Source organism: Cannabis sativa, chromosome 5 (genome assembly GCF_029168945.1).
Source record: "Cannabis sativa cultivar Pink pepper isolate KNU-18-1 chromosome 5, ASM2916894v1, whole genome shotgun sequence".
Taxonomy (NCBI): domain Eukaryota; kingdom Viridiplantae; phylum Streptophyta; class Magnoliopsida; order Rosales; family Cannabaceae; genus Cannabis; species Cannabis sativa.
The window spans coordinates 68,209,030-68,266,078 of record NC_083605.1 but is presented as its reverse complement, the minus strand read 5'-3'; the positions used below and the strand labels follow the sequence as shown (position 1 = coordinate 68,266,078).

The following is a 57,049-nucleotide window of genomic DNA, read 5'->3' as shown; positions in this document are numbered from 1 at the left end:
AAGTGGATTACAAAGGATTGCGGCAATACTTTAGAGGGAGTCTAAACTTGTTTAAGTCAATTGTCTTTGTAATTTTGATACTTTATTAATTGATTTCATTCTCTGGGCGTGGCCCCGTGGACTAGGAGTGTTCGTGAGAACACTGATACCACGTATAAATCTCTTGTGTCAAGTTATTTATTTTTCTGCAAATATTTTATATTCTGCCTGTTCAGTTTTGCTGTAGCAGAATTACTTTCTGCTGCTGCAAACGCTTACAGTTTTTATATTTTCTTATATACAACTGACATTTGCAAAAACACGGTTTTTCAATATCCATTTAGTGTACCCTTCTGTAAATCCATCACATATCAAATGTTCATATGCAATTGATCGAGTGACAGGGTTAAGAAGGCCACACTTTACACAAGGACATACAATTTTTCCTTCATAGCTTCCATTTTTGAATGCGAAATCAAGAAATAAATTTAATCCTTCTTGATATGAATCACTCACTCTAGATTGCTTCATCCAACTCTTATCCATAATTTATCTTATGAATTTTCTTGTCAATACCTATCAAAATCCATAAAATTAATTTATTTAGAAAATATATATAAAACAAAATATATAGAGAAGAAGAAAGGTTGAATTAATAGCTAGTGATAATTTATTTTAAAAAATATATATCTTTACTTCGAAATCCATAGCAATAATAATTTTAAAGCTTGAATCAATAATACAATAATTTCAAACAAATAAAGAAAGTTGGATGGAATTTCACCCATTATTTTTAAAGACAAATAATAATAGTAATTAAAATCAAAAGTTAAAAATACTATTACTTCTACAAAATTTTGTTTTTCACTCACTCTTTAGATTAACAAAGCTGAATACTATTTAATGTGTTTCAATAGAGAGCACTAGATGAAAAAGTAGAGATGTAACAAAATTATATAGTGATTATGCATATATATAGTTTTCTATAAGTCCGAAAATATATTGATAATTTAAGTTTGATTTTTTTAGAAGTAAAATATCTTAAATTAAATATTATTATTTAATAAAAAAATAATATTTATATGTAGTTTATATTTACATGTGATTTAAAATTTAAAATATAACATAATTTAAAGAAAACATTTAATTATTAGGTTGAATTTATTTAAAATATATTAAAACTAGATAGTTACGTGTAAAAAAAAGGGCTAGATTCTTATACATATAATATATAATAGTTTTAGTATTTAAAAAAAAAATCTAAAGCGTTGATTAAGGAAAAAAATATTTTTCAAATTAAAAAAAAAGGAACAGAACGAAAAAGGGGGAAAGTAACCCGCCTAAATCATTTTCACCAAAGCTATTGAGAATTGAACAGTGAACCGTCTCTCCTCTCTCTCCTAAACTGGCTCCTCTCATTGTAAATGGTATTTTGAAATTTTGATTTTGGTTTTCTTTTTCATCATTTTTCTAAGATTTACATTTCAAAATCTAACAATTTGATTTGGTTTTTTTTGTTCAGCTTTTGAAGCTGAACACCAGTACCGGTAAATGCCTCTTACTCTCATGGTGCCTCTTTTTTGTGCATCCTCTTTCTTTCTGTGATTATTAATACCCACTGGAGAAGTAGAAGAGCTCGGCCATATATTTTAGTGTACAGTTATATATATAAATATATATATATTATATTAAGAACTGGATCTTTTAGTTATTATAAAATGAGAAATTTTTCTGCTCTTAATTTGTTTGTACTTTGATAATTTGCTGAACTATCTGAAAAGAGGCATAGTAGGACTGAGAATTCATGCCACATTCATTCTTGTATTCAAGCTATAATGAAGAATGGATTACTAATTCTTAATCAGGAGGAAAGAATCATAAACTATTGTTTTCTGATACCCTTTCAAGATACTGATCAGTAGTTAAAAAGTGGTTGGTGCAATACATTGTTTGCTTTGCATTCAAGACCAACTACTCTACTGAGGCTACAATTACAAAGAGAAAGTTAGTTTTGACTTGAGTTTTCAAGTCTTTCTTTGTAGGCTGATTGTCTATTTCTTTTATATTATTGAAACTTTTCCTTTAGTAAATATAAATATATATACATATATGTATGTGTATGTGTATCTATGCATCAGGTAGGAAAATAAGAAAGAGTGAAAAATAAAACATGTTAGGCCATTAAAATGAATTGAGAGGAACATTAATTATGTATGAATCCTTTCAATATTTATGTTTGGTGAATAAGTGTGAATAATATTGATCATAAGAATCTAAGAGCCTGTACAAAACCAGTTTCAACACTCATTACAATCATCTATTATAGTTTTTGACAAATATTTTTGAGTCATAGTTGGTCATTTTTACTAACTCCTTTGTATAAGAATTTTACAATGTAATTTTTTGTTTACTTATTGTTGTTTTCTTTTAACACTATTATTAATTGGTTGTAAGTTGTTGATATGTCTCATGTCATTTCGTGTGTGCTATATATTGTATATATAGTGGGAAATTTATGGTCAATTGATCTTACATTTCTTAGATGATGATGATGCTTAATTGGTTTGACTTCTCCTTGTTGTCACTTCTGTATTTTCATAGTCATTAGAATAAGCGAACAATTATATTTATAGAGCTTCTACCAATGATACATTATGAGTTTTCAAGTCTTTCTTTGTAGGTTGGTTGTGTTTTTTCATGTTATTGAAAATTTTCTTTTACTCAATTTTATATATATATATATATATGCATCAGATAAGAAAAACAGAAATAGAGAATGTTTTATAAATAGAACATGTTAGGCTATTTCAACTTTTCAAGGGTCAAAATAGATATTAATTATGTTTTAAGCAATTATGGTTTGACATCCTCTTTGTTATTACTTTTTCTTATAGTTTTACTCTGGCGTACTTTATTTTCTTTTTCATTTCAGTTGACATTGTAGTCCATAGAATTTCATTGTTGCTTTGAATAATTATGATAGATTTATAATTATTTTGTAGGTATGGATCAATATATGCGATATAGATTGGCTGAACATGATGAAGATTGTGTAGAATCATTTACAGATTTGTTGACAGTTAATAATGGTAAAAAGAATACTAGAGGTGCGACACAAATGCGTGATATTTGGGGTAATCGTGATGGTAAAAAAGTACAAATCACATGTAATGAATATGGGCAGCCACATGATAAAAACGCAAGCAGACTTACAAATTTTATTGGGACATTAGTACGAGATGGAAAAAATGCTCTAATTAACTATAAGAGTTGGCATAAGGTACCAGACAAATATAAAGATAGAATGTGGAAAATTATACAGGTAAAAATTATTATTTTACTTTTATTTAATATCGCATTTTAGATCATTAGCTGAAGTAATTTTGACATTCCTATTACTATTGTATGCTTTAAAACTTCTAGGAAAATTTTGATATTCCTCCTTTGGCAGAAAATTGGACTATGCGGTCTTGTGGTAAGGAACTTAAAAATTGGAAAGCTTTTCTGAAGAAAACTTATTATTCAGAAACTTTATCTTTTGAGGAGCAAAAAAGATATAAGGACAAAAGAGTATATGATGGGCAATGGGAGGAATTAATAAAATATTGGGCAACAGATGATGCAAAGGTACTTTTTATTTTCATATTTAATTGAGTATATTGTTTTGATCATATTTCATGAATTTAATATTTATTAAGTGTAATTTATATATTGTTTTAGAAAAGGAGTGCCACAAACAAGGCTAGTCGTAGTCAAAAGAAATACAATCATACAACTGGCACAAAAAGTTTTGCACAAATTAGAGATGCACAGGTAAACTACAAAATTATTTTAGAATGTAAATTGAACATTGCTTTGTAATTATCCGTATTTTGATTAATATTTAACTGCAACTAATATTTTTATTTGTAGAAAAAGAATGGTGGAAGTACACCGACACGTGCTGATATGTTTAAAATCTGTTATACAAAAAAAGATAAAAGTGTAACTGATACAACAAAAGAAGTAATGGTATGATTGAATAATTTTTAATTTATGCCTACCATTTTGTTTTATTATTTCTTAACTTATATTAATGATAGGTACAATTACAAGAGAAACAAGAGTTGAATGAGGATGTATCAAAGGAAAGGAGTATGAATGACACTTTCTCTGAGGTAATGGGTAAAGAAAAATACGGATCAGTCCGTATGTACGGTTTTGGTGTTTGCCCATCCGACGTATGGGAAAATAAATCCACTAAGAGAGGAAATCAAAGGAAGTATATACAGACTCTAGAAGCTGAATTAAAAGAATTAAGATCTCTAGTTCAAACCAACAAACATGACTACAATGCAAATGACACATCTATTATACCGGACATGGTTAGACCTTTAATCTCTCTATTTTTTTTTAAAAATTATCTATCTTTAGTTTTTATTATTCCTCAATATTTTTTAATATTTAGAACTGAATATATTTATGTACAGGCTCTTAACTACAATCGGGATGTCACTTCTTCACAACTCGTTAAGTTTTAATTTTTCAAATGATATAATAAAAAGAATTACTAACCAATGAAATATGTTATTGATATTTAATTACATATGTAGGCAAAAAAGTCGTGTACATCACATAACAAGGAATCTCAACGCCAATTGTGGTTTTCATCATCAGCATATGATACTCCAGTTATTGAGGTACATATTAATATAATTACAGAGTTTAGATATTATTTAAATATCAAAAAAAATTATTTATAAAAAATATATTTTGTTATGTCATGATTTATTGTGTAGGTTGGTGAAATGGTTAATCTTAAAAGCGTTGCTGCTGATCCTGAAACAATTGCTATTGGTCTAGTTGTTAGTAAAGATTCATCAAAAGAAGTTGGAGGTAAAGAGCTCGGAGATCATTATTCTGAAGTTGTTGTTCAAGTTTGTATCAAACCCGACGAAGAATTAATTAGACCATGTGGACAATACAAGACAATCAGTGAAGTTGTTGGAGCACCTATTGCATGGCCGACAACATTTTTGGTAACTTGAATACAATTTTAAAGTTATCATCTTTCATCAAATATCATTATATATGTATACGAACAATTGTTCATTTGTTATTTATTATGCTAAAATTTATGCAGGTTTCACGAAAATCAGATAAACAACTTCATGATTCAATGATGTGACTTTATTAACATAAAGAAAAGATTATGTTTATTGATTTTTTTTCATTAATGTTGTATAGATAGTTTGTATATAATTTTCATTATTATTGGTTATGTTTATTGTAAGAATATGAAATTATTAGGTATTATATTTTTATATTGTAAAAATATTTATGTAACAAACTTAAACTTATTTTAGTGCAAGAATGTTTATACAAAATTATTATAATTATTCTCTTTTCTTGTTTAGATTTTTTTTTTTTTTTTGTATATATATATTCCTCTTGTTGATTTACTTAACACAATTTTTTTTTTCTCTGCTGTTATGTTTGTCTTTTTTATATAATTGTTTTTGCTTGCTTTGATTTTACTTTAGGTTTTGTATATCAATCTTTGTTTTACTAAGTTTTGGGGAGTCTTTCATTATTAGACTTCTCCTTCCAATTAAAAAAAATCAACAAAATTTGATTAATGGTTCTATTAATCTATTTTTATATTTCTATTCAACACGAGTCACAATTGCTATATATAAAAAATATATATTTAATTAAATTAAATAAGCCATATAAATATATATAATAATTAAAAAATTATTAAATAATTGATTTTCATATAAAGAAAATTAAATTAAATTTATTTTTAATTAAAATTAAATAATAAATTATAGAAATAAATTTTAGTGGCCTTTTAGGAAAATGTCACTAGTATAAGTTTTGGCATTTTCAAAGTGTCACTAAATTATTTTTTTAAACATTAAACAAATATATAGTAAATATTATAGTGACATTTTAAATTGCCACAATTTATATTTAGGTGACATTTTAAGATGCCACTAAAAAATTAATTAGTGACACTTGTATTTTTAGTCACATTGGTATAGCTTACATTTTATATAAATGTCACTAAAATATAAAATGTCACTAAATATTAGTAATAGTGGCATTTTAAAATGTGACTAATTGGGGTTTTTGGTGTAGTGACTACTTTTTTATTTACATTTATGTAATTTTTATTATTTTAATAGTATATTTAACTATCACATTAAATTATAAAACATTTTTTTTAATTATCTTCCATATTAAAATAATAATAGAATTGATTAAAATAATAATAAAATTAATTATAAAGTTAATAAATATTATTTTTTTAATAAAATATCAAATTTTATATCAAAATTTGACAATTGTGCATTAAAATTAAAATTTGGTATAAATTTATCACAAAGTAGTAAATTTTTACAAGATGATCAATGATCATATATACTTAATACACTTAATAAGATGAAAGCAATCCTTCTCTAATAAGTGTGTTTTGTTAAATTGTTATAGCTTAAAATCTAAGTAATTCTTCAAAATTTTATATCTTCAATTATTTTCATATTATTGTATTGACAATGATATAAAAAAATTATTATAATTGTTAAAATTAAGTAATTCTTCAAAATTTTAATTAACACTACAAATAAATCAATATAATTTTAGTCGTTTTAATATTTTGAAGAGTTTATAAAATTATACTATTTAGTATTATATTTAACTTTTATTAATAATAGCTGCCGCCATGCGGTTTTTAGACTAGCCATTGGTGTGTAGTTGTGCTTGTGTCATACGACCGGCCGGTTTCGTATAGGTATCGCGTTAAAATATCCGATCTATATTTACGTCACTATATATTACATCACTATATACTTAATGCACTTAATAAAGTGAAGACAATTCTCCCATAATTTTGTTATGTTAAGTTAGACCCAATAAATTCCTATTATAGTATCATAGTTGTCCATTTTTGTAATGTTGGATGCCTTTATTTAATATCAAATTATTCACAGTTATTTGACATGATTCATACTTGTGTGAGGGGGCGTATTAAAATTTCACTAATAAGAGCATCTAAGTAGTGAAAAATTAAAATATAGTTCATTTAATAAATTATAGTGTGTCAAAAAGTGATATAAATTTGACATATAGCAAATTTTATGTCAAATTTAACAAAACATTTGCTATGATGTAAAATTTATACCATAATAAATACACTATTTTTTTCACTTACATTTATGTAATTTTGATTATTTTATTAGTATATTTAATTATCACATTAAATTATAAAATATTTATTGTGGTGTAAATTTTACATCATAAAAAATGTTGTATTAAATTTGGCACAAAATTTACTATGTGTCAAATTTACATTACTTTTTCGCACACTATTAAAGCACATTTTTCATTAAATGAGCTATATTTTAATTTTTCGGCACTTATCTATACTTTTATTAGAGATACTCTTATTCGTGAGATTTTAATACACCCCCTCACACAAGTGTGAATCATGTCAAATAACTGTGAATAATTTGATATTAAATAAAGGCATCCAACATTACAAAAATGGACAACTATGATACCATAACAGGAATTTATTGGGTCTAACTTAACATAACAAAATTATGGGAGAATTGTTCTCACTTTATTAAGTGCATTAAGTATATAGTGATGTAATATATAGTGACGTAAATATAAATTGGGTATTTTAACGCGATACCTATACGAAACCGGTCGGATGACACAAGCACAACTACACACCAATGGCTAGTCTAAAAAGCATGTGGCATGGCGGCGACTATTATTAATAAAAGTTAAATATAATACTAAATAATATAATTTTATAAACTATTAAAACGACTAAAATTATTTTAATTTATTTGTAGTGTTAATTAAAATTTTGAAGAATTACTTAGATTTTAACAATTATAATAATTTTTTATATCATTTGTCAATACAATAATATGAAAATAATTGAAGATATAAAATTTTGAAGAATTACTTAGATTTTAAGCTATAACAACTTAACAAAACACACTTATTAGAGAATGATTGCTTTCATCTTATTAAGTGTATTAAGTATATATGATCATTGATCATCTTGTAAAAATTTACTACTTTGTGATAAATTTATACCAAATTTTAATTTTAATGCACAATTGTCAAATTTTGATATAAAATTTAATATTTTATTCTTTCTTGGATTCTATCATTGAAACTATTAAAAATAATATTTAATAACTTTATAATTAATTTTATTATTATTTTAATATGGAAGATAATAAAAAAAATAAATGTTTTATAATTTAATATGATAGTTAAATATACTAATAAAATAATAAAAATTACATAAATGTAAATAAAAAGTAGTGTATTTATTGTGGTGTAAATTTTACATCATAATAAATGTTGAACTAAATTTAGACAAAATTTGCTATGTGTTAAATTTACATTATTTTTTGGCACACTATTAAAGCACATTTTTTTATTAAATGAGCTATATTTTAATTTTTCAACTCTTATTTATACTTTCATTGGAAATACTCTAATTAGTGAGATTTTAATACGCCTCCTCACACAAGTATGAATCATGTCAAATAATTGTGAATAATTTAATATTAAATAAAGGCATCCAACATTAAAAATGGACAACTATAATACTATAATAGGAAATGTATTGGGTCTAACTTAACATAACAAAATTATGGGAGGATTGTTCTCACTTTATTAAGTGCATTAAGTATATAGTGATGTAAATATAAATCGGGCATTTTAACGCGATACGAAATCGGTCGGATGACACAAGCACAATTACACACCAATGGCTAGTCTAAAAAGCATATTGCATGGCGGCGACTATTATTAATAAAACTTAAATATAATATTGTATAGTATAATTTTATAAACTATTAAAATTATTAAAATTATATTAATTTATTTGTAGTGTTAGTTAAAATTTTGAAGAATTACTTAGATTTTAATAATTATAATAACTTTTTATATCATTGTCAATACAATAATATGAAAATAATTGAAGATATAAAAAATACATATAGTTTAATAATTATATAAAAAAAAAAAAAAGATAAAGCGCAATTTAAGTTAAAATATGAAGGCTAGCTTATTTAAGAAAAATAAATTAGATTGAGTAAAGTACGACATAAATCTGAACCCGAACCTAATACAAAAATATCAATCTTGAACTTTAATGGGCATACACAACTCATATTTTGAAAAATATGATAAAAAATATGGATATTGGCAGCTAAACTACCTGAACTTTACGATTTGTAACACTTAACCACAAAAATCGAATTTTTGGCGGCTAAACTACCTAAACCTTGATTCCGTTTTGCTCTACACACCTCCGTCCAAAAATCACCGTTAAGTGTCACGGTGGACTGTCCACGTGTACACACTTGTACACGTGCAAATTTTTAGTGGTCCACGTAATATTAATTTTAAAAAATAATTATAAATATTTTAAAAAAAAATTTAAAAATCAAAAAAAAAATATGGGTTGAGCCCACCTAGCTAGCATAGCATGCAGACACGCATTTACATATTATTTGTGTGGTTTATCTCACCATCAACGCCTTGGAAAACGTAGGGGTATGTCTCTCTTTGTGCAGTGACAAAATATGTATGCCACAATGGTTATTGTTGTTAAAAATTAAAATTACCTATTTATTTGTGATTAAAGTTAAATTTAAATATTTATATTATAAATATTTATTATTTATTATTTATTTAATGATATTATTTTTATTTATGAGTTTTTATGGTATGTCATTTTTAATGAAAAATTAAAATTCTATTTTAAATGATTTATCTTTTGTACTCATCCCACCACTAGGGAAATATGCAAGGATAAGTGTGGGAACGGGATTAAAATACTAAACGGAAGTTGAGTTACGAAAGTAGTTTTTTTTCTCACCTATTAATTGCTATTACTTGCCCTATTTGACAAACCTATTGTGACATGTTTATCCTTGTCAAACCGTGGTAGAGAAACTAAACCCTAACTTTCCTCCGCTGACATCGAACAGAAAATGGAGCTATTTGTGTCCTTGGGTTGCTTACCAATTACCAAATCAGGGTGCCAACATTCAATCGGGGGCATACGTCGAAGAGCTAAAATCAAAATGGAGAATTTCAAGTTTTCGGGGCACATGAAATCACCACTGACATCGAACCTAGCTAAGCCAAAAATTTTAATGTACATGCATGCATTGTCGCATTGACAGTTGTTCCAGCTGACCTCACAAACCATATGCGTGTTGCTAGCCCGCTATGAGGTTGCACTTAAAATTTGGCTCATTTCTGAGATGGTACGAGTGCTATTAAGAAAAAAAAATATTTATATATATCTAATCAAAATTGAACAAATAATGGATCAGATACGACAACAATCGAACATGACCAAATTAGTTTGATATTGTTGTTTACTCATTACCTCATAAGTGAAACTGAAAAGGTGCTAATTATAGGATGCAACAGGAAGGAATCTGATCAGGACTAGATCAACAGAAGACTTTCTGACGCACATACATCACCTATGACCTACCCACAATAGTTATATGTTATCGATGTTGGCCACAATAGTAATTAATATCGTAAGACACGTAAATTTTGTGAATAAAATAAGATGTCGTTTGGTAACATTTTTGTTTTCTAATTTTTTAATCACAAAATGAAAGTAAATTTTTTATTTTTAAAAATTTTGCTTTTGACAAAAAAAATATGTTATGTAACCACTTTTGTTTTTTAATTAATGGATATTAGGCCAAGAAATCGCCACTAACATCGAACCTAAGCCAAAAATATTAATGTACATGCAGCATGCATTGACAGTTGTTCCACCTGACCTCACAAACCATATGCGTGTTACGAGGAGGCTATGAGGTTGCACTAACATTTGCCTCATTTCTGAGATGGTACGAGTGCTATTAAGAAAAAAAATATTTATATATATCTAATCAAAATTGGACAAATAATGGATCAGATACAACAACAATCGAACATGACCAAATTAGTTTGATATTGTTGTCCACTCATTACCTCATAAGTGAAACTGAAAAGGTGCTAATTATAGGATGCAACAGGAGGGAACCTGATCAGGACTAGATCAACACAAGACTTTCTGACGCACATACATCACCTATGACCTACCCACAATAGTTATATGTTATCGATGTTGGCCACAATAGTAACACTACTACAAAAACCCCCTTTAGAGGCGGTTTTTAAGTCCTTTTAGCGTCGGTTTTCGCAAAATTCGCTACCGACGCTGATCAGGGCGACGCTAAAGGGTTTATATGAACCGACGCCATAGGGGTACATATGGCGTCGATTTTTATAAAATAACCGACTCCATAGGGGTTTCCTAAAAAAAATTTCAGCTTTAATTAATATATTTTTTACATTTATTAAAAATCTAAATTTATTTTTGTATTATTAATTAAATTAAATTAAAGCATAAATAAAATTAAATTAAAAAGTTGAATAAATACAAATTTACATTACTCTAAGTGTTTGTATATTAGGTATTTTTTTTATTAATATTTTATATTTTATAATATGTGTTTGTATTCTAGTATTTAGTATTATTTTTATAATTTTTTAAGTTGTATTTTATATAATAATTAGTATATTGAATAATAAAATAATATGTAATATTTAAATTTTTATGTAATTTAATATTTTTATACATTTAAATTTTATAATATGGGTTTGTATTTTTCTAGTATACTATTATTATTTTTATAATTTTTTAAGTTATGTTTTGTATAATAATTAATTTATTGAATAATAAAATAATGTGTAATATTTTAATTTTTATGTAATTTAATATTTGTATACATTTAAATTTTATAATATGGGTTTGTATTTTTCTAGTATATTAGTATTATTTTATAATTTTTTAAGTTATGTTTTGTACAATAATTAGTTTATTGAATAATAAAATAATGTGTAATATTTTAATTTTATGTAATTTAATATTTTTATACATTTAAATTTTATAATATGGGTTTGTATTTTTCTAGTATATTAGTATTATTTTTATAATTTTTTAAGTTATGTTTTGTATAATAATTAGTATATTATCCCAATATTTTTGTATTTTTTTTAGCTTACTATATCTATCCTTAACACTCAACAATATCTATCCTATGTATTAATATTATTCGAAAACTACTCTAAGTATTTAAGGATTATCTAAATATATATAAAAAAAATATTCTTATAAAAGTAAGTTAAAGAAAACATACCTTATACCAAAAATTATGTACTTGACTTCCGATAAAGTCACTTCCGATAAAATCCTGACAACCAAGTTTAAGAGAAACTAAAATCAAATATTATCCTAAATCTACCAAAATTTCGGCAGCATAACGGCTATAATTGAACGTTTCCAAAAGATTTAAACCTATTAATAACATTTTCCTAACACCATTAATAAACAAAATTTGAGAACCTTTCAAATATGAACTTTGACATTGATAATCATGCTACTAACACGAACATGTTTTGAGTCAAATATAAAGACCTACTAAGTATAATAAATGCATAGACACATCAATTAGATTATACAAGACAAGTGCCTAAAGTAACAAACAAAGCAAATGTCACCTAATTTCACGAACATGTTTTGAGTCAAATATAAAGACCTACTAACACGAACATGTTTTGAGTCAAATATGAATGTGTTATGTCACCTAATTTCTTACAACTAGCGAGTAATAACCTAGTTATTTATGTTATGTACTTTTCCTTTGATATTTATGTTTTTTATAATAAAATTTAATCCAAATTCTACCGAAATTTTGGCAGCATAACGGCTGTAATTGGACGTTCCCAAGAATTTTAAAAGTGCCTAAAGTAACAAATATAACAATACAGAACAAAGAAACTAACATAAACAATACAAAATTTATCCACCCATCCGACCGCAGTACATGTATTCGCAGAACCTACTTCACTACGGATGAATATTTAAGATATTCAAACTCAACTAAGCATGCATTGATAATTAATTATACTAACAAAAGGTTAGCACATGGATATACCTATTGCAAATCCGATCAACACCGAAATATGTCGACCCTCAAATATTAGCACACAACCTATAACATAATGCAAATATACAACCAATTTAAAATTTTAATTATTAAATTACTTACTAGTTATTAAACAAAGTAGCAAGTTACTAGCTAGTTACTAATTTCCATAGTTAATTTTTTTAAAAATAACTTATAAATATATATACATATATAATCAATTATATATTCACACTACCATTATTTTAAAAACTTTATCTCTAAACTAATTAAATTCCTACTACTTCTCATTTTCATTCACAACAAATATATATACAATACAAATACACAAAATACACAAATAGTATATACACACAAGATATATATTAACACATATTCAATAATAAAACACAAAATATATACATATATATTATATATCAAGTTAATAAATATTTACCTTATAAACGCAATCCGGCGATAAAATGCTACAAAAATCCAACCACCTCTAGAACACACACAATATAATATTAATAAAATAAAAAAATTCTAAAAAAAATTTACAAAAATGAAATAATACCAATGTACATAAAGAAAATGAATAGAAAGCATATTTATATCTTAATGGACGTTGAGACTCAACGTTTTCTCCCCTAAAATCGGTGGCCGGAGTTATACCCACTACCTTTCTTTATAATAGGTTCGGTTTGGTATATAGAGGGGAAAAAACTAAACTTTTTTATAGTATAGGTTTAGGTATAGAAAATAGAAGATTTTAAGACAAAAATGGGGTAAAATGGTTAAGAAATGAGGGAGAATGAGGTTGTTTTAGTGGTGGTTGGCGAGGGTTTTTTCGTGGGTTTGGGGCTGCTGTGGGTGGTTGTTCATCGTGTTCAGCAAGGTGTGAAATGAGGAAGTGAGGAAGACGAAGCAGAAAGGGTCTGATATATAACCCTATGGCGTTGATTGATACCTAATAACCGACGCCATAGGGTTATATAAAAAAACCCTGATTTTCTCAACCCCCAACCGACGACATAGATATATATACATTCTATACCTACGGTTTTTACCAAAAAACCGCCTCTAAATGTCAATGGAGATATTTTCACCCCCTTTAGCTTCCCTTTTTATAAATTGGGTTGAAAAAATGGAAGCTAAAGGCTTACATTGTAGTAGTGTAATATCGTAAGACACGTAAATTTTGTGAATAAAATAAGATGTCGTTTGGTAACACTTTTGTTTTCTAATTTTTTAATCACAAAATGAAAGTAAATTTTTGGTTTTTAAAAATTTTGCTTTTGAAAAAAAAAATGTGTTATGTAACCACTTTTGTTTTTTAATTTTAATAACAGAAAACAAAAGTGTGTTCGGTAAAATTCATTTTTATTATTATTTTTGATTTTATTTACGTCGGGTATAGGTCCGGGGTCGGATTTGGGTGCAAGTCAGAGGTCGGGTTCAGCGCCAGGGCCGTGGGGGGATTTGGGTCTGGGTCTGATCGAAGTCCAAGATATTGATTAAGAAAAAAAAAAACCTGTTTAAAAAAATATTGAAAGTGATTTTTTTTTATTTTTAAAATTTTGATTCTCAATTAAAAAATTGAAAAGTAAAAACAGTCTTATAGAACATGTTTTTGAAAAATATTATCACTTTTTCAATTTTAAAAACAGAAAACTGATTAAAAAAGTGTTACCAAACTGCACCTAAGTTAATATTATATTTTGCTTAAATTTTATAATTTTGTTCTAATGTACAACAGCTAAAATAAATTTTTTTAATAGAAATTGTAAAAGAAATCAACTAAAAGATATTATATTTATATTAAAAATATATAAGAAAAATTATATTAAATATCTATTTTATATAAAATATAGTTATGTATAGAATTCTTAGTTTAAGAGTATTTTTTAATTCTCTATATTAACTTTAACAAAATAAACTATTACTTAACAAGATATCCTTTCTCAAACTAACGTTGTTGCTCGTGTGATGTGGTTGTTGTCTCTCATATGACATCTTCAGTTAAGGTCTCTCATATATAATATTGCCACCGTCTTTTGCAATTAGCTCTCGCTAAAATCTCTTACAATTGTAATTTGTAGTTCATTTGTCTCTTTTTTTTAAAAAAAAAAAAAATGAAAAGCATATTTGTTATAAGATAAAAAGCAGTTAGACCTCATGGTCAGAATAATAGAGACTGGGATATCACCAAATCTCAGGTGAGCAAATGCCTACTTGGCCACATTATGAGCTGCAAAATTACATGTTCTACTGACATGCGTAAAAATACAACTAAAAAACGAGGGAGAAGATCTATTACAAAAGGAGCGATAGTTCTCAAGAGCCCAATGAGGATCCTTCCCACTAAGCGCATTGAGCACCACACTCGAGTCATTCTCCACAATAACAAACTTCGCACCGATGTCCAGTGCCACCGTAACAGCCAAGCAGCGGGTCGTCGCTTCTCCACACAACACATCAAAAAAATCCAACCGATCCGTATGAATTCGGATCACCCTGCCCATGTGATCCCTAGCCACAACAACAGAATACATGCTATATGACCCCACTCTGATATCACAGTTCAGCTTCATCCAGTAGTGAGGAGGGGGACACCAGGCCTCCATGCAATATGGGGTAGGTGGAGGGAAAAGAGAAGTATTCAAATCTACCAAAAAAAAAGTACAAATAGAGTCAATACACTTCTTCATATCAACCGGACAGTTGTTGTATACCTTATCATTATGGGTCCGCCAGATGGTGTCAACCACGATAGAAGCATAAAGAAAACTATCTTCAGCATTAATACCCTTGTGTTTCAAATTCCAGATGAATTTCACCCAGTCCCAAAGGCGAATGCTTGTATTGCAAACAGGATAAATACCCCACGGAGAGGACCGCCACAGGTGAAATGTTACTTCACAAGACAGAAACAAGTGTTCAAAAGATTCCTCCCCCAACCCACAAAGAGGGAAGTTAGAATCCTCAATAAGAAACCTACTACTGATCACCGACCTAACAGGGAGGGCTCTGGACAGGATACACCATCAGAGGACCTTATGACGCTCCAAGATTTTACTAATCCAAAGCATGTTCTAGAGGGAAGGAGCAATGTCACAGTGAGGAGACCTCTCCTTGGCGTGGGTAAGGTAAGCAGACTTACACGAAAATTGGCCAGTACTTTTTCAGAGTCCAAACCCACCTATCCTTGCCAAGACCCGAGGGATTACCACCCTTTAAGATTACAACAATCGTCTCATGGTCAAAGAGACTATTGAGTTTACAGATGTCCCAATTACCATTATTTAACAAGATATCAGCAACCTTAGTAACACCAGCATCAGGGGCACCAATGGGCTTCCGGAAAAAGCCTTCGCTATGAGGGATCCAAGGGTCCCCCCAAATGTCTGTATCTCTACCATCACCAACCAACTTACAATAAGCACCTTTCTTTAAGATAAAATTAGCTTTGACAACATTCTTCCAAGATTTGGCAACACAGTGACTTGCACCCAATCAGCATGTTCCACCCCCATTTAGCCAAAAAAAGTCAGGTTCATTTCCTTAGTCTTCCGGAAACCAAGACCCCCAAAAGATTTAGGAAGGCACAGCTTATCCCAAGCTCTTAAGTGAAGACCATGGTTTCCCCTTTCAAAACCCCACCAAAAGTCACGCACCAAGTCATCAATTTTACTAACAAGGCAGTTTGAAAGTTTAGTAGTTTGCATAGCATACATAGGCAAAGACAGGCCTACAGATTTTATGAGGGTAGCACGCCCTGCCTTCAACAAGGTTTTTGCCTTTGAGCCTTGAAGCTTTGAAGATTCTCCTGTTGGAAATATTTTACCAGGATCTAGATTTACTACCATGTATGTTTCATTAACATCTTAATATGAATTCTAAAACAATGAAATAAACACATATAAAGTTTAGGAAACCTTACATTGGGTGCAGCGGAATATAATGACTCCTTCCGTTCAGATCTCTAGCCCTTGATTCCTTTCTGTAGCAGAGCATCACCAAGATCTGAACCTGGATCTCTTTCTCTCCTTCCTTTGATGCTGATTCTCCTTCTTGTTAATTGGATTCTACACAATCTTCCACACTATGATTGAGATACCACTTGATGTGTGTGGGCACTACTCTATCACTAGGAAATTGAAGAGAAGAAAGGAGAAGAAGAGTGTGGCGGCTATGGCTCAGGTTTTTCTCTGAAAAAGAATAAGATGCATTGCATTATTTCCTAAGCCATCACTATCTATTTATAGTAAGCCATCTAGGTTTAGGTTAGAATTATATGGCATTAAAATAATGAAAATATAAATGGTAAAATACTTGCATAGTGGGCGGCCATGATATGGATAATGGGCCTCACTTTGCAATTTTGCCATTTTGTCATTTCTGCATCTCATTTTCTCAGAAATGCTAATTTTCCAATTTTAACCATTTAAATGTCAATTCCAATTATTTAATAACTAAAAATTAATTATTAAATAATATTGTCATTTAATATATTTATTAATTAGACATATAAAGTCTCTTAATTAATAAATAAACCTAGAATCTCTTTTCTTTACAATTTCGCCCTTGCTTACTGAAAATTCATAAACTAGACATAGTCTAACTTTAAAATTATAATTGATTAATTAAAATAAATTAACTGAGTCTTACAAGCAGTATGGTCTCAACTAGTATGGGACCATGGGCCTATATAACCGAGCTTCCAATAAGCCGAACCGAATTTACCAAGTAAATTCTCTAACTTATTAATTCCTTATTGAATCCACACTTAGAACTTGGAATTGCACTCTCAGTCATATAAAACGCTCTATATGTTCTACGATATAGATATGCTATTAGTTATCCACTGTTATAATCCTAATTTGATCAATGACCCTCTAATAGATGATCTACATTGAATAGGGACTAAATTACCGTTACACCTTCAATGTATTTTATCCTTAAAACACTTAGCTCCGTATAAATGATATTTCAGCGAAGTGAAATGAGATCTCAACCATTTATCTCTGTTTAGCCAAGCTCGAAGGATATCATCGTTTCACTTCTAAATTCCTATAGAAGTTATAGACTCCATATTTATGTTAGCGCTCCCAATCAATTATACTATCATGTTCCCAAAATGTACGTATCACCCTGACCCAAAAGTAGGCTTAACTACCAAATCAAAGAACATGTATAGTACTCTTGAGATCGAACCTAACCATATCAGGATTAAGATCATTTGATCTAGGATCAACAGGTGATATTGAATTGAATAGATATTACAATAAATTTTAATATATCTAATCAAAGTTCAATATCGGTCCCTTCCGATGTATACTCCATACCTCCGATACTGGTAAACTTTGCCAATGTCCTGGAAAGGACATAACACTTATCCAAGGTGTAAGAATACCTATCGCTGATTATCATGCCAGTCTAAATCCAGTGAACTGACAAATCAGGGAATAAACTTTCAAACATATAATTAAGATTATATTCCACTGTGCTGACAACACTATAATCATTAACAAATTCATATGTTCTGGACTTAAATAGAATTTATACATTATATATATAATCATGAAATAAATTATGTGAACCATGCAACATAAAATGTTATTTCTGATCTTTATTAATAAGTAAATCTGATTATATTGAAATGGGTTTTATTTAGGGCACAAAACCCAACATGTCCAAGATGAAATTGAAATCAGCATCCTTCTGTCTTGATCTAAACAAAGGAAGGCCCGAGTACTTGATGAAACCAATAGGAGAACCAATACCCAAAGCTTCCTTAATTCCTCTTCTCATACTGGGAAGCGTATTTTTGCTGAAGAAAATCGTGGTTTTGAGCTTATTGACTTGTTGGCCAGACCAAGCACAGAATCTCTCAAGACATTGTTAAACACCTTTCGCTTCAGTCACATTAGCTCTACCAACCAGAATTAGGTCGTCCGCGAAAAAATTGTGAGATAAAATTGGTCCGCCCCTACTAAGTCTTACGCCTTGAATAATACCCTTAGAAAGAGCGTCTTCAAGAAGTCTAGACAAAACCTCAGCAACCCAAATAAAGATATAGGAGGATAGAGGGTCTCCCTGACGTAGGCCACAAGAAGGCTTTATTAAACCTACCTTTCCACCATTAAGACAGACATTGTGAGTGGTGGTGGAGAGACCCACTTGCAGAATTCCATAGGACTCCCATAACAACAAAGCACATGGTCTATAAATCTCTAGCTCAGACGATTATAACCTTTGACCAGGTCAATTTGTATGGCAAAGAAACCCTCTTTGCCTTTCATCCTGTTGAACGAGTGGATAATTTTTTGCACAATCACATTGTTAATCCTGGATGTTCCTTCCCGACACGAAGGCAGCTTGGGTTGGACAAATGAGGGAAGGTAAAAAAGGTTTGATTCTATTTGCAATGATTTTAGAAATGACCTTATAAGTCACATTACAAAGAGAAATAGGCCTGAAATGATTAGTTCTTGTCGGGTTCTGGACCTTGGGGATGAGAACTATATTCGTCACATTGATACCCTTATGCATATTACCAGTCACAAAAATCCAAAACCGCTTCACAGAAATCATCTCCCATAGAACTCCAATAGTGTTTGAAGAAGATAACTGACATACCATCAGGACCCAGAGCCTTATGATTACCCATGGTAAAAAGAGTTTTTCTAATTTCATCATGAGAAGGGCACTTGAGAATCTCCTCCTGGTCTTCTAATGATAATCTTTCATGAAAATACTGTCTGCAATTGATATCCTGACTATCATCTGACCCAGTGAAAATTCCTTTAAAGAAATCAACAAACTCCTGTCCAATTAACTCTCGGTTAGATAACTAAACACCTTCCTTATTCAGGATACTTTCAATGGCATTTCTCCTTCCTCTAATAGCAGCCGAGAGAAAAAATAATTTGGAACATATATATCACCTTCCTTAATCCACAAAATCCTGGCCCTTTGTTTCCAGTAGAGGTCTTTTCTACGGGATTCGTTTAAAAAGTGCCAGATAAGACACTCAGTATTCCAATCACGGGAGCCAGCAGGTAAACTCTGAATAAAGTTAAGCTTTTTCTCAAGCTCATTTATAATTGTACCAAGTTTACCATATTGGGTTCTATTCCAATGAAGAAGGGGCACCCAAGTCGCTCCCAATTTCTTGAAAATGCGAGCGGGAGCCCAAGAGTGAAAAATAGATTGCCAGGCATGATCAACCACTAACTTACTTCTCTCATCCCTTGCCCATCCTTCTTCAAACTTAAAACATCTTTTAAATCTAGTATCCAGACCGCGTGTGAGAAGACACAGAGGTCTATGATCATAATTAGTCGTCTGGGAAGATTTAAGAACAGCCCTAGGAAACAAGTTAAGCCAGACGCCATTAATAAGACCTTTGTCAAGAGTAGATTTGACATGGTTCCTACCAGAGCAGTGGTTATCCCATGTCATCCTATCCTCCTAAATAGGCATATTAATAAGGCCTCGAGAATCAACCAGATTAGAAATGATTGGGATAAACTGATCCCTTCCAGAGGACCCTTCACGCTCGGAATCACTTAGCACAAAGTTTGTATCACCCAGAATCAACCAAGGACCACCAAACTTATCCCCAGTTTTCATGAAATTGGCCCAAAAGTTTTTCTTGGGATGAAAATAAGGAGGGTCGTACACACAGGATAGAAGCCAAGGATGGGAAGGGGGTTCGAGTAAACCAAGCCAGAAATATGACTACGGGAACTAGCAATATACTCAAAACTAAAGCCATCCTTCCAAGTCAAGATAATGCCACCAGCAGCACCAATAGGTTGAACATAAATATTAAAATAAAAGTGGAGTGATTTAAGAGTACGTACTAGCGGAGTAGCATCAACTTTTAGTTCGGTTAGGAAGACAAAATCCGAAGAGTGCGATCTGATCAGGGACTTCAGCTCCCAAACTATAGAGGTCTGTCGTAACCCTCTGCAGTTCCAACCAATGCCTCTCATGGCTCCTGTGGAAAAGATGAGACATTCTCCTCCACCGGGGTACAAGGGTGAACCAACACACTCAAATCAGAATCTTCAATCAAAAAAGTGCCAACCATCAGATTCTTTATAACACCTTCAATGCGACTCGGTGAAAAAGATATATCATCAGAGGGTTCTTCAATGGCAATCTTAGAAGCATTATCCTGTTCCGTGGAGTCCCACGAGAAATCACGAACAACATCAGGGTGCATTCAGAGCAATTTTGGAGGTCTTGAGTATAAAGAAGTTGTTGGAAATTATTTTACCAGGATCTTAGATCTACTCACAAGTATGTTGTTTAAACACCCTAAATATGAACTTTCTAAAACGATAAATTAAACACATATAAAGTTAAGAAAACCTTACATTGATGCAGCGGAATTAATGTCTCCTTCCACTCAGATCTCTAACCCTTGATTCTTTTCTGTAGCAGAGTACAATCAAGATCTGAGCCCGAATGTCCTTCTTCTTCAAGTTTGATCCTTCACAGTCTTCCAATCTATGATTGAGTTACTGCTTGTTGTGTGTGGGCACTTACTCTTTCACTAGGGTCACGAAAAAGATGAAGGGAAAAGAGAGAGGGATTTCGGCCAAGTATAGAAAGTGGGGAAGGCTCAGTTTTTCTGAAGAGAGAAATTTCTGTCAGAAAGATGTTATTGAAAACTTGTGATTTGACTGAGCCATCACTTTCTATTTATAGGCAACTACTAGGTTTAGGTTAGGATTTATTTGGCATTAAAATAATGAAAATATTAATTTGAAAAAGCTATTTAAGTGGCCGGCCATGTGTGTTATTGGGCCTCACTTAATTTTGCAGTTTTATCAAATTTTATCTCTATTTTCTCAAAAATGCCAATTTTCCAATTCTAACCTTTTAAATGTCAAAACTAATTATTTAACAACTAAAATAGATTATTAAATAATATTGTCATTTAATTTAATTATTAATTAGACATATAAAGTCCATTAATAAATAAATAAACCTAGAAACTCTTTTCTTTACAATTTCACCCCTGCTTAGTGAAAATTCATAAAATTAGACATAGTCTAACTTTAGAATTATAATTGATCAATCACGAATCAATTGATGAGTCTTACAAGCAGAATGTTCTCAACTAGAATGGGGACCATGGATCTATATGCTGAGCTTCCAATAAGTGAACCAAATTTACCAAGTAAATTCCTACTTATTAATTCTTCGTTGAATCCACTCTTAGAACTTAGAATTGCACTCTCAGACTTATATAGAACATATTGTATGTTCCACGATATCAATATACTATCTCATTTAACCATTATTATAATCTTATTGTGATTTAAAGATTCTCTATATAGATGATCTACATCGAGATGGGATTTCTTTACCGTTCTCACCCCTCAATGTATTTTGCCCCTTAAAACACTTAGCTACCTGTAAATGGTGTTTAGTGATCTAATAATTAGTCAGTTAAACAAGAGCTCATCCATTTACTTCTATTTGCTAAGCTCGAAGGGAATCATCACTTGACTTCTATACACCAGTAGAAGCTATAGATTCCATATTTATGTTCAGCACTCCCACTCAATCATACTATCATGTTCCCAAAATATACGTATCACCCTGACCCAAAAGTAGGCTTAACTAATAAATCTAAGAACATGAATAGCACTCCTGAGTTGAGCCTAAGCATATCAGGATTTAGATTCTTTTAATCTTAAGATCAACTACTGATATTGACTTGGAAAGATATGTGTAACGGTAAGTTTGTAATATCTTAACTTAGTTGCAATATCGGTCCAGTCCAATGTATACTCCATACATTCGAAACTAGTATACTTTACTAATGTCCTGGAAAGAACATAACACTTACTCCAAGTGTAAGTACACATCATCGCTGATTATCACATTAGTGTAAATACAATAACACTGATGAAACAGGGACCAAAACTTTTGATTCATATGATCACAATCACATTCCACTGTGTTGACAATACTGTAATTGTGAATAAACATATGATCTGGATTTAACTGATTTTGTGTGTATGAATGTAATAAACACATTTCAACATATTAAACCATTAGCATGTAAAATTCATGCAAACATCAATCACTTCAAATTTCTTATATTGATAACTAATCAGATTGTAAAGAGTTTTATTTAGGGCATAAAACCCAACAGAAGTAGCAACCTCATTTAATGAATTGAAATAGGCAAAGAGCACACAAGCAAGAGGAAGAAGGCGATGAACATTTTAGTTTTTTCTTTTTAATGTTATGATTTATTTTATTTCATATTTAATTTGATCTAAATTTTTAGTATGTGTTTTAATATGAGCCATTAGATTGAATTTCAACAAAGGGTAAAAAAATTAATTTAAATTTAAAATACTTAAAATTTTGTAAATATTTTTAACTATATTTTTAACATTTAACTTAATTTTATTTTTAATTTAAATATTTTCTCTTTCTCCACATGATTAATAAAAGAATATTATTATCATCATATATATGGTTATTATAAATTAAATCGGATCATAAGAGAGATTTCATATTTAAATTAGACACATTATTTAGAATGTGTGATGTTAAAATTGATGTTTATTGGATTTTAATTAAAAAAAAATTAATTACACGTGTGTTGTACGTAATATTAACCTAATATAAATACAAATGTAAAAAGTTATTAATCATACTAATGAATAATAAAATAGTAAATATAAAAGTAATATTTATTGTAATGTAAAATTTAATTAACTCATGTTATTTTTTGTGTTTTTTGGCACAATTTTTAACATGTGCTAAATTTAGACTACATTATACACTACTAATAAAGTTCAATTTTATAAACATGGACTAAAAACTACGTATACACAAAATTTATAACACTCCATTAGAGATGCTAAGTCTTAGAAATTATTTAAACTTTATGTGTATGTATCATGTGAATAAAAATTATTTTTCTTGTATTTTTTATTACAAAATAAATAAAATGCACCAACTCAATATATTACTAAAAAAGATTAAGAAATTAGAAGTTTGTGTCTTTTTTTAATTAATATATATTACATATTATAATTTTTTAAAAATATATATAATTAAGTGCGGATTGGATTGGATCGGTTACTTTTTGAGGTCAAACAACATCCAATCCGCACAAGTGCGGATTTTAGATTTTTCAATCCAATCCAATCCGCACAAGTGCGGATATCCGCATTTTGCGGATTGAATTGGATTGGATCGTGCGGATTGGATTGGATCGGATACTTTGTGAACACCCCCTAGTTATGGTAGTATATTACTCATTCTATTCGTCGATTATATTTTTATTATTGTATTAACCTTTGGCTATTCTACTATGTATATAAAGTGTTTCTATAAATAAATAACTTACTTCTCAAACGTTTAAAATCTCTCTCTGAGACATAAAATCTCTTTGTTATTCCTTTGAAGAATTTTGCTATAGCCATCGCCATGGTGAGAACTCAAGCCACTGGACCTAGGACTGTTACTCCATAGTTTTGATGAATAATTCCTCCACTATTTCAGATGCTCCTCCAAACATTCCTCCGACTACCATTGTCTTCGAAGCTACAAGACTACAAACCAATGCAAGTCCCTTGCACCCTACCCATGAAGATGCCTATAGTCCCTATTTCTTGCGCTCTGATGACCACCCAAGGTTAATCTTGGTCACACCACTGTTCTTGTAATGACCGCATACTTACAATATAAGATTATGAAGGCAATTAACATTAATTAACTGTATTATATGATTATATGAAGTTATTTTATATTATGGGCCTATATTCAAGAAATTGGCATTGCAGTTTTAATACTCAAATCTAGAAATTTTATTAAAATTTAGGTGTATTATAAGTGATATATGTAGAAATTATTATTTTTATAATTTTTGCTCGATAACGATGGATATGCGACAATTTGGCCATTAGAGTCACATGAGTATGGTTTAGAACCTTTTATTTAACAGGAAAAGTATTGTTGATATTTAGAATATCGGGTTTAGGCAGAGTTGTGGTATTTGACTATTTTACCCCTAAGCCTTAAGATTACTTAAGTGTTAAGTAAAAGCAAAATGGTAATTTTTCTTAGAGGTGGGTTTTATCTTTTAGTGAAATTAGTAACTATTCCATTATTTTCCTAGCGGATTTAATTAAGGAATAAAAAAAGATTAAATTAAAGTTTATTCATGTCTTTTTTATCAAAAATAGAATCAATTATCTCTCTCTCAAAAACCTTTTTATTCAACCCTAAGAAAAACCAGAAGACCAGATCATTTCAACAGCAATTTTCTTTGAATTCAACAAGGATTGAAGGAAAATTGGAAAGCTAAATCTGAGGTAAACCCTAGAACACCAATCTCTTTGATTTTTGGAAGAAAAGTGTTAGCTTGAGCATGTAATTTTTAGGGTTAGGTTCTGTTCGGACCTAGGGTGTTCATGGTTTTAATTTTGGGTTATTCAGAGTTGTTTTATGCTTGTTGGGTTATAGTTTTTGTTGGATGTGAAGGGAGTTGAACAAGTTTGAGTTCACAAACTCAAACTTGGTTCAACAATAGCATTTTTATGTTCTGTGGGTTATAGCTGCTGTCATTGCATGATATATGTTTATTTGGATGTTATTAGGTATTCTGGAGAGTTTCATGTGATTTGGAGTTGAATCGAGTTAAAATCAAAGTTTTTTGGGATTTCTGTAGAAAAACGGTCTACCATTTTCCAGAAACAGTGAATCATTTTTCCAGGTTGGATCATAAAAAATAATTTATAATTTTGGGATCTGGTTCACTGGTTGGGATGGATTTCAAGAACCTCGATTTTTATATTTTCTCGATATTTAGGGTATTTACAAACTATTTATCGATAGGAAAACTTTCGATTTTAAGTTTAAGTCCTTGAAAACATTTTAGCAAGATATTTACCCATTTTACATAATGTGAAATAGGGCCTCCTTTAAGCTGAGTGATATGTGTGTGTGTGCGCGCGCATGTGTATCAATATGACAATAATGAACATAATCAATCTTCCCACCAAAGTAAGTAGGAATATTACCATGTCTTTGCAGTTGTCCTTTGTAATGAATCTTAAGAGTAAATGACCCTGATGTTGGCTCTGCACAAAACAAGGAAGAGACTTTACTTTCTAATTATATAAGATTCAATTAATTCTATCCAAAAAGGCTCTCCACATAATGAATACAACTACACCAAAGTCAATAATAAACCACATAAATCCACACACAGTAACCCCACAGACCCATCCCCCAATAGATTCTAAAAATTATTCTCTATCTAACTATGTGTGATTTGACCCTACAAACAGTAAAGAAATTACCAAAAATAACTTCAACTTCTTCCTATAAAGCTTAAAATTATTCTACAGCAATACCCACATATGACACCACATTTAATATTCAGTTGAAATGTACAAAAAAAAAAAACCCAAATTTAAAATAAAATGGAGGTTCAGTTCTCTGCTTAGTGCGGAACCCCTTCTTCTTTGACTTGGCCAAGCTTTTTTTTCCCATGAGTATTTCAGTTACCAAATTCTTTTTTCACCACCACCAGCCGCCCCTAAACAAACTAGGCCTGCAACCACCGTCAGTCACAGACCTCTGCCTGCAACCACCTCACTATTTTCGACAAACCCAAACCTTTCAACAAAACCAGAGCCTCACGATTTTTATTTGAACTGCCTAAAAACCTTCGACCAGGACCCCATAAAATCGATCAGCGACCTTCGATCAGCCCTAAACCCTTTCTTCTCAACTCACGGTGTAAAAATGACACATTTTCATTTAGAGTTGAATTTTTTATTTATTTTCCAAAAAATGCAACATCACTTTATTTTAATTTTTTAGATAAAATTTTTTTGAATAATTTTTGAGATAATTTTTTATTTATTATTTAAATTGTAATGTCATGTTCATGTCATTACATGATTTTTCTACATGTAATATGTCACATCATTAATTTTAAACCAAAATGAAACTGAGATTAAAGGATGAAATTTAATAAGTTTAAATAATTTGAGGAGGGCCAAATTTAGTAAGGTAAAATGTTCGAGAGTAAAAATACTATTTATTAAAAAAAAATTAAGAAGATTGGAAAGGCATTCTCGAATTAAATCCACGTTGCGGCGGCTATTTGAATAATATCATATTGGTTTCAGGTTTGATTTAACATACAAATAATTGACCCGATAACTCAAAAGCAAAAGTCCAACATGTGCCAATCATATATATAAATACTGCAAAAGCTGCATAATATCGAAAGGAACAGAATTGAATCATCAATTCCTACACAAAAGAGATGAACTCAGATGAAATCAAAGAGGAGAATGAGAATGAGAACCACTCTCAATATGCCATGCAACTTGTGACCTCGTCCGTACTCCCTATGGTTCTCAAAGCAGCAGTTGAATTGGGCCTTCTTGACATCATCGAGAGATCAGGTCCAGGAGCTTGTCTCTCTCCGGCCCAAATAGCTTCCCAGCTCCCAACTCAGAACCCAAATGCCCCTATGACTCTTGACCGAATGCTTTGCCTTCTCTCATCTTATTCTCTTCTTACTTGTTCTCTTTCCCCTAACAATAATAATCATGGGAACCTCCTCAGGCTATATGGGTTGGGCCCAGTTGCCAAGTACTTCATTAAAAAAGCTACTCATGAGGGAGTTTCACTAGCACCTTTACTATTGACCATGCAAGACAAGGCCTACATTGAAACATGGTAATGTTTTTCTGATTGGGTTGAATTTGATTCATGGTGTTTCTGTACTAACATGTATCTAAATATGTGGTTAAAGGTACCATTTGAAAGATGCAATTTTGGAAGGAGGGCATCCATGTAACAGGGCACATGGGATGAATATGGTCGAATACGTGAGGAAGGATATTAGATTTGGTGAGCTTTTTAAGTTGTCAATGAAGGAATTTAACCCCATATGCATGAAAAGGATTTTGGAGATTTATCAAGGTTTTGAAGGTTTAACTTCATTGGTTGATGTGGGTGGTGGTGATGGTGCCATCCTTAACATGATCATCTCTAAGTACCCTCATATCAAGGGTATCAACTATGATTTAGCTGCTATTCTAGAGAACTCTCCTCCATATCCTGGTATGAATCCAAAAGAAAACCTAGTAGTAATAGAGCTCTTTTTTCTTACACTTAATAATCACTTTGGATGATTTTGGTTTAGGTATTGGGCATTGTTCAGGAGATATGTTTGTAAACATTCCTAAAGGAGAAGCCATTTTCATGAAGGTCAGTTTAGATGGTTCTTAAATCTTTATTCAAATGAATGTAACAATTGTGAGAAAAGTGTTACTTTAAACTAATGAAATGACTCGGATGAAACAGTGGATACTGCATGGTTGGGATGATGAGAACTGCTTGATGATACTAAAGAATTGTTATAAAGCCTTACCTGATTCTGGGAAAGTAATAGTAGTGGATATGGTGATATTGGAAGCCCCAGAATCAAGCCTAGCTGCTAGAAGCTTATTTCAGTTCGATATGTTCATGATGAATACCAATCTCACAGGGAAGGAAAGAACAGAAAGAGAGTTTGAAGGTCTAGCAAAAGAAGCAGGGTTTTCGAGCATTCGTGTGGCTTGTTCTGCTTACGATTTTTCAGTTGTTGAACTTTTTAAATAGACATGAACTTTCAGATGTTCTTTCTGATTTTCTGTACCATTACGCTCAATAAAATTGTGTTCAATTTGAAACATATTAATGTACAGATGTACATACATAAGAAGCCTTGCCAGAACACCAATCTAGACTAAAAGATAATGCCTTTAATTTCATTAGCAATTAGATAAAACACAAACAGAATACAAGTCAATTTTTTAAAATGTGCAAGCAAACTAGCATCATTGCTGGCAACACAAGCTAAACAACTTGCCAAGGCCAACTCGTCACCATAGAATTTTTCAAAGCAAATTTAAAAGACAGTCAAGGAGCAAATTTTTTTTTTTTTTCTCAACTTCCTTGTAACCAAATTGTCAGAAATTTGTTTGAAAGATCAAGGGTTTGACAGAGATCCGTTTTGAGTTTTCGGCCAAGAGAGCTCCTTGTTTAAAGTTAACCGGAATTTTTCTTTCTGTGAATTATTTTTGTCTGAGTAAAGAAAAGAAAACTGTGAAAGCTTGTCACACAAAGAAATGCACTTGAAAAAGAGCTTTCTGCCAAAAATATTAGATACACAAGAAATCAGGGATAAATATTATTTAAAGCAATAGGCCTGCTTCAATAATATTTCAAATTACATAGTAAAATATCCAGTTTGAAAGACTGTCTCACCTAAATACAGCCCTACAGATCTACTCGCGTTCTATTTGAATTGTAACATGGCTAATGTTATACTCTCTCTTTATGTAGTTAATGACCTTATCTAGTACCATGTCAGCATCAGCATCAGACTTCACTATAACATGACAAGCCAGCAAGACCTTTCCAACAGTAATAGCCCAAATGTGAAGCTCGTGGATGGCGACGACTTCATCCATCTCACAGAGACCTTTCTCGAGTTTCGTTGCATCAATCTCTCTAGGGGTGCTCTCCATCAGAACCTCCAGGATGTTTCGCAGCATCCTGATAGTCGTTCCCAACACAACTACTGAGAAAATGAGAGTGCATATCAGATCAATAATCTTCCACTCGGGTTTATACCATATAACTGCTCCACCAATCATCACTCCAACGCTCTGGATGGAATCCCCTAGCACATGGAGATAAGCGCCTTGGATGTTGACATTCCATTGCTTTTTATGTTTAACTCCACTTTCAGTTTGAGTTTCATCTTCACAGTGATTCTTAAACAGGGGTGCAGTTGTATCATCTCCATGATCATCATGATGTGATGGACTCCCATGGTGGTGGTGGTGATGTCTGGTCACACTTATCCCGTGATGTGTGTCGCCATGATCCCCATGGCTATGGTGATGCCCTCCATGTCCATGATCGTGCCCCCCGTGTCCATGATCATGACCCAACAACAGTGCCATGGCAATATTAACCACTAAACCAAATGCAGAGACAGCAAACATGAGAAAGCCCTTTACTTCCCCAGTCTCATTAACAAGTCTAGCAATGGCTTCATAAACAAGGATTCCAGCCAGAAGCCATATCATTTGAATGGATACAAGAGCACCCAGTATTTCAATCCTAAAGAAACCATAAGACTGACGAGGAGTTGCTTCCCACCCTGACGCCCATATCGAGAACAAAGAAATTGCAAATGCTGCAACATCTGACAATAAGTGAGCTGCGTCTGTCAAAATTGCAAGACTGTTGGCTTTAATACCTCCAACAACTTCTACACTCATAAAAATGACACAGAGAACAACTGCTGTCAAAAGTTTGCGCATTGAGGCTGATCGTTCCTCTGCATCTTTAGAGCTTGTTTTAGCATCTGCAAACCCACAAGGCGCTTCACCACACACCTTAATCCCACGAAAGCTTCTGTCTTCAGCTGGAACATTTCCTCGTACTTCAATAATATGCCCATGCTCAGAATTTTGCACTTCCATCTGAAAAAAGCAAGCAATAGAAAAATGAATACTGAACACAATTTCCCACATCTTTGCAATTGCTAGAACAAAAACAGAACTATATAAAAGCAGTCATTATTTCATGTCGCAGAGGAAAATTTATAAACAACTAGCTTATAAAAATCATGTCTTTGGCATAAAATACTGAACACAATTTCTTAAATTTTAAGTAATTCAGTATTATTTTTAAAATATACATAATTTAAAGTTTTATGTAGGTTCCATAAAGTCAAATCCGTACATGGCCTGATGACTAGTATTGAAAATTTTGTCTGATCTTTCACAAGAGTAAGTCATGTGTGTGTAAAACGAATACAATATCTAATGAGATTAATAATATTATATAAATACAATTAGCAAAACCAATTTCCTACTCCACTCTTGTTGACAACTTCCTAAGCTTATCCAGAGAAAACCAAGTATAAGTATCCTAACAAGTAAATTTCTACCGGCAAGCTTTCTACACAAATCAACAACTGGTGGTTTACTAATTGAGCCAACAATTAACACATGACAACTACAAATAGCTTGGAAGAAAAAGAATTTGATAACCAGCCCTTAGATTAAAGAACCTAGAAAAAAAAATAAGCAAAAACACTGGTGAAAGGAAGACCAAAGAGCCAATTAATGGTCATACAAATTCCTAACAATCACATTAATAGAGCAATATTAAAAGAGGGCAAAGCTGTAAGCTTTGTACTCGTTGTAGGACTGTAGAGAGCTAAGAAATCAGAAAGTACCTAAAAGTAATTAGGCCTAACCTAGTCCATACATAAAACAAAAATTAGGAATTCCAAATATTCACAAAAAAAAATCTCAATATGAATCCTAGAAGAAGTAACAGGTTTTAGCATTGACTTCCTACGTTGGAATATCAGCGTGAGTCAATAGCATAAGATGAAAACAAACAAGGTAGAGTTATTTAGTTTAATCAAAAGAACGGTGTAGATGGTTCTAGAAACACAAAACAATATTTTTGAATGATTTTCAAAAACATATAGGAAATCATAAGGCAAGAGGACTCACGAAAAAAAGAGATTACAATTGAAGTCTTATAAACAGGGATAAACCCACGTTTATAAATGTTGGGTATTTGTTTATTTATATATATATTATATACATATACAAGAAAAACCCAGTAATCTCTATCATCAGCCATGGACATGTTGGGATAGAATATTTTTTGAGGATCCCATCTTGGGATTCGGAAAAAGGAAAGTAATTCGAAAAGTAGATAACAAATATATATAAATAACGAGAGTGAAGAGAGGTGGAGACCTTGAATCCAAATGCCGGATTATTGGCTCGGAAAGGTGAAAGATTCAAGCAGATAAAAGATGAATGTGAGGTCTTCAGATTCTTCTACCACCTCAATATATGAATGGATTTATATTCATATATTCTACACCCAGAATTAATATTTATTTTAGGGGAAAAGAATAGAAATGGTATCAAGAATCCAAAAAAAAAAAAATGATTGTAGAAAAAAATACTGTCACTATTAAAAGTGGGTGTCTTTATCTAGGGTTTTCTGTGAATGGGATGACAAATCTCTGTTTCCATGAAAATTGTAATTTGTATTCTAGTTCTTAATCATCTATTTATATATTACTTTGAGAAAAAAAAAAAAAGAATATATAAAAAAAAAATATATCTTTTTCTCTCTTTTTTTTTGCTGAATAAAAAATTATCCTTTTCTCTTACAAACCCTTCGGCCGCCAACTTTGCACAATTATCTCAGATTTTTTTTATTAAAAAAAAAACATGTATTTATTTTCATAGGATTTTATTTAGAAACTTTTTTCTTTTTTTGAGATTTTCTTTTTTAATTTTTTCTTCCCAAAGTTTTTTTTTTTGGATGAAATTTCTTCCTAAGTAAATGTTTTATGTTTTTAGAAAGAGTAATTTGCGGCATAACCTTCTTAAGTGGTCAAATTTTTGTAACTAACCCCAATTTTAAATCTGTTAGCACTTAGTCTTTTCCATCTATTTTTGGCTGTTAACTTTTATAGTGGAAAGTTCACGTGTACACGTGGCACAATTTTATTGGTCTACGTAAATAAATATTTAAAAAATTAAAAAATTAAAAATTTTCTTTTTCTTTAAAAATTAAAAAAAACAATTTTAATTCATCAAAAAACAACAATTTTAAAAAAAAAATAAAAAATAAATAAAAAAACTCCTAATTCCCTCCCTCTTTCTCTTCTTCTCTTCTCGTTCTCTCTCTCTCATTGCCCTCGTCGTCATCATCGTCATCAACATCCCAACTCAATTCCTCTTCTTCTTCCCTTGAAAATGCTCTTTTCACTAAATTAGCTCTCAAGTCCTCAGCTTGTTTAAGCATATAGACCTAAAAGAAATATCTACACCAAAAAGTCTGGTGATCAATACTATCCGGAACAACCCTCTTGTAGATATTGTCCACAGCCCTATTTTCTTCAATTTCTTCACTTTTTTCTTCCAAAACAAAACCTAACTTACATTTACTATAATCATCTAAAGCCTCAAGCTCATCGCAGTAAGTGCTTGCATCACCTTGTAACGTGCGAACCTAGGCATCAAACCTACTGTAACGTTTCGAATTCAAGCTCGCCTGGAAATTATAATTTTGGGTATTGTTGGAATTAGACGAATCGGATTCAAGATCATCGGAGAGGATTGCACCCTTACCTTGAGAAATAATATGAGTCGTCCCTTTCAAAATGGTGTTCCCAAGCTCATTAATGGCGTGACTAACCGTTCCCAAAGATCCATGAGCCACCTCGATCTCCTTCTTCAGACCCGAACTGAACTCCTGCAAATCCCGCCGGTAGGTTTCAATGACAGATTCGGATTTAGTCGCTAGAGTTTATATCAAACCGCCAAAGCTCCATACACCACCACCGACGGCAGAACCGAAATGGTGGGAGTCGGGAATCGGATCTGGATCTTCACATTCTTAATCGTCGGATGGTTTTTTGGGAGACTCGGATGTGGATTTGGGTTGAGGAAGATCTGGGTTTTCAGAGAAAAAGAGAGAGAGAGAGAAGAAGAGAAAGAGGGAGGGAATTAGGGTTTTTTTTTAAATTTTTATTTTTTTTTAAATTATTTTTTTAATTTTTAATTTCTTAATTTTTAAAGAAAAAGAAAATTTTTTATTTATTTATTTTTTATTTTTATAATAATTAATTTTTTTATTTTTTTTAAATATTTATTTACGTGGACTAATAAAATTATGTCACATGTACACTGTGTATACGTAAAAAGACGTGGACTTTCCACCATGGCAGTTAATAGCCAAAAATAGATGGAAAGGGCTAAGTACTAATAGAACTTGAGTTTAGGAGGTTTTACCACCAAAATTTTAGAATTGGGAGTTAGTTGCAAAAATTTAGCCACTTAAGGAAGTTATGCCGCAAATTACTCTTTTAGAAAAGTTTATTGTACACTCCCGAATTTATTACGTGTATCTTCATATGTTTCTCTAAATAAAAAAAAAATATTTTTGAATTAGATCATTTATAAAATTTAAAAAAGAAAATTACATATTTTGGTTGAATATGTGATAGGTCATTTTTAATTAGCATATTAAAAAATATTTAAATTTTATTTTAAATAGTATAAATTATTTTGAAGAAAATTTATAAATGGTCCTTAATAAAGAAATTATTAAAAAAAAACTCTTTTAATTAAATATTAAAATAGGATGTAGCTAAGGTCATCTTTTAAGAACATCTAACATAAATATAGTGTATATATATTTTTTAGTCCATGTTCATAAACTAAATTTTAATAATAATAGTAATGTATAATATGATTTAAATTTGACATATACAAAAAGTTATGTTAATTGGTGTGTGGGTAATGGTGGTAACATCATGGTCCTTGGTGAACCGTGGCTCCCCAGTGAAGAAAACCCCGTCATCACCTCCAATCATCTGCTCTTTGTAATGTACGTGTAAACAACTTGATGAGACCAGGTAAGCTTACTTGGAACGATGAGATTTTGAATGATCTTTTTAATGACAGAGATAGAAAGCTTATTGAAAATATTCATCTTAATGTTTCACAAGTGGAAGATCATTTGGTTTGGAGAAATGAGAACTCGGGTTTTTATTCTGTCAAAAATGCATATGCCCTGCTGCAGAAAATCAAGGGACACTGGTTTGAAGCCTCTGATAACTCTTTTTGGCCCACGTTCTGGAGATTGAAGCTTCCATTGAAGATCCAAAATTTGTTTGGCGTGCGTGTACGGATTGTCTACCAACGATTGTTCAACTTCGGACAAAACATGTGGTTGTTGGTTCGTTATGTCCTATCTACAACGAGGAGGACGAGTCCATCTTCCATGTGCTAGTTGCTTGTCGTGAGACTAAGAAATGTTGGGAAGTGTGGGCATTGGAATAGTGCAAGTTCAGGGTACAAGCTTCCTCAGTTGTGTTTGAATGTCTTTTGTAACAATCTTGTAGCAGCTGTTTGTTGGGTTGTATGGGGAGCTCGAAACAACCTAGTTTGGAAAGAAAAAGCCTTCTTGCCTGATGACATTGTTGCGTTCGCGTTTCGTACCTTGATAAATGGAAAAGTGCTCAAAAATCTGTAGATTCGTCATGGCCTATTCTTCAGGCTAGTGATGTTAATGAGCATTGACCTTTACCTCAAGCTAATAGTATCAAGGTTAACATTGATGCAACTCTTTTTAATGGCGGTAGGAGTATCGGTTTGGGTGTGGCTGCTCGTAATTTTGATGGTTTTTGGTAGAAGGTTGGACTAAGCTTCTTTCAGGCCATGTGGATAAAACTCTTGCAGCAGCAATCGGTATCCGAGAGGTTCTTAATTGGGTAAAGAGATGTGGTTGGGAAAATATCTTCATCAAAACTGACTCTCTGTGTGTGGTGCTAGCTATTCAAAGCTCGATTAAAATGATTTCCTTATTTAGTATGGCCATTCAAGATTGTAAAGATTTGCTTGCAAATTTGAATAATGTTGTTATTTCTTTTGTTAAGTAATCAACTAATGTAGTGGCTCACACGTTTGCTAAAACTGCTAGATTATATCCTGGTTGCCATTTCAGTTTGGAGTTTGTTTCAAGTGACTTGCTACCTTGCTTGGTGGCGGATCTTCAAGTCTAATAAAGATTAAAATTTTCAGTCAAAAAAAAATTATGTTAAATTTAGAATATATAACATGGGCTATATTTTATACCACAATAAATATTATTTTGTGTTTACTTTTTTGCCACTCATTAATACACTAGGTTGATGTTATATACAATGCACATATGATTAGTTTTCTTTTTTAATTAGGTGATGTTAAGTGCAATACATGTATATTTAATTTTTTTAATCAGGTAATATTTTTTTATTTTGTAATTTTTAAAATAGGGTTTGAGATTTTTTTTAGCTATTGCGGCTACATTAGTGTGCTCTTTAGATGTAATTTTATATAAACATATTTTATATGTACAATAAAAAAATAAATTTCATTGTTATACGTATTTTATATTGATCTCTTAATATAAAGTTTAATAATTATAAAATTTAAATTAAATATAACATTAATTTATTTTTTAGTCGAATTTAACACAAAAATTAGATTATTGATCTAAGATATATTATACACTTATAATATTCTCCTTTTAGAAAATGACAATGTGCATTTTTTTTTCCATGTAAATTAATGTAAATAATGAGGTATGATGTGTATCTTATTTAATAATTTTGTTAGAGTGGTGTGTTTGCTATTTTAATATTTAAAATTTGAAATTAAAATTTTCTAGATTCTTTGAAGGCAAGTCAAGCTTGCAAGAATTTATTATGTCCCTTTTTTAATAACAAGAATTTATTATTTCCTACCCTACTTAATTTTTTATACCTGACTCAGACTTTGATTTAGATTTGGACTTAGACCCCATATTCCGAACTATAGAGAAATATGTAGTAAATGAAAATACTAATGTTTTGGTGCTTTGTAGCTGGTCATGAATCAAATTTTGGGAGAATACTAAGCAAAAGGCTTGACAATGGCCAAATAATTAGAGGAAGTTTGAAAAAACTTTATTTCAAAATATAATAAATTCCAAGAGAACAAAACTCTAATGCAGATGCTTTGGCAAAATTGGCATCTCAATTTGACCTCGACAAATTAAACTTGGTTCTGGTGGAGGTACTGAACGAGCCAAGTATATGTGAGAAAGAAAAAATTGACATGATAGATGTAAACCCGTCATGAATGACCCTTATCGTCAAAGATCTGTTAAATGGAGAACTTCCCACAAACAAAACCAAGACACAAAAGCTTCTATACACAATTCTTCGATATACAATAGTTGATGGAAAATTATACAGAAGAGGATATTCTATGCATTTATTATGATGTGTGTTATCAACAGAAGCCAACGAAATTATTAGAGAAATTCATGAAGGCTTATGTGGAGATCATGCAGGTTGGCAAAGCTTATCTAAGAAAATAATTCGTTAAGGTTATTATTAGCTGACTATCAACAAAGACACACATGAATTTGTTAAACGATGTGACAAGTGCCAACGATTCTCGCATATACCTCGAGTACCACCCACTGAGCTGAGAATGATGACCTTGTCGTACCCATTTATAATATGGAGAATCGAATTAATTGGATCTTTACCCACAAGTCGAGATGGCACAAAATATGCTATCATAGCAGTCGACTTCTTCACAAAATGAACAGAAGGTGAACCTTTAGTATCCATTACGTGCAGAATAGTTCTTGATTTTGTCATCAAGAACATTATTTGTAGGTTTGGCATTCCAATTAAAACAGTGTCTGATAACAACCCTTAGTTCGACGAGGACTTATTCACTAAGTTCTATGAAAGGAATAAAATTATCAAAAGCTTCTCATCAGTATCAAGACCTTAAGCAAATGGACAAGTAGAAGCAGTTAATAAAACCTTGAAGGACACTATAAAAAAGAAGTTAGATGCATCCAAAGGCAGATGGGTTGACGAGTTACCATAAGTACTCTGGGCAAATAGAACGACAAAAGAAAAGTAACGGGACACACTCCATTTTCATTGGCATTTGGCTCAGAAGTAATGTTAACTGTAGAAGTAAACATTGTGACCCACGAGCATGAATTCTACAATCAGGAACAAAACTAAGAACTTCTCAGTATGTCCTTGGATTTGCTTGAAGAAAAACACAGCAAGTCACAGATAATCAATGCTACTTATCAACACCGCATCACTAGATACTTTAATAAAAGAGTTCGAAAAATACTCTTTAAAGTAGAAGATTTGGTGTTAAGACGCGTATTTTCAAATACGCGAGCCCATTAGCAGAAGTGTTCAACCTAAAATGGGAAGGTTCGTATGTTTTAAAGTTGTAGTGGGAACCGGAATTTATAAATTAGCATGACTTAACGGCTCGCTAATAAAAAATTACTGGAACACCGAACACTTACGGTCGTATTACTAGTAGTTTATCTTGTCAAATTAAGTTTATCTTTGTAAATAATGTTGTAAATAATGTTCTTTATTTTAATAAAGATTTGAATATTTCAAGTAATCATAAAATTTAATTTCTTTAAAATTATTTGAGGGGCATATACACACACAACAAACTAAATTTTTAACTACAGATGTATGTTTAAAGAACTAGGCTCGCTAAGGTCTAGAAAATAAATTTTTTTACAAAAAGAAAGGATGTTGATTAAAAGCTGGTCTGGAATAGGCATGTCAAAAAGATCCATTTAGTTGGAGCGGGTCGGAGCTCCGATCCAACGGATCACTTCTGATTCGAAACATTCGGATCCTTATTGGATCTCGGATCAGATCCGCTCCGCCCCGCCGAATTTTATTCTGGATCGGATCTGATCCGATCCGATTTCAATATTTGTTTTTTTTTTTTTATTTAAAGAAATAGTGACGATTAACTTCTTATAATAAATTCGCAGAATTGATTGGTAGATATTTATATTATTATATATAAATTCAAAGTATAAGTTATCCTGTTATAATTTGACGTTGCGTTTTAAACTTATTATATACAGTTTCTTAGATTATATCCTGTTAGAATATATATTATAAATTCACTTCTTCTCTGTTAAATGAGATATATATACAGGGACTGATATATGTTAGACATTTATATATATAAACTGAAATGTATATGTTTAAGTATTAAGTGCGGAATTAATCAAACATATATACACTATGAATAAGGATCGAAATACCTCCAGCCATTGAATCTTGAGCTTCAAACCCACATAAGCTTTGATCTGCAAAGGAAATTGACTACCATGGGTAATCGGGCTTCCTCGCTCTCTCAACTCTCTTTAGATGAAATTTGCTGTTATGAACAGAATGAGTGAGGAGCTCGGGGACCGAGACCCTATATTTATAGGTGAGATACTCCATCAGTATCTGTGCCACATTAATTGTCAGAATATTTTGACAATTAATTCAGGAAATCAAATCAGTTAATGAATATAGAAATCTGACCATATATAGAATATTACGTAATTGATTCTGTTCAGATTCAATGAATATAAAATATTCATTTATCAGAATCAATAATATTATTTTATTTCCTTAATTAAAAATATTCTAATATTCTCCCACTTGGTCAGCATTTAAACTCAAACATTCAAACCCAAACGTTCCTCATTATATAATAAACATATGAATCATAGCGACATGTCCTCATTATAAGTCGAGTATTATCTTCCATGTATTACGATATATTTATTATATAACAATGTACTTTATGTGGCAATGTACTTAAGTGAATAAACCCTAACCCTTATGTTTATTCAGGTCCTCTTACGATAATTTTCTCAGATGAAATTAAGGTGCACATAAATATGAGAAAATATCGAAATTAGAGTTTCATTAAATAATTTTTGGTTGTACAAATAAAAAAACTGCATATGGGTTAACTGAATCCCATATTTACTTTATGATCCTTGAATTTGTGTTGCGGCATGCCTTTAGTCAAGGATCTATGCGATCACCCAATTCAGTTTGCGTGATTAATGACCACTTATCACGCCTTTTTATGGCTAAATACTTAATGTCGATATGCTAGCTTCGACCAGTACTCTTAGAGTTATTAGCCATAAATATTGTAGCTGAATTTATCGCAAAATTTTCTTAATGGCCTAATGAAACTGTAATTCTGAACTCTAGGCCTACTATGAAACTCTATAATACATCATACGAGATGTATCCTCAAAACAATAAATGAATCTGACTTCTATAGTGGAAATAACAATCAAGATTCTCTACAATATAACTTACTGGTAATCTTAAGGACGTAATAAAATATTAATTTACGTGAATAAATACAACCAGTGAAGTATGTTAGAATCTAATTGGTTAACTATATTTCCAGATGGTCAATTCATCTTAAAATGAATATAATTTTTAGTATCTTAAAGATACCTCATCACTTTGTATGAAAAATAAAGTGGTCTTAACTTTAGTTATTCTGATACTACTTAACGATCCTGAAACAAATGTAATGCAAAGTCTTATTCAGACTCTTAGGCATACATTAGGCTTCTAAAATAGAAGCAAATGAATGTTCTTAATTTATTCTCACTCCAGATCATTTTTCAGATGCTGGTTCGAGTTGAATTTATCACACTTAAAGATAAAAGTTATATCAGATGAATAATACATAATTTTATTTAATCAGAGATGCTGTGGCTACTCTCTAATTAATTAAAATTATATATATTATTTATATTCCTTATCTCAAAATAATAATTTGAGATATGAATTATTTTAACTTATATAGAAAACTTTTATCATCATTTGCAAGTAACATATTGTCTACGTATAAAACAAATATTACTCCCACTAACCTTCTGGTATATAATTATTTCAATAATTCTCTTTTCAAACCTAAAGGAAAAGATGATATAATACCAATTTGTGAGATGTTTGTTTTAATCTACAGGTAGACACCTTAAGCTTGCATATGTTCACCACTATTAGAGGAAAAATTTATGGCAGTCTGTATACATTCTCCTGCAGTTCCTTTATTTGGAACTGATTAATGAATTGAAACGAGCAACAAATGCCAAGGTCTATAATAGAATCTTTTATAAAAACAATTGAGAATGTAAATCTCCTTTGTTATTGATTCTTAGTTCAAAATGAACTTCTTAGCAATGAATATTCTTTTATATCTTTATGTTTCTCAATGTTGCCTAATGAATATTATTGGTGAAAAAACTTATGCTCAATTAATGTTCTCCACCCCATTAAGCAACTTTACTAAAGATAAACTTTATTGCTCTTTAAGATATTCATTTCTTCATTCATGGCATGTTGTACTACAACTTCAATTCTTTATCATTCTATAATTTAATTTGTGTCTCAAATTAATATTGTAGTTGAACTCTTATTGTACAAAATGTGATCACTAGAATACATTGATCTTATTGTTCTAATAAGTCATCTTAAGGATGGACCAACAAACTCTTAAAAGAGCAAATGGTTCAATAGCATATTATTTTAGAAATTGTAAGCAATTACTAAATAACATAACTTATTAGAATTTTACCAATGACTTGTATATTATTAATGATTAGTTATGAATTCTCAATAACCATTAATCTTAAGGGATGTTGTGAATCATAATTAATCTAACACTTGAGGTGGAAGTTTGAGAAAATATGAATGATCTTTCTCGGAAACTAGGTTCCTAGATTGATCACTCCCACTGATCAAGTCAATTCTTAATTCCACAATTCTAGTGTTGTGAGATGGATAATAAAATATGTAACCCTTAAACCTTATAGCTTTTCAAATGAAATATGCTCATTTATGGTTTAGGGCCCAGATCTTTTCTTTGACAATTGTACTCTAACTATATATGGGTATTTATAAAATGTGTACATGTCATCAAGTCGGTTTTCAACCTTATCACAACTCAAAATATGTTTGAGAAACAACTTTGGTTAGAACACGATTCGATATGTACACCCCATTGTTGAGTATCAATAGACAAAGATTTAGGAAAGATTGGAGTTTGCTATGTAGGCTCCACCCCATGTCCAAAAAATGCTTAGTTTCTTAAATCTGTTACACACTATAATTTGGGTGTACCAAGCATATGTATCGGGCAATGAACCCATGCTTTTAAAGAAACTTTACAAATACACTGGGAGTTTATCCATACTCACGAATTTTGATGTAGTATTCTCCATTTTATATTTGATCTCACTATCTTAATATGCAAAATGCACCATTTCTCTACTTAAGATTTAAATGTCTTTGAAACATATAAATCCATACTTTTGTAGAAAAATTATTTATGTGAGTAATCGTTAAAAAAGAGATGCAAAATTTGAGTCCATGTCTTCAAAATTAATTGACTTGTATGATTTCTAATATGATAGAATTCTAGTATGCACCGATTTTGACTTGTTGGAATACATATTCTTAATGAAATTCACACAAGTTCTAAATAAAGTTAGTAAAATCAAGTGTAATGAAGATCCCCACCATTTACTAACATTTATTCTATTTATGGAGATATGTTCCATAATTTTTGGTGCTATAATGTAGAAGAATTCTTATTAATAACACATTTCTTATTGTCAGATTGAACTTGCATATCTTTATGAGTGACATCATTTGTAGTAAAGACCTCTAAATGTGTCTAAATCAAGTTTCAATAGAATCTTGGAACATAAAGATCTTTGCCAATTTTAAAACAAAGTCACTACTATATTGCTTGTTCCTTAAACTTGCTCACAGTTACTGACTTTCTTAGGTTTATTTGTAAACCTTGCAAGAAATTATGAATGTGGAATAACAATCTAAAATAATCCACTATGTGTTAATAATCACATTAACTATATTAGAATGAATTCATACACAATAAATTAAAATTTATTGGTGATAATAAAGTGTGATTTATTTTTCTTAATTATACAGTAAAAAACTGTATATGCTAGATGAAATTATCAGAATAAATTTTGAAAATTTCTACTGTTATGGAAGAAATTTTCTACTAGTATGGAAGAAATTTATGAATAGTGATGTAATAAAATTACATATATAGTTTTGAGGTTTAAATGAATCATGTTTTTACCAATGAATAAACATGCTTAAATATGAAATCTTATTAAACAAAAATTGCCTGTGGGCTAAATTTTTAATTTAATAAGATTAGATTTAGATGTAGATTATGATAGATTTACACAATTTATGAAAAACTTAAAGTTTAATATTTCTATCTTAATGAAAGGTATGAAACACTTAATTATTTATAAATGTTTCAAAATTTTATACTTTATGATAAAATTATTAAATTAAATCTACATAATTTCCTGTGGGATAAATTAAGAGAATTTAATTTAACATATTAATCATGTGAATATAATAAAATCCCTGTAGGGTAAGATTATTATGTTCACATAATTCATGTCCATTATGTGATCTTAATCCACTTAATATATATAATTTTATATAATTAAGGATGCTGTGGCTACTCCCTAATTATTTAAAATTATGTGGTTCACTAGACACCAAAGTATAAACCGAAGATTAAAATTTTACTAAATCCAAAATTGCCTGTGGGCTAAATTTTAAATTTAATAAAATTAGATGAACTTTATGATAGATTTAATTAAACAATTAGTTTTGGAAAATGAATGTTTATTATCTATCTTTAATTAAATTTGTGATAACACTATTAAATTAAATCCCCATAACTCCCTGTGGGGTAAATTAAGAGAATTTAATTTAACATATTATCCTAATTAATTATACAAATATAATAAAATCCATGTAGGGTAAAATTATTATACCTATATAATTAATTACAAGTTATGTCCATTAAGGTGAATTTTAATTAATATATAATTTTATACAAATAAGGATGCTGTGGCTACTCCCTAATTATATAAAATTATATTTTCACTTTGACATTAGGTATTGGGCTCTACCTAAAAGTAATTTCGTTATTAACATAGTAGACAATCACTGAGATTAATGCTCCTAGTGTGGTCGTCCGAAGATCATTAAAAACCGTTCTAGATATGAGCATTTGTCCCAAATTCATGTTTTCTTATGTCAAACCACAAAATTACTTACATTTTATTCATATTTTATTCATTTTAGGAAGTTTTATGAATATTTTATGAAGTTTTATGAAACTTAATGTGCTATATAAAATATTCAACCTATCTTAATGTTTGAATATTTCTAAATATATCTAGCACTATAAAAGGAATTTATGTATAGCATTTAAATCATACAAATCTAAATTAATTGCATTAAACATAAATTTGCCAAATAAATACAAATTAATACAATTATTGTATGATAATAAATTAAATGCTTAATTCCATAATATATAATTAATTATGCATTTATGACCATATAATATCTTAAATATTTATACTAATAATTAATTTGTATAAATAAGGTAATTATACAAATTAGTACAATTAATTATATGGAATGAATTAAATGCAAAATTAAAGACTATACTTAATGGCAGATTTTTCAAATTTTATTAATTTAAACAATAAATTACATAAATTTGGTAATAAATAATTAAATGCACAATTATACAAATTGCACAATTATTACATGCCTAAATAAATCATGTAATTAATTACCATATTAAAACAAATTTCCATTTTCAGTTTATACTAAATAACATATTAATTCTAAATATATGTATTAAATTAAAAATAGAAATTAATGAATGCAATTTATTGACTAAATTAACAATAGGAGAATAATTTATATTTCCAAATAAATAAAAAATATATAAAAAAAAAATCGAAATTTTTTTTTCCCTTTTTTTTTTTTTTTGAAAAATACACTGCCATAAACGACATAATAAAATTTCCTTAAACTTCCAAAAATCATGAAATCAATTCCAAATGAATCTAAATGCAAAATTAAGACATTCATATAGATTTTATGCATCGAAAATACATAAAACAAAGACTTTAAAAATCACCAAAATTTTCTGAAAAATAATTTTGAGATTTTTTTGTTTTTTCAAAGTGGATTTTCATGCTTAGAACAATCTATATTAATATATGAATGTATTAATACATATACAATATATATATATATAAATATATATACATATATATACAGAAAAATAAAAATACTGTATGTATATATATAAACATGAAATGTATATATGTATATATTTGTATATAGCATTTAGATATATAAATAATATATATATATACAACATATATACGTAATGAAATGAAGAAAAAATATATATATATATATATATGAATATATATATATGAACCGAATGAATAAACAAGTATATATGTATGAAAATATATATGTATATATATATAATTGGGATTGAATGAATATGAATATATAAATATATACACAAACGAAAATAAATATATATATCAACACTGAATTAAATATATATATATAAACACTGTATATACGAGTATATATATATATATATGAAACTCAAACTAAAATCAAGGCAGAGATAAAAGCGCTTCGATACCAATACATTAGACATTTATATATATAAACTGAAATGTATATGTTTAAGTATTAAGTGCGGAATTAATCAAACATATATACACTATGAATAAGGATCGAAATACCTCCAGCCATTGAATCTTGAGCTTCAAACCCACATAAGCTTTGATCTGCAAAGGAAATTGACTACCATGGGTAATCGGGCTTCCTCGCTCTCTCAACTCTCTTTAGATGGAATTTGCTGTTATGAACAGAATGAGTGAGGAGCTCGGGGACCGAAACCCTATATTTATAGGTGAGATACTCCATCAGTATCTGTGCCACATTAATTGTCAGAATATTTTGACAATTAATTCAGGAAATCAAATCAGTTAATGAATATAAAAATCTGACCATATATAGAATATTACGTAATTGATTCTGTTCAGATTCAATGAATATAAAATATTCATTTATCAGAATCAATAATATTATTTTATTTCCTTAATTAGAAATATTCTAATAATATATTGTAGAAGCTTTACAATTTTGTCTTGGCTATATAATGCATATATAAATATATATAGAATATGATCATAAAGCTAGCATAAAATTAATTTTGACAAATGCATGTGTACTAATTAATTATGTAAGAAAACTGTTCCGCTGTATTGTATGTGTGTGTAATTTAAAAAAGAGTAGTACTATATATATAGCTCAATATATAATTTCTAATATATATGATGTACTGACCCGGACCCAGATGCCTCGATCCGGACTTGAACCCAAGATCCGAACACAGACTTGAGACCTAGGACTAGGACCCGCACACGGACCCAAGATCCTGGACCCGAACCCGAGACCTGGCCCCGAACCCAGACCCGTAGTTGGTGTTGGGTCAAGTTTGCTGAAATATATTATCTTTACACAATCTATTAATATATGTCTATACCAAACATAGTCTTGTATTAAATAATATTAATACAAAATTAAAATAGATATAAAATTATAAGTTTAAATATAAAATTTAAAATTCTTTTTTTAAAAAAAAAAAAAAAGTCGGGTCGGATCATATCATATCCGATCCGAATAAGTCGGGCCGGATCTGATCCGATCCGAGTATTTGATCTAGCGGGGCGGGGCGGGGCAGATCCTTACATGATCTGGATCAGGTTGGATCATAACCGGATCAAATCCAACCCGACCCATTGACACTCCTAGTCTGGAACAGCATAAAAATTGAATATTTTGAAACACTTCTTAAAGTAGAAACTAAAATAGCAGTTGTAAGCGAAATTTTTAAGTCTCATAAACAACACAAAGCTAAGTGCGATCTGAATAAATAACAGCTCGCATATTATAGCATGTACTATAAATGAGATACCCTAGTGTGTCTTGATAAATAGTACACAACCTAACGTATGAATAGAAGGCTAACTATTCATGCGAGCAATCAAGAAATATTTAAAGCAATTTTAAATACTGTTCAAAAATTTTAAAGTTTACTCTTTAAATTTCTATGGCAGAATACTAACTGCCTGTGCATAATTAATATAGCAGAATCACAACAGCTCAAACGAATATCAAAAAGTGTTCAGAAAAATTTTGTAAGAACATTTAAAGTTTGCATTACACTCTAAGCTAAATTGAGAAAGGTGTTTTGTTTACTCGTGGATAAAAACACAATATCCAATAACTATTAATAACTTGAGAAAAACATGGTAAAATAGCATAAAAAATATAAATATAGCTATGTTGGCTAACCAACAAAGCAATTGAAAATTTATATTACATAGTAAATGCCACAAGAGGAAAAATATTGTCTCAGCCAAATGGCCATTATCCAGAAATTAAAATGACAAAAACTAAGTCTACATAGCTGAAGACTTAGGGAAATTTTCTTTTTCTTCTTCTTCTTCTTCAAATTTGCCTTCTTCAACGTCTTCATCCTTCTTGGTCTCTTCACAATAAGCTCACATTTCATCAGCACCAACCCCTAAGAAACTCAGGTCCATCCCAGCATTTGCTAACCAAGCTCGGTAAATAGACTGCTTGGCCATCAAGTTGATTCTTATCTTAGCATTTGCCTTGGCCATTTCAAGCTTTTTGTTAGCATCGTCAATAGTTGTCTGGGCCTGCTAGTTAGCCTTAAGAAGATCCTTAATTTTGTTTTGAGCAGCCTCAAGCTCAGTCTTAAGAGCTTTCTCTTGCTCTTCAACATTCTTCTTTAGCCTGGTGATCTCCGATTGGGAGTCATTCCATTGCTTAGCCAAGACTTCGCGTTGGTCATTAGACTTGCAAAGCTCGGTGCTAAGCTGGTTGACATTCTGGAGGCCCCTTTACTGAGCCATGAAGGATAAGAAAGATGCTTGCAAAGTCAGAGGAAGATATATAAAAAATATAGTAAGAAGATCCACAAAGCTTTACGAAGTTGGGACTAACCGATTGTGTAAGATCAACACTCCTCGCCATCAAACTTTGGAAATTGCCTTTATTGATCAACTCCCAGTCATCATGTTGAAAGGTTTTGAAGTGGCGCCAACTTTGGGTAGCATATTGGGAGCATGCTTGCGAGCCATCAATACCTGCAAAAGTAGACATGGGCAGGAAGGCTCTAAGAGTACCATTTCAAGTTGAGATCCAGAGAACTTACCTTGATGGACAGACCCTAGGGCTTGTCTACCAGAGCTCATAGTTGCAGGTGCTGAGGAAGCATCCGTGGTCTTCTCTGGCTCAATTGAAAGCTAGGTCGAGGCACGTTTCTTGTTGGCAGACTTCTTTGTCCTCTTTAGAACTTCTATAGCGCGTTTACTAAACTGTAATTGGAATCAGAATAATCAATGGGAGAAATGTATCGGTTTAGAATAGAAAATAATCGGAAACAATATTTTATTATGATGTTTACTAAACTGTCCGGAAAGAAAACTAGAATCATATTATTTTGTTTACATAACTAGAAAAGGTAATCAGAATGCTTTAATTTGACAAAATTGTCATTATTAGAACATGTAATTATTTTTTTGTTTATAGATTTTTAAGGGGCATATTTGTTTTTTTATTTTTAGTTAATAAAATTAAAATTAAAATAAATTAAGTAAGGAAAGGGAAAGAAATTCCCTATTAAAATGGGGGGAGAACCTTTCCCTTTGTTTTCTCTCTAATTTGTGTGGGTCCCACTAGCTTCTCTCTTTCCAAAATTTAGTAAACAATTGTATGGGAATCAATACCATACCATTCATTCCCATTCCCTTTAAGTAAACATGCCACTAGGTTTTACCCAAAAGTAGCTTCCAAAGAAGTTGTTCGCTTCTTGCCTCGCTTAGTGGAACCAGATGGACTACAAAAGAGGTCTTCAAAATCCATATCTGTAAGATAAAAGATATCACATCAAGACTTATATAAACAAATAACACAAGGGTGGTGAGTCTAAATTTCCCACTTAGAATATTACCATAGTCATCAAACGAGGAGGAACTGCTATAATAATTACTAAACTCCCTAAAACCAATAATCATATAAGGATCAAAGGGATTAAGAGTAGAGATGTCCCAATCTGAAAAACCAACCCTATCAAAATTAGTTACATAGTGCGTAGTTGTTATACCTAAATTTCGACTAATAATGAGAAGCTAACACGTGTATCAGGGAAGGAATACGAATCAGCCAAAGCAGTGTATTATTAAATACACGTATAATAACTCACCTCGGGAATCACGGTTGATAGAAATATTTGAACTTGCAACGGCATAGACAAAAGCGAGATAAGAATAATAACTATTAACGAATAAGATCGACGAGACAACACCTCCATCTTGGGATGAACAGAATACATAAAGAAAGTTGTTCAAGAAGAGTAAACAAAGAGCTCACAGCTCATTGACCCACATACTCGTGAGAGTAAGAGCTTGCAACTTATTGACCCACATACATGTAAGAGCTTGCAGCTAATTGACCCACATACTCATGAGTATGTTCAAAGAGTGATATTAACATTCATTCATCTCGCTCTTTATGCGTTAAAATAACTGCCTCGCTAATACCTTCCAAAATGGTAAAAGAGAACTGCAATAAGTATTGTATCTCCACAGTTAGCATTTTTCCTACAAAGACGGTAAAGAAGGATAATGTATACTCGATGAGAATCATCTAATACAGTCAGCATAACCGTCTATAGATAAAGATAAAAGAACAGTTGAACGGTTATTTAATATTATCACATATGCACAAAAATAAAACATGATGAATGTTAATGTTTCATGAGCGATTATGAATGAATAGATCCTAAGAAAATAACTGACACCCTATACATCTATAAATAGGGACACAACCCAGGGTAAAAGGGACAACCAATCTAGAGAAAAAACAAGATATTATTACTACTAATATCATTGTATTTTGTATTCAAATAATATTATTCCTAATAAGATGGACTCGTGGACTATGAAAAATTAACTTCAAAACTACGTTAAAATCTTTCTGTCATTTATTTATTACCATAAATAATTTTGTAGTTTATTTATTACAAAAGGTTAATATTTTTTATTAATAAAAATCTACGTCAATAGCATCTACTATGTGTGAACATGGTCAACAACACAACAACAACCAATAATACATCCTTCTTTGTAATGAGCAACTCATTAGTTGCATAAGAGTTATTTTAAGGTTGTATGTCATATCTAAAATATTAACAGAAACATCAAGCATTATCAACATCATATTTGACACATTAATGTGAAATTCTAAAACTTTTTTTATTACTTTGACTATTCTGTTGAATTTTTAAAAGTTTCTTATTACTAAAATAGTAAAATTTTTAAGGTTCAAGATAAGTGTTGTCACGGGGAATCGAACTCCGAAGAACAACCAAATGAGGAACCTTATCCAAAGCATTTTAGCCGACAAAAGTGTGTGATGATGTAGAAAAAAGTGGGTGTGTTTGATGTTATTATCATTAATTAGAACATTTTTGACTCTTCTCTTAAGCTCAAAATCTCTCTTATTTTCAATTCCTACAACTCTGCTTCTTCTGACTATTCAATAAACTCCTCCAATAACTCTTCCTCTATAGATAATTTTTAGGCTAATTAGCAATTTTCCCTCCCTAACTTTGACATGTACTAAATCATGCCCCCTGAACTTTTTTGGCCGTTAAAAATTCCCCCTGATCTATTAAGATTGTTAAATTTAAGGACTTTTATCTAATTTTAGTAAAAAAATTCTAACATAGATCAAAGTTCAGGGGGCATGATTAATACATATAAAAGTTTGAGGGGCATGATTTGGTAGATATCAAAGTCTGGGGAGCATGATTTAGTACATGAAACAGTAAAATTGAATGAAATTAGACAAAAGTCCTTAAATTTAACAATCTCAATAGTTCAGGGAGAATTTTTAACGGCCAAAAAAGTTCAGGGGGCATGATTTGATATATGTCAAAGTTCGGGGGAAAAAATTGCTAATTAGCCTAATTTTTATCTTCTCTTTAATGTAGATCTATTCTATAGACAAATAGATATATATATTTTCTTGTGTATATAATATAAATTATAGGTATCGAAATATATGTATATATCTCTGTTTTAGTTCTAAATAACACAGTATAAATGTTTTAAATATATGTATAGAAATATCTCTATTTTAAATAGAGATGCTATTAATCTTCTTTTTTGACAATAGTTTTGAATAATAATTTATATGATTTAAATGGTTTGAGCGTGATAGTCTGTAAGTGAGGTTATCATTTTTTTTTTTTTTTTTTTTTTTTTGCATGTGTGAGGTATAAGTATAAACAATATTTTGGTAAATAATTATATAAGAAATATTATAAAAGTTGGAAAAGCCGGTATTTTTGTAAATAAATTTGTTTTTTAATTTTTATGTGAAAAATTTTATAAAATAAAGGACAAATTTTTATGTTATATATAAGAGATAATTTAAATATTTTAAATTAAATTAAAATTTATTTGTAGTATATATTTTCATAAAATATAAGTGAGCATTATTATTAGGTGTTGATAATATTTAATATTATTATAAAATATCGTCTTACAAATAGTTAACGATATATTTATAAAATAAAAATATATGAGATATTAATTATATCAATAGTTTGATATTGTTTTTTCTTATTTTAGTATTTCTCTATATTGTATACCAATATTAATTTTACTAATATTAAAAGGATACCAGAGTTTTAGTCCATAAATATTAATAAAAACAAAATAAGCTCTATTAAATGCTTTCCGTTATCATCAAGATCAAGAATAAATAGAATTATTAGGAGTAACCTCCATATTTTCTTAAACAATTCTAAAATTTACAGACATATAGAGTAAAAGATAACAGCTTGATCACAAAAATTTAATATAGAAAAATTTATTTTTGAAGAAAAAGAAAAATTAATTAATTTTTCTTTTGCTAATTGAAAAAAATAAAAATTTGATAAAAAAATTTGCATAAAGTAAATATAATTTTTGTCAAGAAAATAAACAAACAAAAAAAAAAAATATTAAACTATTATTAAAAAATTGAAGAACTATGTACGAGTAAACTCTATATTCACTATCACACTCTTCTATTTTTTGCCACACTGTTAGATCATTAATCAATGTACAATTAAGTGTTCTTATCATAGAGATAGAAAAGGTTTTCCTACTATAAAAGTGTCCTATATATATTTATAGATTTATACAAAATTTTACAATACAATCGCTAAACTCCTATTTGTTTCGATATTTCGTGTATGTTGTAGGTATCTAAGATATCATGTAAAATTTTAAAAAAAATTCTAAAAAAATTTAACACGTCAAAAAAAAAAATTAAATAATCTATTGCACATATAACTCTTTTATAAGTGTGTAAAATAAATTATTTGAAAGATATTTTTCTATATTGTATTTTATTAGAAATAATAATATAATAATAAATAATATTATTTTTAGTGCTATAGTTGGAGTGTGAAGAATTTTTTATAACAATTTTAGTATTGTTGTGACACTAATTTAGTATTAAGATTGGAAATACTTAGAGCAATCCCAACAATTATTCATAAATAGCTAAATCTTTAAAAATTTGAAGAATACTGTCAAAACTCAATCCAAAGATAAATGTCATTTTCATTTTAGCTAAGAGCTTAGCTACTCTTTCTTACACTTTTATGGTGTTTCAAACAATTTTTTTTCTTTTTTTTCTTTTTAATTTTTCATCCTTTGTTTCTCTTTCCAAATAATTACTTTTTTATTTTTATTTTTTTTTTTAAATACAAATGTTAAAAATATAATATTAAAATGATGTCAAAATGATATGAAAAAACTAATATATGAGGTAATAAAAAATTAAAATAAAATAAAGAAAATAAATTTTTGTAAAATATTTTGAAAAATAGAGTACTCTTATTCAGAGCCGGCCTTAGGTATAGGTGAGTTAAACCCTTGCTTAGAGCCCACATTTTTTAGAAGCCCGAAATAAAAAATAAAAAGTTTTATTAAGTTTTTATTTGAGTAAAATTAAATATTATAAACAATAAATATTTATAATGTAATTGATTAAGGTGTATGATATATTATACAATATCATGAGTTTCAATTCCATACACTTATTTTTAATATTTTTTTAGGGTAAATAGCGTTAACATCCCCAGTAGTTCTATTTTACTTGCAATTAACCCCTAAAACCTAAATTTGGGCGGTAAAACCCCCAAAACTACGATTCCGTTAACAAATTACAACTTCCATCCAAATTTAGTTGTTAACTGTCAGGTTGGATTGTCCACGTAGACATAGTATACACGTGGCACAATTTTATTGACCCACGTAAATAATTATATTAAAAAATTAAAAATAAAAATAAAAATAAAAAGATATATTTTTTTTTCAACCATAACATATTTTTCTGAAAAAAAAAATATTAATATTTTTCTTTTATTTTTCTTCTTCAATCCACCACCACCATCCAAAGTCACTGTAAACACCACCACTAACACAACCGAAACCACCATCATCCCTAGCCACCGTAAACACCACCACCCACCACTACCGAAACCACCACCATCCATAACCATCGTAAACAGCACCATCCACCACTATCGAAACTACCACCACAACCTATTTTTCAAATCCATATCACACAAAAAAATTCAATACTAAAACCAAATTTAAACAAATTCAAATCCAACAAACAAATAAACACACAAATATATACACAAAATCTCAGTCCCAAAACTTAAATTTGAAAAGCCTAAATTTATTTTCCCCACAACAATTATCTTTTCTCATATTTAAAAATAAAGAACACAATAATACATAAATAGGGATATCTATACACAGATCTTGATGATTGTAAAAAAATTTATAGAAATCCCTAGATCTAGAGAGAGAGAGAGAGAGAGAGAGAGAGGATGGAGATTTACCGGGCTTGGTGGTTCTCGATGACGGCGACAGTACCTGGGTCAGTAGTTCGTGGTCCTCGACGACGGCGATGGCACCTCGGTGGTCCTGAGGTTGGGTATTATCGGGAGAGAAAGAGAAGATGGCTGAGAGAGAGAGGGGTGATCAAGATTACTTGGGTCAGTTGTCCGTGGTCCTCGACGACACCTGGCAGTGGCACAGTGGTCCTCGGCGCCGGCAGATGAAGGTGGTCTTGGGTTGGCTACCTGCGAGAGAGAGAAAGAGAAGAGGGTATTTGCAAAAATGAAAAAGAAAACAAAAGAAAAGGAAAAAAAAAAGAGAGAGAAAAAGAAAAAAAAAAGAAAAATAGTTTTTTTTTGAATGATTTTAAAGAAAAAATATATCTTTTTTATTTTTATTTTTAATTTTTTTTAATATAATTATTTACGTGGGCCAATAAAATTGTGTCACGTGTATACTGTGTCTACGTGGATAATCTAACCTGACAGTTAACAGCTAAATTTAGATAAAATTGTAATTTGCTAACGGTATCGTAATTTTGAGATTTTACCTCCTAAATTTAACTTTTGAGAATTAATTGTAAGTAAAATAAAACTATTAAGGATTTTGCCGCTATTTACCCTAATTTTTATATACATTTTTTAAGAGTAAAATCCAAAATTTAATTGAGAATATAGAACAGGTTAGGTACCACTGTAAAAGGTAAAGAGTGGCTAAAGGCTGGCACGGCATGGTATATAGAGTAGTCTCTGTCACTTTTACGAGCTATTTTTTAATAAAAAAGAAATTAAAATAACAATAATAATAACAGACAAATGAATAAGTGTTGGTATCTATCTGGTATCGTTTAATTTAAAATAAAATGTTCCCTTGAAAAATCATTAAAATAAAAGCAGACACTTTTTCTTTGGAATTTTAGCCAAAAAAGAATGTGCCTTTCTATTAGATTGGAATTGACCTTATACTTATAGCACGTTTGGTTTGTTGTAAACAATTGGAATGGAATCAAATTTAGATTTCTTTATTGTTTGGTTCATTAAAATCTATTCATAATAATGACAATTATAACACTCACATATGTCACTACACTACACCTATTGTGAAATCTCTCTGTCTCCCTTCTTTTTTTATTGAAAAAAATTAAAATTAACACAAAAAGATGTAGAAGAAAAATTAAAATATATTATGAGTAAATTTTAAAATTTAATTAAATTTGATAATTTTTAATGTTAGAGTGCATACATCAATTCTTAAAGTGTAAATATAATAAATATGACTAAAAATTAATACTTTAAATATAGATACTAAAATAATAAAAAAAAAAAATTAACGTAATTTCACAGGTAATTCTACATACTTTACAATTTATATTATTTTTGAGATTATTATTGTAATATCCCAGAAAATAAATAATATTTAAATGGACATATTTTATTAAATATGTAATTACTTGGAAAATGAAGTAGGATTATGATCTTACTTAGGTGAATTTTTGAGAAATTATTTATCGAAATACGTTATTTTGGGCCCGGTAATTGTGGAAATTTAGCTTTGTGGTTAGCAATGTCACGACATTAAATGAAAGGATTATTTTGAGAATATCCCGGATTAAGTTAGAATTTTATTAGAATGTCGGATTGGGGGAATTAGTAAAATTACCCAAATGCCCCTAGGTTATAATTTAAGTTTAGGTTATTTTGAGGGATAGTTTAGTCATTTTATTTTTGGCAATCCCTTTTCTTTACTTATTTATTTTGTGGCTGCAGAAAAAAAAAAAAAAAAAACAAAACAAAACCCTTATTTAAGGGAGTTGCCTTCCAAGGCAAGAAATCATATTTTTTCAAAAAAAAAAACACATCTCCAAGCTTTTCCTCTTCTTCTCCTTCTGCCGATTTCTGTAGCAGCTGGAACCAGGGAAGAACTCACTTCTTTTTCTTCAAATTCTTGAGCTAAACTCCATCTCCAAGTTAACCTTGCACCTAGGTAAGTTCATCCATTTAGTTTTGGTGTTTTCTTAGGTTTTCAAGCTAGGTTTTGTTACTTTCTTGAAAATTTTCAAAGCTGTAGGTTTAGTGAGGGTGTAGGTTTGTTATCCAAGTTAAATATGGTTTGTTAATGCATGTTTGGATTGAATTCATGGCTGTTGGGATTGATTGGAGAGTGAGGAAGCTAAAAGAAACTTGATTTCTTCACTTGAGTATGTGATTTCAAGCTAGAGATTGAACCATTGTGTTTTGCAGCTTAGGTTATGTCATATGTATGTTAATAAACTGTTCTGGAAAGTTTGGATAGGTTTGGAAGGGTTTTGGATCGATTTTTGGTGAAAAGGAACTAATGTTCCTGGTCTGCCAGAACCGGTCGACCGGATGGGTTCTGGTATACCAGAACCGGTCGACCGGTTACTGCAGGGGAGAATTTCTTCGGGTTTGTTTTATGTTCAGTTTTGACCCGGGGAGTTGTGTGCTATCTGTTTTAAATTAAATATGGGATGCTTGACCTAAATTGGGGTTGTTGGGAGTTAGGTTGCGTTTGATTTCTAAATTAGGGTTTTAATCCGGAATATTATGTTAAGGTATTTATTTGTGTTTCTCAATTGTCGTGACATAGGACCGGGATTGCCTAGCTTGTTTTTCCACCCAGGTCGGCCATATTCTTGACTTCTGAATTAAGGTAAGAAAAGTGGTAAGCACCATATGTGGTTAAAAATCAATGAATGAATAGAGGTGACCTTGATTATTATCATGATGTTGATTAAAGCTTATTAAGCCTAGGTTATTACCTAGGGTTGGAAACGGTTATTACCGTTATGAGTAATTACTCTTGAAACCGCGGTTAGGTTTCTTACTTATCGTTTGCGTTATTGGGCAACGATAGTGACATATTCAGCTCGTATGTAACGAGTGGTAAAAGTGGTACTTTATTAAGTACCAGAAATGTATGATGTTTAAGGGAATGCTTATTATTATTGAATAGTGAGTAAACATAATGGCATGAGAATAAGTGGATAATTATTTTCTTTCGATTACTGTTTTGATCACTTTCTTGCTGAGTCTCTGTGACTCACTGGTGCGTTATGGTGCAGGTAAAGGAAAAACTAAAGTCGAACAACCATGAGTTATGGTCACAGCAGCAATGTACATACCAGCGCGGGCGGCCAGTTTACAGGATGCTCTATTTTGATTGTATTTTGGAAAATATAAAGTTTATGTTGTAAAATACTTTGAAACCAGTTTGTAAATATTTTGGAAACAGGGGGACCCCATAAATCGTGTTACTTATCTTTTGTTAAATAGTTTAAAGGATGAGTTTTTAACTATCAAAATTTTAATTACCCACACTTTTAGTATAATTACATCTTATATAATTATTGGTATTTTAAATAAAGTGCACACACGTGGCGTCCCTGTTGGACAGGGCGTTACAACATGGTATCAGAGCGCCAAGGTTTTTAGATCCTGAAGACTGGTTTGATATGTACATTGGCTGCAAGGACCTGATCGACTCATGGTTTAGTAAGTTTTAAGTTAAAAGATAGCTTGTTAATTTTCTGATTATCTTGTTATTTGAATTATGTCGATATCAGAATGTTGTGGTGGGAAGGATTATAATATATGGAAATACTTATCAGTATTGTTATTACTTGGAATGTGATC

At 30.4% G+C, this 57,049-nt stretch overlaps 3 protein-coding genes and 1 pseudogene across 4 annotated transcripts; 2 read left to right on the top strand and 2 right to left on the bottom strand.

The window, feature by feature from the left end:
- Positions 1 to 2,983: 2,983 nt before the first annotated feature.
- LOC133038462 (uncharacterized) lies at positions 2,984 to 5,146 on the top strand. Its single transcript, XM_061116624.1, has 8 exons — positions 2,984 to 3,301; positions 3,403 to 3,606; positions 3,700 to 3,792; positions 3,892 to 3,990; positions 4,062 to 4,343; positions 4,572 to 4,658; positions 4,758 to 4,997; positions 5,102 to 5,146. The coding sequence occupies exons 1-8, from the start codon at positions 2,984 to 2,986 to the stop codon at positions 5,144 to 5,146; spliced, it is 1,368 nt and encodes a 455-aa protein (XP_060972607.1).
- A 22,059-nt stretch (positions 5,147 to 27,205) lies between these two features.
- On the top strand, positions 27,206 to 28,740 carry LOC115716906 (caffeic acid 3-O-methyltransferase). The gene is made up of 4 exons (XM_030645827.2): positions 27,206 to 27,728; positions 27,805 to 28,115; positions 28,198 to 28,262; positions 28,359 to 28,740. Exons 1-4 carry the CDS (start codon positions 27,310 to 27,312, stop codon positions 28,653 to 28,655), a joined length of 1,092 nt encoding a protein of 363 aa, XP_030501687.2. The 5' UTR covers positions 27,206 to 27,309; the 3' UTR covers positions 28,656 to 28,740.
- Positions 28,741 to 29,165: 425 nt separating this feature from the next.
- LOC115716680 (metal tolerance protein 1) lies at positions 29,166 to 32,163 on the bottom strand. Of its 2 annotated transcripts, none has more exons than XM_030645532.2 (2): positions 31,832 to 32,163; positions 29,166 to 30,532 (listed from the first exon to the last, which is right to left on the bottom strand). In XM_030645532.2, the coding sequence occupies exon 2, from the start codon at positions 30,530 to 30,532 to the stop codon at positions 29,324 to 29,326; it is 1,209 nt and encodes a 402-aa protein (XP_030501392.1). In that variant the 5' UTR covers positions 31,832 to 32,163; the 3' UTR covers positions 29,166 to 29,323. The 2 variants fall into 2 exon arrangements, with proteins under 2 accessions (XP_030501392.1, XP_060971862.1); XM_061115879.1 differs by having other exon boundaries at positions 31,580 to 32,133.
- A 184-nt stretch (positions 32,164 to 32,347) lies between these two features.
- On the bottom strand, positions 32,348 to 37,260 carry LOC115718018 (uncharacterized; annotated as a pseudogene).
- Between the last annotated feature and the right edge of the window lie 19,789 nt (positions 37,261 to 57,049).

Excerpts from the sequence above, each read along its gene's own strand:
- LOC133038462 (XM_061116624.1), top strand. The coding sequence starts at position 2,984 with ATGGATCAATATATGCGATATAGATTGGCTGAACATGATGAAGATTGT. Across the intron at positions 3,302-3,402 it reads GAATGTGGAAAATTATACAG|GAAAATTTTGATATTCCTCC; the intron begins GTAAAAATTATT and ends TAAAACTTCTAG. Across the intron at positions 3,793-3,891 it reads CACAAATTAGAGATGCACAG|AAAAAGAATGGTGGAAGTAC; the intron begins GTAAACTACAAA and ends TTTTATTTGTAG.
- LOC115716906 (XM_030645827.2), top strand. The coding sequence starts at position 27,310 with ATGAACTCAGATGAAATCAAAGAGGAGAATGAGAATGAGAACCACTCT. Across the intron at positions 27,729-27,804 it reads AAGGCCTACATTGAAACATG|GTACCATTTGAAAGATGCAA; the intron begins GTAATGTTTTTC and ends ATGTGGTTAAAG. Across the intron at positions 28,263-28,358 it reads GAGAAGCCATTTTCATGAAG|TGGATACTGCATGGTTGGGA; the intron begins GTCAGTTTAGAT and ends CGGATGAAACAG.
- LOC115716680 (XM_030645532.2), bottom strand. The coding sequence starts at position 30,532 with ATGGAAGTGCAAAATTCTGAGCATGGGCATATTATTGAAGTACGAGGA.